Here is a 61,340-nt window from a genome sequence, read left to right on the forward strand (position 1 = left end):
TAGGTTAGAAGGATATGAGCCAGTGAAAGATATTTGACGTATCTGTGTTAGGAACATGAAGCCAAAGAGCTTTCTGATGTTTTGACAAATCTAACATTTAGTCATATCGGCACCTGATTGTGATAATTTGACAAAAGCCTTACTATGCCAAGACCAAGCGAGTTACATAGTTAGGAGAAGAATAAAGATGAGTTACTATAGCTTCATATTTGCATGAAACACGGTCTAGCTTAAGAGACTTACTATCTTAAACAGGTAAAATATAAACAGGAAGGAAAAAAAACACAGTTAACAGAATCTATAGGTTAAAAACTTAGAGTCTCTTAAATAGATGCTACAAGTCTCTTAAACAGATACTTCAGGTCTTGTAATGACTGACAGCTCCTGTTGTCCTGAAGAGTTGTGGTTGTAGGGTCAGGGTCTGGGGCAGGTGCTGTTACCACAATTTCGCGAGTTAGAGCCGCCTGCCTCAAATAGCCAATTCTTGAGACAGGGGTGAGGTGGGTAGCAAGAGCTTTATTAGATATACCGGTATATGGAGACAGAGGGGAATGATCTCCTCCTAAAGTCATCCGTCTCCCCAGACTACCGATGGGTTCAGGTTTTTAAGGGAAAAGGGGCCATAAGTTTTAGGGACTTGTGGAATGTGTGCTCTCTTTCTTCTGTTTGGTTTTGGTGCTTATATCTCAAACATGTTGATCTTGTCCTGCCATTATCCCATCAGCTAAGGGGGTAGCTGGCACCATCTTTCATCTTATTTGACAGGCTTAGATCAATATCATTTGTTTTCCACAGTCTCAGAGGAAACATTGGTTAACACTTAACCATTTGGGGAGCTAACATCAGGATCTTACTCGGAGGCAGGGATGGGCTAGGAGAGGGAAAGGAAAGAAAGAAGAAAGAAGAAGGAAAAAAAAATTGGCTCAGGTACTGTTTAAGATATGGCTGAGCAGCCTGTTTCAGTTCTTTTTGCTTTAGTCTCTTGAAGACATATAAAAAGAATCCAAAAAAGTAGTTTCTGTAGAGTCAGTTACAACTCCCAGAGACCCTATAGTACCGATAGAAGCCCCCCTCAAGGTTTCCAATGATGTAGCTTGTACAGAGCAGACTGCCACATCCTTCTACCATGGAGCTGCTGGTGGGTTCAAAGCACCAACCTTTCAGTTACCAGCCAAACTGTTAGTCCTGCACCACCAGGGTTCCTTTAAAAAGAGTCCAACACCTCTTAAACATAGCAACATTGTAACCAGTTGAAGATAGCTATCACATGTTGCATGTATTTTTTTTTTTTGCTAGTTTTATATCCCCAGTTCTTTCAAGTATTTCTCAAAACACAAGGTTTCTAAATATTTTTCCTGAAATTTTCCAGTTTCTTTGTATTCCACATATTTTATCCCAGCTGAACAGTTTTTCCTTGAGTCATAAGTAGGACTATGAGTTTGTGTTTTGTAGACTCTGTTTTCTTTGGAAATGTAGACTATAAGATGTGGATCTTTGTAAAATTCTACATCACACAGTTGACCAGTATCGTACTTAGACTGAAATCCATAATTGTATGCTGCATGTGCTCTGCTAAGCCACATCTTCAGAGTCTTTAACTTCTGTAGTAAAAACATGTAGAATGTATGATTACAAAATCTGACCAGCATAGAAGTCTTGTTATGTCTGTCTTCCAAAACCCTTCAAATGTTTTAGTAATATGCGTAGACTTCTAAACTCTACCTCTTCAGCCATGAAGTCAAAACGAAGTAGTAGGCCAATCATATCTACTGTTCTCCAGCCCACGGGGGTGGAATACATAACTGAAATTTAGGTCATTATATTTGGCACATCCTGGGATTGTTCAACTAGAAACAATAAGAAAAAAATATGTCACTCTTTGTGAAGCTGTTGTCATTAAGTGTGGGACCAGCCAGGCAGTTATGTCCCTGCCATGTAGTCTGTGTGAAAGAAGTTGGGACAAAGAGCCATAAATTCTCATGATGAAAAGGTCTTGGCAGCTGTCCAGTCCTTCAGCTATTGTGAGTTAGGATTTTAGTAAGAAAATCAACTCATACTACTATTAGTAGTTTTCACAGATTTATGAACACTATGTTTATTAAGTTATAAAAAGAATTCACTACTATTCCTTATTCAGAGTCAAATGCAAATATAATTATTAAGTCTTTTAGTATGTATGACATTAATGTATACATGCAGAATATGGGAGCAAAAGAAAAATTTGAGAAAAAATGACCAGTATCTTCCCTTCTGACTGACCAAAAAAGCCCACAAATTTGTGTTTTCTCTTAAAAATTTACAAAATGTCTTCATTATAAGATCCTTGAAGTCTATAATTCCTCCTGTGGTCAACCATAATCATTGGATTTTCCAGAGATACATGACAGGCTCAAGAAATGTCTGGAATATTAATCTCTTTTGATGAGGGAGAAAATAAGGGTCTCCATAGAGTCACTTTCTCCCCTCTACACAAGTACTTACACATATGCACGCACACGCACACACATACACACACACAAAGTAAACATTTTCTCTGTTTTAGAACTGCTGAGAGGAAAATGGACCATAGAAATCATTCCTCACTAACTGAGTTCATCCTCTCTGGGCTAACAGAAACCCCAGCTGCCCCTTTTGTTCCTCTTCTAGGAATCTATGTGGTCACTGTGTTGGGGAACCTGGACATGATCATGCTGATTGGACTCAGTTTTCACCTGCATACCACCATGTTCTATTTCCTCAGTAGTTTGTCCTTCATTACCTGCCACTCTACTCTCATTAACCCAAAATTCTGGAGAACTTTGTGGCAGAGAAAAACACCATCTCCTACCCTGAATGCATGACTCAGCTCTATTTCTTTATTATTTTTGCTATTGCAGAGTGTCACCTGCTGGCTGCAATGGCATATGACCACTATGTTGCCATCCCTAACCCCTCGCTTTATGTTATCATGTCTTATCACATCTCCTTCTGGCTCTCAGTGGGAGTGTATATTTCGGGCATCATTGGGTCTACTATTCATACACACGTTATGTTGAAGCTCTTTTTCTGCAAGACTAGTGTGGTTAACCATTATTTCTCTGACCTCTATCAACTCCTGGAGTTATCCCGCTCTGGCGTCTATGTCAATGAATTATTGGTTCTGGGTCTGAGTGCATTTAACATATTAATTCCTGCCTTAACCATCCTTGCCTTCTACATCTTCATTATTTGTAGCATTCACCACATTCACTCCACTGAGGGTAGGTTCAAAGCCTTTAGTGCTTCAGCTCCCACATCTTGGCTATTACAGTCTTTTATGGTTCTGTAGCATTCATGTATCTGCAACCATCAAATGTCAGTTCCATGGACCAAGACAAAGTGTTCTCTGTGTTCTGTACTATTATACCCATGTGGAATCCCACGATCTACAGTCAGAGGAATAAGGATGTCAAATTTTTCCTGAACAATATTCTAGAAAGTAAAGTATGCTCAGGAATGGAATCAATGCAGTAATGTCTTATCAGACACAGGTCTTTGGTTTGCTGATATATGTAATTTCTTCAGTTAATTCTTGAAAATTGTGGGTTCATTGACACTTCTTTTCCTCATGTCCAAAATTCCCCTTAAGATTACCTCTTCCTTCAAGCCTGTATTACAATGACTATATATAAATTTGGAGAATAAAATCCAAGGCTGTTTAGAATTACAAGAGCTATAGTTTCATTTTTTAATAATATTCAAACGAAAAAGAAAAACAATGATGATGCTTATGATAATAACATACATTATTGAGATTTTACAAGATGTCAAACCCTGTATCAAACAACTTAAGTACATCACTTTATTATTTACAATATTCCCCCAGGGCAAGTACTATTAGTATTCCCCTTTCAAAGTTGAAGAAATTAAATCTTAGAGAGTTTGCATAACCTGTCTTTTGAGTCTCCGTCAAAAAGCAATTAAGCCAGGAAAGAAACTTGAGAAGTTTGACTTCCAGATTCATGATTGTACTCAAGCGCTAATCAGGCTAAGGAGGTCTAAGGACTTCTTAAGAATTCTCTACACACCAAGCCTCACTAGCTCCCTATATGACTGCTGCTGTCCACTGAACATGTTGTTGCTGTTAGGTGCTCTGGAATCAGTTCTGACTCATAGAGACCCTGTGTACAGCAGAATGAAACACTGCCTGGTCCTCCTCCATCCACAGGACCTTGTTATGCTTGAGCCCATTGTTGCAACCATTGCATCAATCCGTCTTGTTGAGGGCATTCCTCTTTTTCGCTGATGCTCTACTTTACCAAGCATAATGTCCTTCTTCAGGAACTTGTCCCTCCTGATAATAAGTCCAAAGTACTTGAGATGAAGTTTTGCCACCATGCTTCTAAGGACCATTCTGCCAGTATTTCTTCAAGACAGATTTGTTATTTTATCAGTCCATGGTACATTCAATATTCTTTACCAACACCATAATTCAAAGATGTCAGTTCTTCAGTCTTCCTTACTCATTGTGCAGCTTTTGCATGCATATGAAGAAATTGAAAGTACCATGGCTTGAGTCAGGTGCACTTTATTCCTCAAAGTGACGTGTTTGCTTTTTAACCCTTTAAAGAGTTCTTTTGCAACAGATTTGCCCAATGCAACATGATGTTTGATTTCTTGAATGCTGCTTCCATTGGTGTTCATTGTGGATTGAAATAAAATGAAATCCTTGACAATTTCAATATTTTCTTGATTTATTATGATGTTGCTTATGGGTCCAGTTGTGAAAATCTTTGTTTTCTTTATGTTGGAGTGTAATCCATAATGAATGCTATAGTCTTTAATCTTCATACCTTAGCATTTCAAGTCCTCTCCACTTTCAGCAAAGGAACATGTGTCATCTGCCTAACGCAGGCTGTTAATGAGTCTTCCTCCTATCCTGATGCTGGATTCTTCTTCATATAGTCCAACTTCTCTGATTATTTGCTCAGCATACAGATTGAATAAGTATGGAGAAAGGATACAACCCTGATGCACATCTTTCTTGAGTTTAAACTACACAGTATTCCCTTCTTCTGTTCACAGAACTGCCTCTTGGTCTGTGTACAAGTTCCTAAAGTGCACAATTAAATGTTCTGCAATTCCCATTCTTCATAGTGTTATCCATAAATTGTTATGATCCACACAGTTGAATGTCTATGCATAAAAATAGTCACGAAAATATAGGTTAAGTGGCATGCTCTGCTTTTAGCCAAGATCCATTTGACGTCAGCAATGATATCCCTTGTTCCCTGTCCTTTTCTGAGTCTGTCTTGAACTTCTGGCAGTTCCCTTTTGATGCACTGTTACAACTGCCTTGTAATGATCTTCAGCAAAATTTTACTTGTGTATGATATAAATGATACTATTCATAATCTCACAATCCTGTTCTATCTCCTTTCTTTGGAATGAACACAAACATGGATCTCTTCCAGTCAGTTCGCCAGGAAACTGTCTTCTAGATTGCTTGACATAGACGAGTGAGCACTTCTAGCGCTGCATCTATTTGTTGAAACATCAATTAGAAAGGAAAATAGAGGAATTACATGGGTAATGTAGATTGGAAGCAGAGCCAGAAAGCTCTGAATGTCAAACTCAATATAAGTAGTCTTGAAATCAACAGAAAATGAAAACAAACTGAAGAAATTTTCAATAAAGGAACAAAATGCTTTTTTCAGTATTTTACAAAGTAAAATTCTGATAACTGTTAAAAAAATGAATAAATAGATATGAAAGGATGATTGAATAATGTGAACAGTTATTAGTTCTCTTCAGAAATACTTATTAATTGGATAATGGTTTAGAAAATAAAATACTGTAACCTTCTAGGTGAAGAGCAAAACTGACTATTTAAGCAGGGGTGAGGGGTAGGGGAAATTAAAGCAGAACAAAATTTATCTAGGCTTCCCCACTCTAGAACCCAATAGAGAGCTTAATTTCAGTGAATCAGTTATGTGTGAAGTCTTCTTACTTTGAGAAACTCTCAGTATGTAAGTAGATATACATAAGTATATGTGAGTGTGTGTGCGTGTGTGTAATATTATTCAATCATTCAAAACATATTGACTTTCAGAAGAGTCATAAGATCGAAACTTTAGCTACCTCATCTCTGAAAACTAATGGTGAATAATATATTCAACATATCTTAAAGCTATATATTTTAATAACCTATGAAGAGGAGCCCTGGTGGTGCGGTGGTTAAAGGGCTTGGCTGCTAACAGGAATGTCAGTGTTTGGAACCTACCAGCCTGATTCGCAGGAGAAAGACATGGCAGTTGGCTTCTGTGAAGTTTTACAGTCTTGGAAACCCTATGGGGCAGTACTAGTCTTGTCCTTTTGGGTTGCTATGAGTCAGAATCGACTCAACTACAGTGGGTCTGGTTTTGTGGGTTTGGATGGTGTACAGTATATACTTTGGGCCGAGGGAGGGGGTGCTTCCAACAAAACTGCATCTTTGAGAAATAAATTGGAAATTTCTGTTTCTAATATTCTGTAATTACAATCATGCCATAAAAAATTAGATTTGTCTTTTGTTTTTGTTTTTCTCTAAGTGCTTTCAAGGAGGAGTCAAGTATTTGCTAATCTGTTCTCATTTTTATGATAAATCCTAAGTATACAAAGTCAGGGGCACTTATACCTTAAAACTCACAATTGCATTCACAACAAAATCAAAGAGGCATATACAGAATGTGTGAATTAAGTGATTTCTCAACCCCAAGAGGGTAGCAACCTGCCCCATGTGTGCAGGATACTGCGATTCCCTGGAACTCCATTCTGTGTTTTTTATTCTCTGTGCTATACCAAAATTAATCTCTGCTACTATAGTTGGAGCCCTGGTGGTGCAGTGTTTAAAGAGTTTGGCTGGTAACCAAAGTGTTGGCACATTGAACTCACCAGCCACCTCTTGAGGAAAGATGTAGTAATCTGATTCTGTAAGGATTTACAGCCTTGGAAATTCTACAGGGCAGCTCTACTCTGTTTTATAAGGTCTCTATGAATAGGCATTGACTCCACAGCAATGGGTTTTTTGGTCTTCATAGTTAATGTTAGTTTCCATCAGTTAATTCTGACTCATAGTGATGCTGTGTATGCAAAATAAAACTCCTCCATAGAGTTTTCAAGGCTGTGAGCCTTTAAAAACTTATCAGCAGGCCTGTCTCCCAAGATGCCACTGGGCGGGTTTGAACTGCCAACCTTTTGGCTAGTAATGAGTACTTGATCATTTGTAATGCCTAGTTATTAATTAACATAAATAAAATGAACATAAATAAAATTAAAAGTCACTTGAATAATATCTTAACTGGAAAGTCATTTTTCTCATCTTGAATTTCATTAATAAAATAAATTTGGGGGCATAGAAACATTCCAAATTTTCAGATTCAAGTTATCTCAATTCTATTCTCCAATAATAGGGACAGAGTAAATATAATTCTTATCAATATTTTATGTAACTATGAGCTGGGCCTATTTCATAAATGGATTATGGCTTTCAATCAAGAAAGTTCTCAGAGTGTGAAGAGTCAGGGGTGTACCTGCTCTCTACTCTAGTCATTAGTGGTCATAAATAAAAGTGAAAGAGATTAAAGCTAGTTGGTAGAATTCTTGGGCCTCATTCTAAATGTCTTTGTTCACAGAAATTTGGAGTTAAGCCTGAAGCATTCAAAACTTTCCACAAATCAAAGTTACTGTAACTCTAGCCTCCAAAATAAAGGAAAAGTAGACATTGTGTTATATATTTAAATAATTGAATACTGTGTCAGGCCCATTGATGGGGAAAGGTTCTCAATAGGAGCTCTTCTCACAGCTAAATACGTGGGTAATTATTTGTTGGGAATAGTGATAATTTTTGAGTGAAATAGGCAATGCATCGTGACTGATTGATAATGTTTTACTAGCGAGACTATTATGGTTACTATACTGAAGGATTCTACAGGAAAAATATTAAACAACACAAGAAGCATCAAATGAAGATGGAAGGAATACACAGAGTCGCTGTACCAAAAAGAATTGGTTCATCCATTCCAGAAGGTAGCATATGATCAGGCATCAATGATACTGAAGGAAGAGGTCCAAGGTGCACTGAAGGCGTTGGCAAAAAACAAGCCTCCAAACCTCCAGCAATTGACAGAATATCAACTGAGATGATTAAAATTATGGCTTCAAATATTTCAGTAACTGTATTCATGTTGGAAGCTGTTCTCTGGAGGGTCTCCTAGAAGAATGTCTGCCAGATCTTAATTTCTACTCAACAACCTAATGAATTTGAATATTATATACACAAAGGAGCTAATGAGAGCATCATAATAAGAATGTGAAAGGAAATTGTAATTGCTCCTTTTTCCCAATAGCTCATTCCTGGTGAGCAGAAATCTTAACAGACCTTTTATCTGTTGGTTTTTGATGAGACCCCTTGTATATTCAAACCCTGGATAAAAACACACCACTTTGCCCAGTGTCTCAGGGAGCACTATAAGGGAGCTAGACTAAGGAATCATTATTTTTTATTTATACTATTTATATGAGCAGCTCAGAAACTGAGATCTGCATTCTAAACTCTCAGAAATGCCACCACCAATATTAGTAAGAGCTGTTTCCCTCCGAGGGCACTTGGTCTGAAGCATACAGAGCACCCTGGCTAAGCATTCCAGGCAGAGAAATGGTGAGTATCTGAATCCCATCTGTCCTAGAACCTTTTCATCTTTGTGAAGTCTTAGCCTCCTTACAACAATATAAAAATTTCCTAAAGCTACCTGTCAAATGGTTACTCATTTTTTCCTGTAATGCATTCAAAGAAAGAAAATATCTTCTTTCAGTACATCAACCTATCCTACTTTCAGACACATTTATCGTAAGAAATGTCCTGACGTTCAGACATTAGTCTTAGCTCTGTCATCTGAGGTAACATACAATAAGTCCATTCTCTCTGCTGTTGTTATTAGTCATGTGGATATTTGTTATAAATCATGTCAACTCAAAACTTCAATTTTCCTGAATAATTATAATTTGTAAAGTGTCATCCTAAAATACGGCAGCTAGAACTAAGCACAGTTCCCCAGATGCAATTGATCTTTTGTGGCTATCACACCCCTTATTCTGGATATTATGTTCCTTTTAACAAATCCTTTGGAATTCACTGCATTTTTAGGTGTTTCTTCTCTTGATGCAAATGTTTTGAACATGAATATCTGTTAGTTCAATGCTTCCCAATTTTGAACATTGTGCAAGCCTGGCTAACACCGACTTATCCTTCTAGATCCAGGTTGCTCCTGGAAGCCTTCAATGATCCAGGGGCATAGGAAAACTAACAGTGCACGGGGCAATCTCAATGTTACACCCACCTGCACACCAATTTCAAGAATAGATGTGGGGAGCGGTGACATGTCAGCAGAAATGTCTTCCCCCTTCTTGTCTGGCTGCCTTAGCCAAGTGCCTTTTATGTTTGTGGTGCGTGATAATGTCGATCCACACCTTGTTTGGCACTCCCTTGGGAGCAAGGGCCTCCCTCTGCTCCCCACCCCCACACTATGCCTCTGCAATGACCCCCCCATTCTGAATTAGTACCACATTCGCTGTGTTCCTGTAGGACCTGTGCAATCCTAACATTTATTACTGTTTCTTGTCTGCCTTCTCTCTTACTGGACTGTGAGATTCTGAAGAGCAGGAAATCCTATTCTTTTCACCTCTCTATTTTGAGTGCCCTAAATAATTTCTGGGTAGTGATAAGTATCCAAATATCTATGAAATGAATGAATTTACATTTCACAGAAAAATATGTATCACTGTTAAATTTATTCTTTTAAATATCAGTCCATATTCACAGCCTAACAATATTTTCTTGAAGCATTATCATCACATAAGTATTCATTATTCTTTTCTATGTAGATGCTATGAATTGTATAATAATTTCTTCTATGGCTTCATCTAATTATTCATAATATGATTTTACAAGACAAGACTATGTATAAAGTCCTATGGAATGGTAATTCTAGATTATTCACTTATATCTAGTCTTTAGATGTTCTTTGAGTTCATGTAATTATGAGATTTTTTCTGTATTTTCATCCACCACACATAACCACATCACGTACATAAGAATATAACAAGAGATTCAGCAAATACTTTAGTAACATCAAGAAAATTGAGGACTAAAACATTTTTTGTTCTACCAAACCAATATAACTCAAAACAAAAAATATTGGAATACTTTAGTAATCTTATGCTGGCTTTGTTATATTGTCAGAGTGAGTTGGAATGGATTTGATGGCAATGGCCTTGGTTTTGGTTTTAAGCTATGTTTCAGGAGCTCTGCTGGCCCAGTGGTTAAGGGCTTGCCTGCTAACTGAAAGTTGGAGGTTCAAACCAGGTCTTGGGAACAGTGTGAATCATTTCAGTCACAGCAGATGAAGAGAAACAAGAGTAGATCCAATTTTTTTTTTTTTTTTTAATTTGGATAATCCAGAAACATAACCGAAATGAGGAAAACTATAAATTGAAGCCCTGGAATGGAAGACTAGGAACAGGGTTAATCAGTCTTTTCAGAAGCCTGATGTGTGAAATTGGATTATTGCCAGGCTGAGGAGAGAAATACACATTTAAAAACAGTACAGCTGTTTCTGACGCTCTTCAAAATCTGACAGGCATGAGACTTGGCTGCTGTGCAATGTGTATGCTGCCCTCATTTTCTAAGAGGGAGATTAAGTTTCTAGCAGAAATTTCACCAGTAAATTTCCCCTCCAGTTATGGTTCCAGTTCACCTCAATTTAAAAAATTTGCGTCGGTTCTGGTTTTGCTTCCTCGGTGCAATTGAACTGGGAAGAACCCTTCCAAACCCAGGTTCAAACTCACCAGTATTTTCATGGGAGAAAAGCCCTAAAGATTTGCTTGAGTAAATATTACAACACAGGAAACCCTATGGGGCAGTTCTACACTACACTATAGGTTCACTATGAGTTGGAATCTACTCTATGGCAACGGTTTTTTTTTTTTTTGGAAGCTACATTTAAGGAGCCCTGATGCTGGATGGTTAAGTGCTCAGCTGCTAACCATAAGTTTGACAGTTAGAACCCACCAACTGCTTAATGGGAGAAATTGTGGCAGTCTGCTTCTGTAAAGATCTACAGCCTTAGAAACCCTATGTGGCAGTTCTACCCTGTCCTGTAGGGTCACTATGAGTCAAAATTGACTCAAGGACAATGGATTTGATTTGGTTTTAAGTTATGTTTCCTTTATTTTCATATTTCTTGATGTGTTTTCACTGATAAAAGACATAGGAGAGAATTTTAAATAGAATATAGACTTACCACATGTATGTAACTTTTGAATAATTCATGATTGCAAAGGCCTGTGTTTTTCTTGCTAATGTATTAGAAAAAAAGACTTATAGATGTAAATGACAGTCAGTTTTTGAGCCAATGTAGCATACTTTTTTTGGACTAGAGGAATACTTCATTGTTTGGAGAAGAACATAAGGGTGTGCTTGAAGTAAAGAGGTGGGCACCAGGTGTAACTTAGATGGAAAAGGCTTAGAGGAGGGTGGTAAACTACCAACCTGGAGTTGCTATTTTGTTGTTGTTGCTATGGTGACTGTGGTGCTGGTGCTTTTCTATTATTTATAGCATCCTTGACAGAGAATCACATACCACAAAATTTTCCCTTTTAGAGGGGATTAATCAGTGTTTTTAAGTATGTTCATAGACTTGTACAACCCTTACCACTACCCAATTTTAGAGCATTTTCATCATCCCCTCCAAAGCAATCCCCATCCTCCCTGGTAGTCGCTCTTCATTCTCGCATTCCCTACCACCAACGGACACTAAGTTATCTTCTGTCTTTGTAAGTCTATTTTGAATTTTCATATGAATAGAATGATGCAATAGGTGGCCATTTGTGAAGGGCTTTTTCACTTAGCATAATATTTTTAAGTTTAATTCATACCTTGACATGTCTCAGTATTTCATTACTTCTTCTAGTATAACATCCCCTTATTTTTTTATGGATATACCACATTTTGTTTGTTCATTTGTTACTTGGTAGACATTTGGGTTATTTCCACTCTTTGACTCTTATGAATATTTCTTCTCTGAACATTCATGCACAAGTTTTTATGTGTACATATGTTTTCAATCTCTTGGCTATGTACCTAAGAGTGTAATTGCTGGCTAACCTGTATTTAGGATTTTGATGAGCTGCCTAAGCAGCTCCTCCATTTTACAGTCCCACCAGCAATGCGTGAGGGTTTCAATTTCTCCTTGTCAAAACTTCTTATTGCCTATGTTTTTAGTTATAGTCATCCTAGTGAGTGTGACGTGGTGTCTCATTGTGGTTTTGGTTTCCATTCTTTTATTGACTAATGACGATGAGCATCTTTTAATGTGTTATAGGCCATTTTTGTATCCTTTTTAGAGAAATGTCTGTTCAAGTTCTTTGCTAATATTTTCGCTGGGTATTTGTCTTTTTATTCTTGAGCTGTAAGACTTCTTAACATATTCTAGTTTTTGTTGTGGTTAGGTGTCATCGAGTCAGTTTCAACTCACAGTGATACCCATATGACAGATAAGAACTACCCTATAGGGATTCCTAGGCTGTAATTTTTTTGTGAGCAGATCACCAGGTCTTTCTCCCATTGAGTCACTTCAATGGTTGGAACCACCAAACTTCCAGTTAACAGCTAAGCAATTATCCACTGTGCCAACGGGGCTCCTTTATATACTCTAGATACTAGACCCTTATTACATAATGTTGTTGTTATTGTTAGGTGCCATCAAGTCGGTTCTGATTCATAGCAACTGTATGTACAACAAAACGAAACACTGTTCGGTCCTGCACCACCCTCATGATCATTGTTATGCTTGAGCCATGGTTGCACCCACTGTGTCAATCCATCACATTGAGGGTGTTCCTTTTTTTTAATGGCCCTCTACTTTACCAAGCATGATGTCCTTCTCTAGGGACCAATCCCCCCTGAAAACACATTCAAAGTATGTGAGATGAAGTCTCATCATCCTCTCCTTTAAGGAACATTCTGGCTGTACTTCTTCCAAGACAGATTTGTCCGTTCTTTTGGCAGTATGTGGTATAGTCTATATTCTTCACCAACACTATAATTCAAAGGCACCAATTCTTTTTTAACCCGTACCTAGTGCCGTCGAGTCGATTCCAACTCATAGCGACCCTATAGGACAGAGTAGAACTCCCCCATATTCTTTCCAAGGAGTGCCTGGTGGATTCAAACTGCTGACCATTTGGTTAGCAGCCGTAGCACTTAACCACCTTTAGTTTTCCTCATTTACTGTCCAACTTTCCCATACATATGAGGTGATTGAAAACACCATGGCTTCGGTCAGGCAAACCTTGGTCCTTAATGTGATGCCTTTGCTTCTCAACACTTTAAAGAGGTCTTTTATAGCAGATTTGCTTCATCTGATTTCTTGACTGCTGCTTCAATGGGTGTTGATTATTAAATATATGCTTTGTAAATATTTTCTTCCATATTATAGGTTGCTTTTCATGTTTTTGTTAAAGTCTTTTGAGATATATATATATATATTTAGTGAAATCCAGTTAATCTATTATTGTAGTAGCTTTTGCTTTTGGTGTCATGTCTAAGAAACCTTTGTGCTATCCCAGGTCCCCAAAATTTACTCTTCTGTTTCTTTCAAAAGTGTTATAGTTGTACATTTTTACATTTAGATCAAGGTTACATTTTGAGTCAATTATTATGTGTGGTGTGAAGAAGGGGGTCCAGCTCCATTCTTTTGCATCTGGACACCCAGTTGTCCTAGCACCATTTATGGAAGATGCTATTCTTCCCCCATTGAATGGTCTTGGCACCCTTGTCAAAAGTCAGTTGACCATAGATGTATGGATCTATTTCCGGGCTTTCAATTCTGTTCTGTTTATTTATGTGTTCATCTTTATGCTCACATTAACTGTTTTGATTACTCTTGCTTTGTATTAAATTTGGAAATAGGAAATTTTAGTCTTCCAACTTTTTTCTTCTCATTACAGTTTGTTTTGGCTATTCAAGGTCCCTTGAATTTCCTTATGAATTTCAGGATTAGCTTGTCAATATCTGCAAAAAAAAGAACCTGGTACTTTAATACAGATTGTTTTGACTCTGTAGATAAATTTGGGGGAATATTGTCATCTTAACAATATCCAGCTTCTGATTGCTTAACATGTAATGTTATTCCATGACTTAGTCTTTCTTAATTTCTTCAAAAATATTTTGTACTCTTAGGTGTACATGTCTTGGGTTTCTTTTGTTTAATTTATTTCTACTTACTTTATTCTTTTTGATCTCTTGCAAAAGGATCTTTTTTTATAATTTCATCTTGGAGTGTCCTTTTTTAGTACATGACTGCTGCTTCCGTGCGTGTTGATTGTGGATCCAAGTAAAATGAAATCCTTGACAACTTCAATCTTTTCTCCATTTATTATGATGTTGTTTATTGGTCCAGTTGTGAGGGTTTTTGTTTTCTTTATGTTAAGACATAATCAGTACTGAAGGTTATAGACTTTGATCTTCATCAGTAAGTGCTTTAAGTCCTCTTCACTTTCAGCAAGCAAGGTTTTGTCCTCTGCATATCAAAGGTTGTTAACAAGCCTTGCTCCAATCCTGATACCATGTTTTTCTTCATACAGTCCAGCTTCCAGGATTATTTTCTCAGTATACAGAATGAGTATGGTGAAAAGACACAACCCTGACACACAACTTTCCTGATGTTGAACCATGCAATATCCCCTTGTTCTGTTTGAACAACCTCCTCTTGGTCTATGTACACGTTCCACATAAGTACAATTAAGTGTTCGGGAATTTCCATTCTCCAGGGTATTATCTGTAATTTGTTAAGTAAGATCCACAGAACTGAATGCTTTGCACAGCCAATAAAACACATATAGACATCTTTCTGGTATTTTCTGCTTTCAGCCAAGATCAGCTGACATCAGCAGTGACATCCCAGGCTCCACATTCTCTTCTGAATTGACTTGAATTACTGGCAGTTCCCTGTGGATGTACTGCTGAAACCATTTTTTAAGTATCTTCAGCAAAATTTTACTTGCATGTGAAGTTACAGTATTGTTAAAAAAATTTTCCATCTTCTGTTGGATCACCTTTCTTTGGGAAGGCTCCTATATGGGTCTCTTCCATTATGTTAGCCTGATAGCTATCCTTCAAATTTCTTGGCATAGAGGAGTGAATACTTCCAGGCCTGCATCCTATTGTGGAAACATTTCAATTGGTATTCCATCAATTCCTAGAGCCCTGTTTTTCAGCAATGCCATCAGTAAAGCTTGAACTTTTGCCTACATCATAGCTTGATCATATTCTACCTCCTGAAACGATTCAATGTCAACCAATTCTTTTTGTTAAAGTGACTCTGTGTATCCCTGCCATCTTCTTTTAATGCTTCCTGCATCGTTCAATATTTTGCCTGTAGAATCCTTCGAATTGCAACTCAAAGCTTGAATTTTTTCTTCAGTTCTTTCACCTTGAGAAATATTGAGCATGTTCTGCCCTTTTGGTTTTCAAGCTCCAGGTCTTGGCATATTACATTATAATACTTTACTTGTTCTTCTTGATCCATCCCTTGAAATCTTCTGTTCAGCTCTTTTATTTCATCAATTCTTCTTTTCACTTTGGCTACTCATGTTCAAAAGCAATTTTCAGTTATCTTCTGACATCCATTTTTGGTCTTTTTTTCCACTCTTTTTTGTCTTTTTATGGCCTTTAGCTTTCTTCATGTATTATGTCCTTGATGTCATCCTACAGTTTGTTTGGTTTTTGGTCATTAGGGTTCAGTGCATCAAATCTATTCTGGATATGGTCTCTAAATTCAGTTGGGATATATTCAAAGTAGTATTTTGGTTCTTGTGAACTTCTTTTTAATTTTCTTGAGCTCCAATTTGACCTTATGTATGAGCAATTGATGGTGGGTTCTGCAGTTGGCTCCTGGCCTTGTTCTGACTGAGATACTGAGCTTCTCCATCATGTCTTTCCACAGATGTAGTCAATTTGATTCCTGTGTATCCATCCAGTGACATCCAGTTGTTTAGTAACTGTTTTTATTGTTGTAAAAAGGTGTTTCCATTGAGTAAGTTGTTGGCCTTACAAAATCACATGATGCGATCTCCCACGTCTATCACCAAGACCATGTTTTCCAACTGCTGTTCCTTTTTCTTTGTTTCCAAGTCACTTTAGTTTTCAAAAGAGTCAAATAATTGTGTATCTGAGAAGGTAAACATTTTTTCCTAGTACAGTTACTAAATTCTAGACAAATCACTTTTAAATCATAGCTTTGCGATGTTATGATGCTACCTAGAGACTAACAGGCCCTCACTGCTGAAGAATTCCTTCACAACCATGAGTAAACTGTGCTCCTATAGATAAGAAGCTTCAACAACAAATGAAAACTATTTCCTATTAATGAACAAAAAAAATCTTTCAAAATATAATTATTTAAATTTTAGAGGGCTTTAATTTTAATAAAACCTACAAAATAGTAAGTATATGTAAATTGCCAATACCAGAGATTGAGATTACTTTATAATAACCTTCCTCATTAGTATTGTACTTGAAACATCTTGGAACATAAAAGCAGAGGACTACACAGAAGGTGAAATTTTGCCTTTATATTTTCTTGTTTTCAAGTATCACTTGCACAGTTTAATCACAAATACCTTTAGAAAATATTTTAGTGGCAGAATGACACCTTGCTCTTATAATAGGAGAATTTTAGATGAAATTGACAATTTGGGAAAGATAATTGCTTTTTGATTTATTTCACCTCGTGAACTTAGTTATGTCTCTCTATCCATCCGCCATTCATTGAGCAATCTGAGCATGGATAAATGACAAGTGCAAGACTCATCTCTGAAGTTGGAATCACATGAAAATATTAATTCTTGTTATCATGATTTTTACAAGCTCTTATGTACTGTTAATCTAGCATGTGTTGTGCACAAGCTTTTTTTTTTTTTTTTTTAGCACGTTGGTATTTCCAGAAGATATCAGTATTAGTTCAAGCCTTTTATTATTACTGTTATCTCCCAGAGTTATGTCAAATTTATCTGTAGAATTAGGAAACCATCCTCCTCATCTATATTGAAAATCCACTGAATCACCATGAACAACTCACTTAAGTCTCTCAAGTTTCAGTTTTTTCATCTATAAAATGGGAATGATAAGCTCATCCCACATATAGTTCTTGGGGAAAATATATCAAATACTATTTATGAAGTCCCTGGACAGTTCTAATCACATGGTAAGCACTGAATAATATCACCCTATAATAAATAGTAATATCACCTCACGTTCATTCTTATCTCAACACTCTTTTCCTGTTTTTGACACACCATCAATCTTTGATGATATCTTTAGGATTTCTCTCTTTTGAACATAAAACTGTCATCACAGTATCCCATGCCAGGAACTCATCAGTGTCCTTCAAAACTCACATCTCAGAGATACACACATTCTTTCTGCTTTGGTCTTTAATGCCATTAAGGGAGTAATAAAAGATCTGATTTGAAGGTGAGTGCAAAATACACCAAGACAACATGCATAAGACATACAAAGACAATAGCTTCTAAATACCATTCAAAATTTCCATTCTGTAGCCAGGGTCCTCCAGAAAAATAGCCCCAAATGTCACGAACCATCTAAGGTTATATAAAAGTATGTAGCACATGGTGTTTTGGGAATGAATGAGTTTTTCCTTTAATCACAGAAACTTCTGGCTTCTCCTCATTAGAAAATGAACTTCCTTCCTGGATGTGGGTTCAATTTGAGTGATATACTAAATGTTAGCCATTCAGTTACTTTTCAAGGCCACTATTTCTATATTTTTGAATTGGTGCTAGTAGACAAGGTACTCTCTAAAGGGGAACCAGTGTATATCAGTAGCTGATACTTTAGTTTTGTACTTTACATAAATACTTTCCTCACATTAATTGCAGTGAGTGATTTTTCTAATATGAAAAAGAGACAAGATAGGAGGGCAGACAGGACAATTACTAGTATACTTATTTCATGTATTAGGTAACTAAGGCTCATAGTAGTTAAATGTTTGCCTATCCTTAGGCTTATTATAAACAAGTGATCAGTGTATAAGTCCTGTCTCTATATGGGTCCTTCCCCATTTTACCTTCTGTTTCTCCTTTTAGCTACTCATGCTTGCACTCCTGTTTAATCTCTTTGTCATTTCAGAGAAACTATTCACTATTGTACCCCATGCATCTGTTGCTTTGTGTGTACTGGGGAGGCTTGCGTGTTGCTGTGATGCTGGAAGCTATGCCACTGGTATTCAAATACCAGCAGGGCCACCCATGGTGGACAGGTTTCAGCTGAGCTTCCGGACTAAGACAGATTAGGAAGAAGGACCTGGAGGTCTACTTCTGAAAGAATTAGCAACTGAAAACCTTAGAAAGATCAGCAGAATATTGTCTGATATACTGCTGGAAGATAAGTCCCTTCCTCATGTTGGAAGGAACTCAAAAGACGAGGAGAAAGAACTGCCACGTCAAACAGAGTTGATCTTAATGATGTAAATGAACTCAAGTTTGGGGCCTTCATTTGCTGACATGGCATGACTCAAAAGGAGCAAAAAGACCTATAAATACCCAGTAATGAAAGGAATGTGGAATATATGAAATGTGAATCTAGGAAAAATGGAAGTCATCAAAAATGAAATGGAATGCATAAACATTGATATCCTAGGCATTAGTGAGTTGAAAGGCACTGGCATGGCCATTTTGAATTGGAAAATCTTATGGTCTACATTGCAACAAATGGCAACTTGAAGACGAAAGGCATCGCATTCATGGTCAAAAATAACATTTCAAGACCTATCCTGAAGTACAACACTGTCAGTGATAGGATAATATCCATATCCCTCAAAGAAGACTAGTTAATATGACTATAATTCAAATTTATGCACCAACCAGTAAGGCCAAAGATGAAGAAATTGAAGATTTTTACCAACTTCTGCATTCTGAAATTGACCAAAACTACGATCAGGATGTATTGATAATTACTTCTGACTAGAATGCGGAAGATGGAAACAAAGAAGAAGAATCAACAGTTGGAAATTATGGCTTTGTGTGATAGAAACAATGCCAAGTATCGCATAATAGAATTTTGCAAGACCAACAAATTTTTCATTGCAAATACCTTTTTTCAACAACACAAACGGCAACTATACAGGTTGACCTTGCCAGACGCAATACACAGGAATCAAATCAACTACATTTGTGGAAAGAGAGGATGGAAAATTTCAAGATTGTCAGTCAGAACAAGGCCAGTGGCTAACTGCAGAACAGTATCAATTGTTCATATGCAAGTTCAAGATGAAGCTGAAGAAAATTAGAACAAGTCCACGAGAGCCAAAGTATGAACTTAAGTATAAACTGACTGAATTTAGAGACAACTTAAGAATAAATTTGATGTGTTGAACTCTAATGAAGGAAGACCAGACGATTTGTGGAATGACATTAAAGATAATACATGAAGTAAACAAGAGGTCATTAAAAAGACGGGAAAGAAAGAAAAGACCAAAATGGATGTCAGAAGAGACTCTGATATTTGCTCTTGAACTTTGAATAGTTAGAAAAATGCAAGAAATGATACAGTAAAAGCACTGAAGAGAAGATTTTAAAAGGTGACACAAGAAGACAAGCTAAAGTATAATAATGACATGTACAAAGACCTGGAGTTATAAAACCAAAAGAAAAGAGCGCTCTAGGCATTTCCCAAGTTGAAAGAGAAAATCCAAGCCTCAAGTTGCAATAGCGAAGGATTCTATGGGCAAAATAGGGAGCGATGCAGAAAGCATCAAAAGAAGATGGAAGGAATACACAGCATCACTGCACCAAAAAGAATTTGTTGATGTTCCTCTATTTGAGGAGGTAGCATATGATCAGGAACTGATGGCAATAAAGGAAGAGGTCCAAGCTGCACTGAAGTTATTGGTGAAAAATAAGGTTCCAGGAATTGACAGACTATTAATTGAGATGTTCCAACAAATGGATGAAGCACTAGAAGTGTTCACTAGTCTATGCCAAGAAATTTGGAAGACAGCTACCTGGCCAACAGACTGGAAGAGATACATATCTATGCATATTCCAAAGAATGGTGATCCAACTAAGTGAAGAATACCACGTGGTTTAAACTCAGGAAAAGTGTGCATCAGGGTTGTATATTTCACCACATTTACTCTGTTGTATATTAAGCAAATAATACAAGAAGCTAGACTATATAAAGAAGAAAGGGGCATCAGAATTGGAGGGAGATTCATTAACAACTTTCCATGTGTAGGTGATACAATCTTGTTTGCTGAAAGTGAAGAGAACTTGAAGCACTTAGTGATGAAGATCAAAGACTACAGCCTTCAGTATGGATTATACATCCACATAAAGAAAACAAAAATCCTCACAACTGGACCAATAAGGAACATCATAATAAAGAGAGAAAAGATTGCAGTTGTCGAGCATTTCATTTTACTTGGATTCACAATCGACACCCATGAAAGCAGCAGTCAAGGAATCAAATGATTCATTGCACTGGGCAAATCTACTGCAAAAGCCAAAAACAAAGCCAAAGCCATTGCCTTCAAGTCGATTCCAACTCTTAGCAACACTATAGGACAGAGTAGAACTGGCCCAGAGGGTTTCCAAGGAGCACCTAGTGGATTCAAACTCTGACCTGTTGGTTAGCCACAGTAGCTCTTAACCACTACACAACTAGGAAAGATGTCACCTTTGAGATCAAAGTGGGCCTGACCAAAGCCGTGGTGTTTTCAATTGCCTCATATGAATGATAAAGCTGGATAATACATAAGGAAGACCAAAGAAGAATTGATGCCTTTAAATTATGGTGTTGGTAAAGAATGCTGAATACACCATGGACTGTAAAAAGAACAAACATGTCTGTCTTGGAATAAGTACAGCCAGAATGCTCTTTAGAAGCAAGAATGCCAAGATTTCGTCTCGCATACTTTGGACACATTATCAGGAAGTATCAGTCCATGCAGAAGGACACCCTGCTAGGTAAAGTAAAGGGAAAGTGTAAAAGAGGAAGGCCCTCAATGAGATGGATTGACACAGTGGTTGCCACAATGGGCTGAGGCATAACAATGATTGTGAGAATGACAAAGGACTTGGCCAAGTTTTGTTCTGTGGTACATAGGGTCATTATGAGTCAGAACTGACTCATGGTCCTTTACAGCAGTAATTATCGTGGAGTTCCTGCATAGTGCAAATGGTCAATGTGCCTCAGAGTAAAATCCTGGTGATCTGCTGCCAAAAAATCAGTGATTGAAAACCCTGTGGAGCGCAGCTCTACTCTGACACACATAGGTTTGCCATAATCAGAATCAACAAGGTTGGCAACTGTTCCGTAGTACCTGGTAGTATTTGTTTTGCACAAGAGTTGAGAGGATTGCAAATAAGGCACAGAAAGTGCTTTGTTGTTGTCATTGTTGTTTGGTGCCATTGAGTAGATTTTCAACTCATTTTGATCCCACGTGATAGAGTAGAACTACTTCTATAGGGTTTTCTAGGATGTAATTTTACAGAACCAGATTGTCAGGTCTTTTTCCACACAGCCACTGGGTGAGTTTGAAATGTCAACCTTCTAGTTAACAGCTGAGTGCTTAACCATTGTACCATTAGGGCTGAGAACATCAAATTAAAATATTCCAAGTATTATTTTTTCATGAGTGCATCTTAATACATAAAAGCTGCTAGTAGAGATCATTGGAAAAAAACCTTTTAAGTTTTATATCTTATGTTATTTTAATTTAGCTGTGGGAAATCACTTTAGAAAATATATTTCTTCTATGTCTTCAACATTTTGTGAAATGCTGAATTTTTAAAAATTTAAATAGGTTAGCATGAAGCCTACTGGAGCTCTAACAATATCTGTCACATCTTTGTTTAAAATCTGTAATGAAACAAGAGCAATAAATTACACTTAAAAAAAAATTAGGTATGAATATTAAATACTTGAGAGCCAATTGGGGAAAGGCAGAAATTCTAATCGTCTCTTTTCCCAAGATTTGATACCTATGAGATACGAATCTTTGTGGAAGGTCATTATGATTGTTTGTTTCTAATCTGACCCTTAGCATCTATACCCCGAGAATAAAAGCTTTCTGTCTTATCAACCAATTAATGTAAAGGGTTAGGTGGCCTTGGTCATCAGCATCAGAAGTGCTCAAGACCAGCGACTCATAGTATTTGACAAAGGATACTTTGAGTTATGCCTAACTTACCATCAAAGAGTGCTGCAAGGTTAGTATACAGAACTATCCACTGGGGTCATCAGAATCATTTTCGTCTCTAAAACAAAGGAGGAGAAAAGTGTACAGTGTTGAATTCTTTAGGGAGAAGTAGGTTTATGTTTGAATCCCAGTCTTTGATTCTTAGAATCTTAGAGCCTTCTATTCTAACCTCCCTTCCAAAATACTTAATAATGAACATAATTATTATATATCTCCATGTGTCCTCTGTCTTAGTTATCTAATGCTGCTATAATAGAAATATCACAAGTAGATGGCTTTAACAAACACAAATTTATTTTCTCACAGTTTAGGTGGCTAGAAATCCAAATTCAGGTAGCTAGTTTTAGGGGAAGGCTTTCTCTCCGTTGGCTCTGGAGGAAGGTCCTTGTATTTTCTGAACTTCTGCTCCTGGGCAAACTTCATGTGGGTTGGCAACTCTCTTCTGTCATCTCTGCTTCTCTTGTTTGTTTAATCTCTTTTATATCTCAAAAGAGATTGGCCAACATACACCCTACACTAATTCTGCCTCATTAGCATACCAAGACAAACCATTTCTAACTAGGATTATAACCACAATCATAGAGGTTAGGATTAATGACACATATCTGGGGGACATAATTCAATTCGTAACATTCTTACTCTAATATGCACAATGCACACACACACAGGGTTCCTTATCATGTCTCTGTCCTCTAGGTTATAAAATTATGAGAAACACTTCTTTGTTTACTCATTTCAATTCAGGCATAGACATATCTTTGTTCACTTACATTTAGTCTATGTTAATTTATCGCTAACATTCTTTCAACAATTTCATTTAACACATTTTTATTGAGACTCACTATATGCAAGGCACTGTGCTAGGTACTTTGCTGAGTTTAGACTCTAGGTAAAAGGAAAAAACAGTAAATAAATTGTGATAAGCAATACAGAATTAAAGGATTAAATGCTAACTGTAAATATAAACACATTCATGGATGTATAGGAAATGATCTTTGTCATGGATTGAATTATGTCCCCTCAAAAATGTGTGTATCAACTTGGTTAGGCCATGATTCCCAGTATTATGTGGCTGTCTTCCATTTTGTGATTGTAATATTGAGAGAATTAGGGTGGGATTGTAACACCACCCTTACTCAGGTCACCTCCCTGATCCAAGGTAAAGGGAGTTTTCCTGGGGTGTGGCCTGCACCATCTTTTATCTCTCGAGATAAAAAGAAAGGTAATCAAGCAGAGAGTTGGGGACCTCATACCACCAAGAAAGCAGCACCAGGAGCAGAGAGCATCCTTTGGGCACACAGGTTCCTGCACCTGAGAAGCTCCTCGACTAGGGAGAGATTCAGGCCAAAGACTCCAGAGCCGACAGAGAGAGAAAGTCTTCCCCTGGAGCTGACATCCTGAGTTTGAACTTGTAACCTACTAGACTGTGAGAGAATAAATTTGTCTTTGTTAAAGCCATCCATTTGTAGTATTTCTGTTATAACAGCACTACATAACCAAGACAATCTTATTGACTTGGTTTTTCTGCTATGAGCTAAATATTATATTAGGTTTCATACGGAGAGGAGTTGAAATAAGAAGTTGAGGACATATGATGAGTCAGAACCAAGAGCCTACCAAACATACTTTTGTGAAATAGCTAAAGTATGTGATACTTGTTGGGAAATATGAAATTATAATAAAAGTAATTTGTTGTTAGAGAATACAAATCTTTGAATGACATGAATATTGGTCTGAATTTTGTTTATAAACCTTGGAGAATATTGATGACATTTAAGAGTTTCATATTCAGTAAAATAGTTCTGAATCTCTGTATTGTTATATTAACGTAAAAAGACCCAACAGGAAAGATTTGCTAAGAAAATAAATTATGGCCATCATTATGGGAATGGAAATGTTGGGCAAAAGAAAGATATTTTAGAGAGAAACTTAACAGGTTGTGATTAAAACAACACTAACATTTATGTTAACATTTATGAGTTCTTACAAAAGCCAATAACTGTACTAAGCACCTTCCAGATGTCGTTTTATTTAGTTTCCACACAACCACCAAGAGATAGATATTAACATGTGTCTCTCTCTCTTTTTTTTTAGAAGCTTGGAGAGTGAAAGCAGTTTGCCCAAGATCACACAGCAACTATGTGTTGACCTGAGATTTGAATTTAGGACTATCTAATAAAAAAAAAAAAAAAAAAAATTTTAATAATTACCTATTACCTTCAAGTGGATTCTGACTCATAGTGACCCTATAAGACAGAGTAGAACTACTACACAGGGTTTCTAAGGAGCAGATGGTGGATTTGACCTGCTGATCTTTTGGTTAGCAGCTGAGTGCTTAACCACTGTGTGTCTGAAAAGAGTCCAATTAAATTTATGAAATGGTGGGATTGAAAGAGGTATTGAAGATGATATATTCAATGTTCCATCCAGTGCTTCTTCCCTGAACAATATAAATGCTAAGTGGTTGTTCAGGCTATGCTTGAACAGTTCTAATTCTGAGTATGTGCTTGCACGCTAAGGTGGCTGATTTCATTTCTGGATTGCTCTGGCTGCTAGAATGTCCTTAATTCTTGTGAAACAAAATATATCTCTTCATGGTTTCCACTGTTAGTTTTACTTCAGTCTCTTGAAGACATGTAGAGAATCCTAAAAAACAAAAAGTCCCTTGTCATCGAGTCCATTCCAACTCCTTGCAACGCTATGAGACAGAGTAGAACTGCCCCACAGGGTTTCCAAGGCTGTAATCTGTACAGAGCTGACTGCCACATCTTTCTCCCATGGTGCGGCTGTTGGGTTTGAACGACAAACCTTTCAGTTAATAGCCGAGCCCTTTACCACTGTACCACTATAGTTTCTTTAAAAGGATTCTAACACCTCCTAAACATAGCACCATTCTAAACATTTGAGAATAGCAATCACATGCTGCATGTATTTTTTTTTGCTAGTTATATATCCCCAGTTTTCTCAGCTATTCCTCAAAACACAATGTTTCTAAATATATTTCCTAAAATTATCTAGCTTCTCTATATTTCACATATTGTATCCAAGCTGAACACATCAATCCAACTTTTACTTGAGTATTCAGTACAATTACGAATTTCTGTTTTTAAGAATCTTTGTGTTCTTTGCAAATGTACACTAACGATATGTGAGTCTTTGTAAAAATCTACATTACACTGGGGACCAGCATTGTGCTTAGACTGAAATCCATTGCTCTACCAACCCACGCCTCTGCTATCTTAAACTTCTGTAATAAACAAGCTCAGAATTTATGATTATAAAATCTGACCAGCATAGAGGACATGTTATGTTTGTCTTCCAAAACTCATCATATTTTTTAGTAATATGCATAGCCTTCTGACCACTATCACTTCAGCCATGCACAGCTGTGCAATACGAGACCTAAATTTAGGTCATTATATTACTCCACTGTGATTATTCAGTTAGAAACAGTAAAAGACAATCCCTCACCCTTGGTGAAGCTGTTGAGATAAGCATGGGATCAGCCAGGCAGTTATGGCCCTGCCTTGTAGTCTGCATGAAGGAAGCTGGGACAAAGAGACACAAAGTCTCAAGATGAATTAGCTGTCTAATTCTTCAACTTCTTGAGTTAGGATTCTAGAAAGAAAAATACCTCACACTAGTGTTAGCAGTTTTCACAGATTTCTGAACACTTTGTTTATTAGTTATAAAAAGCATTCACTACATTTCCTTTTTCAGAGTCAAATGAAAATATAATTATTATGCCTTTTAATAGTATGACATTAATGTATACATATTGAATATAGGAGCAAAAGAAAATAGTCTTTAGAAAAAACCACTAGTAACATTCCTTCTGACTGACAAAAAAAATTCATGAATTTGTGTTTTCTCTTAAAAATTTACAATATTTTTCTTTATAAGACCCTTGAAGTCTATAATTCCTTCTTTGATTAAAAATAAATATTGGATTTCCCAAAGTCACAGAAGAGGCTCAAGGGATCTCTGGAATATTAATCTCTTCTGATGAGGGAATAAATAAGGATCTCCACAGAATCACTTTCTCCCATCCACCCATACACACACACGTGCATACACTCACACACACAAACTGTGAAACTATTTTCTCTGTTTTAGAACTGCTGAGAGGCTAATGGACCATAGAAATCGTTCATTAGTAACTGAGTTCATCCTCTCTGGGCTAACAGAACATCCTGAACTGCAGCTGCCCCTCTTCCTCCTCTTCCTAGGAATCTGGCTTGGTGGGGAACCTGGGCATGGTCACACTGATTGGGTTCACATCTCACCTGCACACTCCCATGTACTTTTCCTCAGCAGCTTGTCTTACATTGATCTATGCCAGTCCACTGTCATTACCCCCTAAATGCTGGTGAAATTTGTAGCAAAGAAGAATGTCATCCCTATCCTGAATGCATGACTCAGCTTTATTTCTTTCTTGTTTTTGCTATTGTGGAGTGTCACATGCTGACTGCAATGGCATATGACTGCTATGTTGCCATCTGTAATTCCTAGCTTTATGATGTTATCTTGTCTTATCACATCTGCTTCTGGCTCACAGTGGGAGTGTATATTTTGGGCATCATTGGGTCTACAGTTCATACAGGCTTTATGTTGAAACTCATTTTCTGTGAGACTAATGTCGTTAACCACTATTTCTGAGATCTCTTACCACTCCTGGATTTATCTCGCTCCAGCATCTATATCAATGAATTATTCGTTCTGGGTCTGAGTGCATTTAACATATTGACTCCTGCCTTAACCATCCTTGCCTCCTACATCTTCATCATTAGCAGCATTCTCCATATGTGCTCCACTGAGGGCAGGTCCAAAGCCTTTAGCATTTGCAGCTCTCACATCTCAGCTGTTATAATCTTTTATAGTTCTGCAGCATTCATGTACCTGCCGCCATCAACTGTCAGCTGTATGGACCAAGGCAAAGTGTCGTCTGTGTTTTATAGTATTGTCATGCCCATGCTGAACCCCATGATCTACAGTCTGAGGAAAAAGGATGTCAAATTTGCCCTGAAGAAAATTCTAGAAAGTAGAGAATGCTCATGAATTGAATCAATGCTGTCATGGTCTAACAGAAACAGGCCTTTGGTTTGCTGATATATGTGATTTGTTCAGTTAATTCTTGAAATTTGTGGGTTCATTAGACTTTTCTTTCTCCTATATAATACATGTCCAAAATTCACCTTCAGTCATCCCTTCCTTCAAACCTACATTATACCGGCCTTATAGAGAGAAATACAGAGAATAAAATCAAACCCTGTTCAGAATTACAGGAACTGTAGTTTCATTTTTTAATAATATGCAAACAAAAAAGAACAATGATGGTGATAATGACAGTAATATACATTATTGAAATTTTATAAAATGTCAAAATCTGTACCACATACCTTAAGTGCATCACTTTATTTAATATTTACAGTATTCCTCCAGGGCAAGAACTAATAGTATTCCCTTTCAAAGATGAAGAAATTGAATCTTAGAGAGTTTGCATAACTGCCTTGAATCTCAAACAAAAAAGCAGCTAAGCCTGGACACACACCTGAGAAGTCTGAGTCCAAAATTCATGATTATCCTCGAGTGCTGCTCAGACCGAATGTAATTGTAGGAGGTCTAAGGACTCCCTAAGGATTCTGTATACACCAAATATCACTAGCTCCCTATATGACTGTGCTGCTGTCCTCTGATTATATTGTTGATATTATAGGTGCCTTCAAGTCATTTCCAACTCATAGTGACCCTGTGTACAACAAAACAAAACACTGCTTGGTCCTTTGTCATCCTCATAATCGTTGTTACACTTGAGCCCATTGTTGTAGCCACTGTATCAGTCCAGCTCATTGAGGATCTTCTTCTTTTTAACTGGCCCTCCACTTTACCAAGTATGATGTCCTCCAGGGACTTGTCCCTCCTGATAACATGTCCACAATACATGTGAGGAAGTCTCAATATCTCACTTCTAAGGAGCATAGTGGCTGTATTTCTTCAAAACAGATTTGTTCATTCTTCTGGCAGTCCATGGTATATTCAATATTCTTTGCCAACATTCTAATTCAAAGGTATCAATTCTTCTTATGTCTTCCTTATTCGTTGCCCAGCTTTCGCATGCATGTGAGGAGATTGAAAATACCATTGCTTGGATCAGGCACACCTTAGTCCCCAAAGTGACATTTTTGTTTTTTAACACTTTAAAGAGTTCTTTTCCAGCAGATTTGTACATTGCCATATGACATTTGGTTTCTTGACTATTGCTTCCATGGATGTTGATTGTTTATCCACGTGAAATGAAATTGTTGATAACTCCAATATTTTCTCCTTTTATTGTGATATTGCTTGTTGATCCAGTCATGAAGATTTTTGTTTTCTTTATGTTTTGGTGCAATCCGTACTGAAGGCTGTTGTCTTTGATCCTCATCAATAAGTGTTTCAAGTTCTTTTCACTTTCAGCAAGCAAGATTATGGCATCTTCATATAGTCCAACTTCTTGGATTATTTGGTCAGCGTATAGATTGAATATGTATGGTAAAAAAGGATGCAACCCCAATGCACACCTTTCCTGACTTTAAACCATGTAGGATCCCCCTTGTTCTGTTCAATAGACGGATTCTTTGTCTGTGTACAGGTTCTGCATGAGCACAATTAAGTGTTGTGGATCCATCAGCAATGTCAGATGTCCTCTTCTGAACCTGGCTTGAACTTCTGGCAGTTCCCTGTTGTTGGAGTTCTAGAACTGCTTTTGAATGATCTTCAGCAAAATTGTACTGGTGTGTGCTATTAATAATATGGTTGGACAATTTCTATACTCTGTTTGATCACCTTTCTTTGGAATAGGCAAACATGGCTCTCTTCCCAGTTAGTTGGCCAGGAAGCTGTCTTCCAAATTTTTTGACATAGACAAGTGAGCATCTCCAGCACTGCATTAGTTTGTTGAAACATCTCAATTGGTAAGGGAAATAGAGAAATTAAATGGCCAGTATAGATTACAACCAAAGCCAGAAAGCTCTGAATGTCAAACTCAACATGAGTAATTTTGAAGTCAATAAAAAATGAAAACATACAAAAAAATTTTCAGTAAGGGTACAAAATGTTAATTTCCATATTTCACAAAGTAAAATTCTGAGCAGTAAAAAAAAAAAAAATGAAGTGGACAAACAAGTGAAAGCATGATTCAAAAATGTGAACAATTATTAGTTCTTTTCAGAAATACTTATTAATTAGATAACAATGGTTTAAAAAAAATATTGCAACCCTTTAGTTGAAGAGCAAATTCTGTTAATTTAATTATTTAAGTGGAGGGCAGGGGAGGTGGCATGATCCCCTGCTACAACCAGATGCCTGTACCTATGCCAATCACCCTTGCCTGTCTAGGACTGTAGGTGAGAGCCTGCACCACACACTTGGTGACCGACTACCTGGGCACCTGAGCTGAATCCATAAAAGAAAAGTAAATGGACTCCTGGGCTTACATTCCTAGCAACAGATCTAACCACCTAGTGATAGGACTTTAAAAACCAAAAAAAAAAAAAAAAAACGAAACCCAGTGCTGTTGAGTTGATTACGACTCATAGCGACCCTATAGGACAGAGTAGATCTGCCCCATATAGTTTCCAAGGAGCACCTGGCTGATTCGAACTGATGACCCTTTGGTTAGTAGTCATAGCACTTAACCACTATGACACCAGGGTTTCCTATAGGACTTTAGAGCACCAATAATCAAACCAGCTCACACAAGCAGCCTATTTGGGCATATCAAAACAAAACAAAACAAAGTGATGGAAACAGTAAGCAAACATAAAGTAAGTAAATATAATAACTCATCGATAGCTCAGAGACAACAGTCAATATCAAACCACATGCAGAGGCAGATCATGATGGCTTCAGGAAGCTCCCAAAACAAAGAATCAGGAAATCTTCTGGAGAAAGATAGCTTTCTGGAATTACCAGAGATAGAATACAGAAGATTAATATACAGAACTCTTCAAGGGATGAGGAAGGATATCAGGCAAAAGTCAGAGCAAGCCACAGAACATACAGACGAAGCAACAGAGGAACTTAAGGAGATTATAGAAGGGCATAATGACAAATTTAACAGGCTTCAGGAATCAGTAGATAGCAAACAGAAATCCAGAAGATTAACAATAAAATTTCAGAATTAGACAACTCCATAGAAAGTCATATGAGCAGAACTGAGGCAATGGAATTCAGAATTAGTGAGACTGAAGATAAAGCACTTGATACCAACTTATCTGAGGAAAATCAGATAAAATGAATTAAAAAAAAAATGCCACTGCCCCCACATCATTTTTACAGGTGGTAATTTACTACTCAGTCCAGCAGAGTAGAGCAGGACAGACTCCTGCTGGGGCTCTACCGTAACTTTGGTACTGGCTCTGGAAAATTCCCTAACTCTATTGCCCTTTTCTTTTCAGTGGTAGAGCTCTTAGAGCAGTCTTTGTAGATCCAGCCCTGCCTCTGCTTTGAGGAACAATTCTGCCTTTTGGGAAGAAACATTTAATCAACTTTAACTGGGCCTCCATGCAGCCTTATCTGGGTCTCAGTTTCAAGTCACTCTTACTGTTATGTTGTTTTCTCCTTGTCCACATTTCTCATAATAGGGTCTTACCTTTGTTGCCTGGGCCTAACTCCCTCTTTGCGCCACCTGGTTATGATCTTGATCCCCCTGGACTGAGGTTCTGCTTACTCTTTTCAATTCTCCTTCATGATTCTTGCTTCTTATCCCTGGATCAACCTCAAGAGGACTCACCTTTGTTCTCTATTTTCTCACTTTTTTTTTTTGTATGCATCTTTCTTTTTGTAGGGAAACTATCTAGTGCATCTTCTAGAGCATCTATGGCTTACTAAAAGGTATACTCTTCCTGGACTTTGCCCTGCTTGTGATATATAAATTGAATACTGTAGCTTGCTTGATGGGCTGGCTGTATCTCTGACCCTACTAGATGGGCGATCTCCCCTCTAGTATGTGGTCCATTCCACCTGATTCTTCCCAGTTTTCTAGCCTGATTGGTTACATGGTTACCTGATCTGTAATCCAGCAGGTTACAGGCTTTGATAGTGGGAGTGGGGAGAAATTGGAAGCATGAAGGACCACTTAGGAATTAGTGATGACTGAGGATGTCAAGTCACTCAAGACAGTTTCTTGGGTTTCAAGTCCCTGATGCTCAATCTCATCTCTTCCCAAGAAAAATCAATATAGGTTTTATAAGTTTTATTTCTACATTTATTACTTTCATTCTTCCATCATGTGAATCACACCATTAAATTTCTAGGAATCTTGGCAATCTAGCATTTTCCCACCAGAGATTGATTAATTAATTAATTAAATGGCAGTTGTTATCTGGTTGATTCTGACTCATGCTGATCACATGTGTGTCAGAGTAGAACTGTGCTGCATAGGGTTTTCAGCGGCTGAATTTTCCAAAGCAGATTGCCAGGTCTTTCTTCCAAGGTGCCTCTGGGTGGACTTGAACCTGTAAACTTTCAGTTAGTAGCTGAGAGTGTAAACCATCTGTACATCCTAGGAACTCTTTCCCACCAGTGTGTGTGGGGTTAGGAGGGGAAAAAATATCATATTAAGATATTTGGCACCCAGTAAATAGCCATCCTATTCTCTCTCATTTTTCATGTACAGTCCAATTTTCTCCCCACTGAGTTATTGTAGATAAAAGAAAGAACTTATATTTGGTGGTTTTCCCCATTCTCCAGCCCTGACAACAAACAATAAAGCACCTGTCACTGGATCAAGAATGTCTTGCTATTTACAATCAGAATGTTTTACTGAAAGATTAGCTGAGAAACCAGTTGCTGCTGGAATATGCCAGTGAGTTGAATATCTGGAGTAGAGAAAAAGAAGTTACAGGAGATAAGTTTTTTTTTTTTTTTTTCTCTAATTGAAACAAAGATGATGCAAATATTAGGCAAATTTCCCTTCTAATTATACCATTTCATGAGCGCTCTTTTTAGAGGTATCTACAAGAATTTCCTTTGCAGCTCTGGGACTAATTCACTGTGAAGCAAAACATGAGCTGAATAGGCTTATCTCTATTTCTTTCTTTCTAGCTCTCTCCCAGGTTATAAAGTGAGGCCATAATCTGGTCATAGAATACAAGATAAAGGTAGTAATCACTGTAAGAATGTAAAGAAGACTTCTACAAATTCTCTACAATGAATCTATTTATAATTCTTCTCTCATTCAGGGACAGCTGCTTCCGGTATAGAGACTTCTTGGGAAGCAGTGCTAATGTAGTGGAAAGGGAGCTCAGCCTGTGAATGCCTGACTCTTCTATGGTCTAAGTCATAATTGGTCTGCATTCCGATGCCCTTCTTTGTGAAATGGAATTAATTATTGGGAGAATTAATTAAACTAACATAAAAGTTCAAGGAAAACTAAAGCAACCACACATGTAAGGTGATATTAATTATGAATGAGTATTTGAAAAAAAAATTTTTTTTTTTTATTTGAAAGTCAGAATTAGTAATGAATTTATTTTTCTTTGTGACTCAAAATGAGTGGTTATACCATCTTGGACCTGAGAACAGTTCTACCAGTTACTACCATATTGCTGTGGTTAAGTTGCTTAGACTCTCTGAGCTTCAATTTTCTGCAAAAAGTGGGGGAAAAAATAATGCCTGCCTCACAGATTTCTGGTGAGAATTGGAAGAGATCAGGTATGTAGAGAACTCAGCACAATTCCAGGATATGTCAAATACACAGTAAATATTAGCTATTGTTAAAACTGGCCTAATCACTAAAACCTTCCAAAAGACTATTTCCATCCTGTGATACCCTGTCTGAGTAGCATCTGGGCTCCCCCCATGGCATGTGTATCTCGTCTTTTAAAGTGCTTTAATAACATTTTTGGTATTACAGTAGTTACTTTAGAAGTACTGGGTTGAAGGGCACATAATAATAGTAGATATGTAACAAAGAATTACTACATAATTAGGTTTCTGCCTTGAATATTAATGTTTATTAGAGATAACTATATAGGCACACATGGAACCGGGGATATCATTGCTGATGTCAGATGGATCCTGGCTGAAAGCAGAAAATACAAGAAAGATGTTTACCTGTATTTTATTGACTGCGTAGAATATAAGCAGATTATAGAGAACATTTCTAAGAATGGGAACTCCAGAACACTTAATTGTGCTCAGGATGAACTTGTCCCTAGATCAAGAGGTAGTCTTTCAAACAGCACAAGGGGATACTACATGGTTTAAATGCAGGAAAACTGTGTGTCAGGGTTGTATCCTTTCACTCTACCTATTCAATCTGTATGCTGAGCAAGCTGGACTATATGAAGAAGAATGGGGCATCAAGATTGGAGAAAGGTGCAATAACAACTTTATGCAGATGATACAACCTTGCTTGCTGAAAGTGAAGAGGACTTGAAGCACTTATTGATGAAAACCAAAGACTATAAAGCTCAGTATGGATTACTCCTCAACATAAAGAAAACAAAAATCCTCAGAATTGGACCTATGAACAACATCATGATAAACAGAGAAAAGATTGAAGTTGTCAAGGATTTCATTTTAATTGGACCCATAATCAACGCCCATGGAAGCAGCAGTGAAGAAATCAAAAGACACATTACAATGGGCAAATCTTCTGCAAAAGCAAAGATGTCACTATGAAGACTAAGGTGTGCCTGACCCAAGCCACCTGACCCAAGCCATGGTGTTTTCAATTGCCTTATACGTGTGTGAAACCTGGACAATGAATAAGGAAAACTGAAGAAGAATTGATGCCTTTGAATTGTGGCGCTGGTGAAGAATATTGAATATACCATGGACTGCCAAAAAAATAAACAAATCTGTTTCAGAAAATGTACAAGCAGAATATTCCTTAGAAGCCAGGATGACGAGACTATGTCTCACATACTGTGGACATGTTGTCAGGAGGGATCAGTCCCTGGAGAAAGACACCATGCTTGGTAAAGTACGGGGTCAGCAAAAAAGAGGAAAACCCTCAATGAAATGAATTGGCATGGTGGTTGCAAAAACGGGCTAAGTATAGCAATGATCGTGAGGATGGTGCAGGACTGGGCAGTGTTTTGCTCTGTTGTACACAGGGTCGCTATGAGCCACAACCAGCTCAATGGCACCTAACAACAACAACAACAATAACAATATAGGCACAAGAATGCATAAGTAATTTAAAAAGTGACGAGACAAATGATACCGTGAACTTAAACTTGAATGTGTGAAAGGCAACCAAAGATACAGTATTCCAGTTAATAGTAGAGTCAGATTTGGAGCAGTCTTGGAGAAACAAAGGCATTTCACACTTCATAGCACTCCTCTCCAATGATCTCATTACTGTTGTTTCATGGTTAGATGATGAATGAGGTTGACTTTAACTAGTTGCTCCCTCTGAGCTGGCAGTGAGCCCCAATAGGACTTAAGGGGATTTGAAGAAAGTTCTGAGGATGCAATCCAGGGAGAGTGTGTGTGTACAGGTCTCAAGTGCACAAATCCTAAGAGACTAGATTCTTTATAAGCAGGTCAAGTGAAGCTCTTTTGACTGGAGCACTCTGTACTCTGCTTGAAAACACTAGAAGTGAGGTCTTGTTATAACCCTTAGGAAAATACAAGTATGTTCTCAGGTGAACTGTGTAAGTGTTCCAACTTCTGCCCATTTCTCGCTATTAGCTCTGTACCTCACATGCTAATGGGTCTAAGTGTGGGGACCTTTCTGGTCCTTGGAGACTTAATATCAAACACAATTGTAGAATAATAGAAAATCATGGTGCCTGATCACAGGCAAGGGCAAGAGACTGTTGAGATCCATGCTGACCAAGGGAAGAGGATCCAGAGGCCAGAGAAATTTGAGTTGCTTGGAGAAACTATTCAGGTGTGGCTGGAATTAGTAATAAGGAGCAGGCTAATAGCAACATTCTCCCACCTATCCCCCACTTCCCGCCCCAGAAGGTCACTGTTTCTCTCTTTGCCATCTTCATTTTTGCCTAATGCTAGGGCTCTATGTGGGTGACTCATTCTAGCTTGGTCATTCTCCTTAGAGATGGTTTTCAGTGGGACTTGGGTCAACCTATGTTTGGTATCTGTTGAACGTAACTCTACAATTTAAAAGCACCTGTACTATAGCTTAGAGCCCTGGTGGCACAGTAGTTAAGAGCTACGGCCACTAACCAAAAGTCGACAGTTCAAATCCATCGGCTGCTCTCTGAAAACCCTATGGTCAGTTCTACTCTGTCCTATTAGGTCGCTGCGAGGCAGAATCAACTCCACGGCAACAGAACAGTTGTTTGTTGGATACTTACAGCTAGTATCAAAGAGGTAGGAAAAGTCTGTTTGATTTTGAAAACTAAATAATATACTAACTAGATGTGTTTCTAAAGTCAAGACAGGAGATAACCAAGAAGTAATACGTGAAAACTTTTCCTACCTTAGTATAAAACAGCGATATAAATCCATCCAGGGCAGTGTCTGTTTTTGGTCATTACCTTGCAGTGAAACACAGTGTCTTACAAAGCAGAGGCAAACAGAAGTCATTTTTTCCTGATGATTAGAGGCATGAACAATGGAATGAAACAGATCTGGGTCTTGGCTCTGTCACATACTAGTTCTGTCAACTTGGGCATTTTACTGAATTTTTCTAAGCTTCAACCCCTTGATTTGTAAAACAGGAATAGTAATATCTCCATACAGGTTTATTTTTAAAAAATCATATTTCAAAAGTACTGAGCCCAGTCCTTGCAATATGGTAAATAATCAGTAAATAGTATGAGTGTCAAGTATGTATTATGTATGTATGTATGTATGTCTTTTATTATTACTATCACCTGAGTAATTAAAGGATGAGATCCTGGGTCTTCCAGGTGTCATACTTGGTTCTTGACTTTTGAAAACTACCTTATTAGTCCTGTTCTTTACCTTTCTTCTGTGTGGGTCACTGTATTTCTTATTTAAACGCAGTGATATGAGTTTGATGCTTTCCTTGCTGCTACTGTTTCTTTTCCTTAATATTTCAGTCACCTCAAGTCCATTTAGAAAATATTAAAAGAACCAGAGGAACCATAGCAGCATCTCCTGATAGAGTTGGGGATATTAGAACTCCCCACTCCAGAGGAATATAATATGAAGATGGTGTGATCTAAGTCTATTTAAAATGTTATTTAATAAAACACTTACTTGCAAAGAATTATAGAACACCAACATTAAAAGAAGTCGCTCAGAGAACTAAGTTTAAGGCACCTCCGCTAAAGGCATTCTTTTCATAATGATTTATAGTTTTGCCACATTCACAGACATTTCATAGACTTTACCATAATTTTAGGATGATATTTTTGTTTTTGCTGTTGATATTGTTATAATAATTAGGATTTCCACTTTGTAGATGATGAAACTATGCCTATGAGAGATGGTGTATAAATTGTTCAAATCATGTAACTAAGAAATCGCAAAGCCAGGAACCAAATCAAGTGTTCTGATTTCTAATACAATTTTTTTCTGATATTTTGAAGACGGTAATGAACAGTGGGAGTTTGTTACTCGAAGATATGATGCAAGTTCAAAATACAAGCTTCAAAGAGAATAAATTCAAGAATAAACAACCGTAAAAAATGTTTCTAACTTCACATGAGAATGTTTTGAATATGTCTCTAAATTTCTGATGTTGTCATAGGGGACAACCATTCACCTCTACAAAATATTCCTTTCAGAATCTGAATAGGTTATAGCTCTGAATTAGCTGACATTTTTTATTACCTTGTGTTTTTATATAGATCTCACCCTACATAAGAAGCCTAGTTGTTGCTTGTTAAAAACATAGCCGATGTAGTCATCAGCAAGAAGCTCGACAATTTAATACTGGTGTCCGCACTTTGGTGTCTAGGATCCTTTATGTGGACTTTCTCACAGCAATGAGGAATTGCTCAGTGGTGACTGAATTTATCCTGCTGCGCATCCCACACACAGAGGGTCTGGAGACCATGCTCTTTGCCCTGTTTTTGTCCTTCTACCTCTTCACCCTGAAGGGGAACCTGCTCATCCTACTCGCAATTGTCTCTTCCACTTGGCTTCACACTCCCATGTACTTCTTTCTGTGTGAGCTGTCTGTTTTTGACATATTTTTCCCTTCAGTGAGCTCCCCCAAGCTGCTGTTTCACCTCTCAGGGAACTGCTGAGCTATCTCCTATGCAGGCTGTGTGTCCCAGCTCTTCTCTTACCACTTCCTGGGCTGCACTGAGTGTTTCCTCTACACCGTGATGGCCTATGACTGTTTTGTGGCCATATGTTACCCTCTGCACTACACAGTTACCATGAGTCACAGAGTGTGTGCCATCCTTGCCATGGGGATCTCCTTTTTTGGCTGTATTCAGGCCACCTTTCTAACCACTCTCACCTTCCAGTTGCCTTACTGTGGTCCCAATGAGGTGGACTATTACTTTTGTGATATCCCAGTGATGCTGAAGCTGGCCTGTGCAAACACCTCAACCTTGGAGATGGTGGGGTTCATCAACGTGGGCCTCATGTCCCTCAGCTGCTTCCTTCTCATTCTCACCTTCTACAGCCGCATAGTCTACTCCATCTTACAGATCTGCTCTGCAGAGGGCCTACACCATGCATTGTCCACCTGCAGTGCCCACCTCACTGCCATCTTTCTTTTCTACATGCCGGTGGTCCTCATCTACCTGCAACCCACCCCTAGCCCCGGGCTTAATGTAACTGTTCAGGTCCTGAACAACCTGGTCACTCCCATGCTGAACCCCTTGATCTACAGCCTGCGAAACAAGAAGGTGAAATCATCTCTAAGGGAGGCCTTACATCAGTTGGGCTTCCTTCCTGAACAGCTGTAGAGAGAGATCAATAGCTAACATTTCAATCTCAATTCACATTCTATAAAACATTTTTATATGGTTCTCAGAAAAATATTTGAATTTGAGAACACAAGTTTTATTATTCCCATTTTACAATGTGGGGACTAAGACTCAAAGGGTTAAAATGACTTGTCCAAGGACACATGTGGAGGAAAGGCAGAACGAGGAATTGAGAGCTGGTTTTCTGACTTTGGACCTGGGCTGTCTTGAGGACATAATATTGCTGTTCATGGAGGGAGGGAGCTCTTCCCAGTAGAGAGAAAAACTCAGATTTCATGTTTCTTAATCTTTATTTTTTTCAGTCTCCTACCTCCTCTCCTTCTCTTCTTTTCTCCTTCACTCTGAAACTTTTTCAGCTTGTCTGCAGTGCTGATCTCCTCAAATGCCTGCATTGGATAAACCCTCATTTGATGGTCTAGAGGTTATTGAAAAAATGGGGTGGATGCATCCCTTTGGCTTCAAGTAGCATCCTGTGACTTATGAACCATACAGATGTTGAGTAAGGAGAAGCACTTTGGGTTGGGAACTGAGGCAGGTGTCTTGTGGGTGAAGCAGAAGTACCAATATCCTACATCACCTAAAAACTTTATCTGTTGGGCTTAGACATGGAAACAGGCCCTGGCAGTTAAAAGGCAGAATATGGAGAGGGTACCCCAACTTGATGCTAAATCATTAATGATTATCCTGTCATGCTTGAGTTTTTAGAGAGTTGCTGTATAATGACTCTCGCCTTCTCACATTTTTCTGGTTTCCTGGTGAGATGATTATGCAGGGCTCTGTCAGGTCCTGATGGAATTCACAGGAAACAGAGCTCACACATTCCTTCCCCTTCCTTGGCCGATTTTCTCATCATGAAATAAATTAATTCACCTGACAAGATTTGGGTGGAAATTCCAAATATAGCTTATTACTTAATAACTCATCTGACCAAATACCTGAATAAATAACTGAAAAGCAGTCAGATTTAAACCAATTAAAAAAAAAAAAAAGAATGTGGAAAGGTAGAAAGGAGGAATTCATGTAGGGGTGGCTGTACTGTGATTCAATGTTAGAAAATCTGGACTTGCCTTTGTATTGTTCATTGCAGCCACGGGGGGATGCTGGCTCCAACCTGCCATTGTTTTGTGTCTTTGGCTTCTCAATTTACTAAGAGTTTGTATTTGGCTCTCTTTCTATATTTCTTAATTATTTTCTTGAAATTCGTTAAGAATGGAAAGTGTGCTATTTCAATATAGTGAGCTACTGTTCTCATAACCGAATTCGTTGAAAACTCTGTCATATTTGGGGATTATAATTGCTCTGAAGGTTGCTCCTACAGTAATGTAGGGAGGGAAGGACTCTAGGAAGAGGGTGATGGAAGAGCAGGGGACAGCCAGAGGCAAGTTTTTTTGTTGTTGTCTTGTGGTGTGCATAAAGAGAAACTGAAAATATGTCTTAAATTATCAAATTTGTCATATCTCAAAAATTTCCCAAGCTTCTTTGAGTTCACTCTCAAGAACTCTTCTCATTACTCAATTTCTTGGTTGTAGCTATTCAGGTAGGAGTACCTGAGTGGAGCAAATGGTTGAGCACTAGATTACTAGCTAAAAGGTTGTCAGTTCAAACACACCCAGAGTCACCTTGGAAGAAAGATCTGGAGATCTGCGTCAGAAAGGTCACAGTCTTGAAAACCCTACGAAGCAGTTCTACTTTGCACACATGGGGTCTCCACAAGTTGGAATTGACTAGACAGCAAGTAACAACAGCAACAAGCTGCTCAGGTGGTCAAAATAGAACAATTTGTGAAACTAAAAGATGGGAGTCAAATTATTTTCATTTTTGTTCATTCAGATGTCATTCGATCAATAAGTCTGTGCTAGGTGTGGAGAAGGGGCCCTGGTAGTGCAGTGGTTAAGAGCTCAGGCTGCTAAACATAAAGGTGGGCAGTTTGAATCTACTAACCACTCCTTGGAAAGCCAATGGGGCAGTTCTACTCTATCCTATAAGGTCACTATGAGTCAGAATTGATGCAAAGACAATGGGTTTGGTTCTTGGTCTGGCTTAGGTGTGAGGCAATGCACAGATAAAGAAGATATGTTCCTGCCTGTCTTAGTCATCTAGCACTGCCATAACAGAAATACCACAAATGGGTGGCTTTAATAAAGAAGTTTATTCTCTCACAGTCCAGTAGGCTAGAAGTCCTAACTCAGGGTGCCGGCTCTGGGGGAGGGCTTTCTCTGTTAGCTCTGGAGGAAGATCCTTATGATGCATCAGCGTTCCCTTGGCCTGGGAGCATCTCAGTGCAGGAAGCTAACGAAGAAAAGGACGCACTCTGCTTCCAGCACTGCTTTCTTGGTTGTGTGAGAGCCCACGTGTCTCTCTGCTTGCTTCTCTCTTTTATATCTCAGAAGAGGTTGGTTTAAGGCACTATGTAATCTTATGAGCCTCATCAGTATAACTGCCACTAATCCATCTTATTACACCAGAGTGAGAGGATTTACAACACATAGAGAAACCACATTAGAAGATAAAATGGTAGACAATCCTACAATCATATAATAGAATCATGACCTAGTGAAATTGACAGATATTTATGGGGAAACAATTCAATTCATGACACTGCCTGATTGGAAAAGTCCACTGGAGAATATAAACTGATACATGACTAACTAAAGCATCCACGATAAATATTAAAATTCAGGTATGAAATAAAGCTGAAAGTATGGAGTGCATTTCCTGGGGCAGGGGAGAGACCTCACAAAAGAGGTGTTGAAGGTTGATTTTTTTTTTCTCTCTCTGATTAGGAATGACTGAAAAGTGTTTTCCAGGAAGAAGCAATGTATATTTCAATCTTTTGTTTTAGGAGGTAAAATGTAATTCCTTGGGCAGATATCACTCAACTGTTTGTCATTTATGAGTGATCGCCTTGGCAGAAAAAAATAAAATTAACTTGACTGGCTGTTATTCAGGGCTCTTCCTCTAGCTCACCCCTTCGCCATGGAAAGAAGGAGTCTATGTCTATCTCCTTAAACAAAGTGCCCTCTCACCCATTCTGAGAGACGCAGAAGTTACCATGTCTCTAAGTAGCATCTGAGCTATCTTTTCACCTAGGCAGGAGCCCAGAATACCAGGCCCAACCTGGGGATGTGGAGGCCCAGGTTGGATTTGATGATGGCATTAGATTTTTCTGTGTTCTATAATTTAGGGGGCAATGTACAGGGTCTCTATGAATTAAAATCCACTGGACGCCAAAGGAGGTTTTGGTTTTTACCTTGTTTTTGGTAAGAAGATTAGGGTCCTTGGGTGGGAGAAGTGGTTTGCACTTAACCAATAAGCTAAAGGTTGGCAGTTTGAACCCACCCTGTGGCACTGCAGAAGAAAGTCCTGGTGATCTGCTTCTATGCTTATACAGCCAAGAAAACTCTATGGAGCTGTTCTACACTGCAACTTACTTGGTGATGCCACAGGTTTTGGTTTTGTTGTGGTAAAAAGATTTGAGTGAACATGTTGATGGGAGAAACCCTACACCAGGTATACCGTCTAGCACAATATTTAAAACACCTGGGCAGGGCAAAAACAGGGAATCAAGGACTAAGACCAGAGAGGTAGGACAAGAACAAGAATATCGAAACAGAGGTTCTGGAGATGTTTTTAGCAGAATGGGCCAGAGCAGCAGCATTTCCTGAGACACTGATGTCACACATAATCCAGGAAGGGCACATTAACCCTGAACCCACTGGATTCTAGTTTCATTAAAGGCTCACCTCACTGCCTTTGACGAAAGGCATACTTTATGTACAATGCTCCCACATTTTATGCACAATACCGTTGTAGTGTCAGTCACTATTTCTTTTTGTTCTTCCCTAAATGTGTAGAATGAGAGATGTTTGTTTTGAATCTCTCCTATGTGTTTTGTTTTACCCACAGATCCTGGAGATAGAAACGATGACGTGGTCATCCAAAGTGGTAACCTGTTGCATGGACACTAAAAGTGGAGCTGAGATGATGGCTCCTGACCTGGTATTGGGGGCATCGTGGAGAGAGATGCTCAAAGGAGTGTTCACATGGCTAGAAGCCTGTGTTTTTTACTTCCGGCTCTCCCTGGGACACTACTGATGTGTTCTAAAGCATATTGATTGAAATGATTGAATAACCACTAAGAAATTTATGTTTTCTGTCACTTACAATTTTTTTGTAAGGAATACTGACTTTGGCTTTAGGAAAATAATTATTCAAGCTAAGAGAATGACATTATTACATGTTGTACTAGTTCACTTAAGATAAGAAGGATGATAATGCCAGTAATTATTGTTGAGAAAAAATCTAGCCTATCCTTTACCACCATTATATTTTACATTTCATTGTTTAAAAATATCATTTTAATATTTGTTTCAGTAAGATACTACAAAAACAACAACATCAAAACATCATTGTTCCTCTGGATGTCTTACTTAAAAATTTGCTTTTATTACGTATTAAGCAATTGGAAAGTGATATTTGTGAATGATATGTAAAATATACAAAATATAATACAAATTAATATCTGTGTCCCACTATCCAGTTTAAGGAAAAGTGTAGTGCTTTGCCTTGGAAGTTCCTGGTAAACCCCACCTAATCCTATTCCTTTCACAGCCCTAGAAGACATCATTATCTTGAATTTTGTGTTTATTACTCCTGTCTTGGTCATCTACTGCTGCTATAACAAAAATACACAGGTGGCTGGCTTTAACACAGGGAAATTTTTTTCTCTCACAGTCTAGCAGGCTACAAGTCCAAATTCAGGACATCAGCTCTAGGCGTAGGCTTTCTCTTTGTGTCAGCTCTGGAGTAAAGTCCTTGTCATCAATCTTCTCTTGGTCTGGGAACATCTCAGTGCAGCAACCTCAGGACCAAAGGATGAATTAAAATGGCTTAGTAATTTTTTATCTGTGGAATTAACAGTTAGACCCAACCTACCTCTTTAGTCTCTTCAAAGCCTTATGTTCAATTGGAAACACTCACATCTTTCTCAAACACACTCTACTATCAAGCTACACTGACATTCTGACCCTTCCTTAAAGATACCACTTACCAATTTTCATTCCTTCATTGACTTGTTCTTTTCATAAACATTTATTGAGGGCTTACTATGTTTAAGGCTTGTGCTAAGCACTGGACTTATGAAGAGCTATATGTGTTATTCTTAAGAAGGTCCTAGTTAAGCATGGGAAGCAGATACAGAAATGACTAAAATAAAAAGTAATAAAATTTTAATGGGCATACTTAAAATATAGAATAATAAATGAAGGCAAGGCAGAAATGAATAGTCTTATATAGATGTTGGAAAAGTTTTCAAAAAATTTAAAATAGATTTGTTCACAGTTCTGTCTTTATAAATTTTATTTTCCCTTCCTGGGATAAAAAAAAAAAAATACCCTTGCCATATTCCTCTAATGGACAACTTCTACTTATCCTTCAAGACCCAAGCTAAAAAGTCATTTTTGTGTCTGTGTGACATTTTCCTATCTCAGGCAGAATTAAGTTCTTTTTCTGTGTGTTTCAATTTTTCACTATGTCAAAAAGCATCATTCCATTATGTCAAAATAAGATTGGCAAAACAACTCCCCATTTAAACAGATCCAGGGAAGTGAAGAAAAGGAGACAGATGGATACTTACAGTTCAAAACTGTCAGGCCCTTCATTGTTCAATGAGTAAGGTAGACGACATTTTTTTGATGGACAAGATCTCAGTCTATACATTTGTGATATGTCATTAAGTATACCCTAGGAACGGACTCATGCTGTACTTTGAGAAAAATAGTAATAGTTTATGCTGGGGGAAGTAAAAAAATCAAACGGGATTTTCATTTGCTCTTAACATTTATGAATTTTATGACTTTTAACAAGTTAATTGGCTAACTTAATTTGCTACTTTAAATTGGTAAGATAGAGTTATTTAAACCTACTTCATTATTGCTATAAAGGCTGACTTAGGTAGTTTGTTTATAGCACCTAACACTGTTATCTTGAACATAATAGGGATTTGCTAAATACATTTTCTTCCCCTCTTCTCTTTTTCTTAAGAAATACATTTTCTTTAAGTAAAAATAAAATGCAATAGAAAATCAAAGTTCAATTTACAATATTTTTCTTTGGAAACCAATATTCAAGAACACTCAGAACAGTGTGTAAGAACATGCTGGGCTTTGTAGTCAGATTGATCTGGGTTTAAGTTCCCACTTGGTCACTTCTAATTTGTATGGTTTTGGGTAAGTTTCCTGAGTACAGTTTGTTTAAATATATAATGGGAAGAATAAAAGTACCTAACTCACAGGGTCATTGTGAAGATCAAATGATGTCATCCATGTAAACAGCTTAGTGTGGGATTTGACATATAGTTAAGAGCTTAATAAATGTAGTACATATTGTGTCTAATAAAGCATTTTAACATATTAATCTTACGTGTTAACTTATGTTGCATTGGGTAAGACTCTGTCCCCTGATGTAATTTTCACTGTTACTTTTCCTTCATGTGAATATACTCACTGGGAATCACTGAAAGGCTGACCCCTTGAACATATGATCCCACAAAGTGGTAGATATTGGAATTATATTGGATTTACACAGTTTACATTAATTCAAACATTTATTTGGGTTTAATTATAACTAACAAATCATAGGTGGATGTAAACAGAAATATAGTAAAGAATAAAAACAGAAAAAAAAAGTGCTCCCAATTTGCCCAAAGTAAACAAGACACAAAGTTCTCAGAAAATATCAGAAATGAGGATGCTGCTGCTTCTAATTACTACCAGAAATTGCAAATTTGTCAAAGGAATTTAAAGAACCAAACATACACAATTAAATGTTATATGAGATTGAAGGGAAATTAGTAGAGGTCAAGTTGATAGACTTCTTAAAATTATAACTGTTTCTGGAAGAGGTTAAATGAAAGCTACCATTAAGAAAGGATGGAGATACCAAGAAAATGTAAAATGTCATTGTGGTTAGCTAATTTTTTTTTTTTTAATGGTGTATAGAGCATTTGCTGTGTGCTAAGCACTGTGCTAAGTTCTTTTCATTTTTATTTCATTTAATTTTCATACCAACCCTATAAAATACATATTTATTGTTATTATATTTATTTTACAGGTTGGAAAAATGAGCCTGAGAGTTTAGGCACCTTGATCAAAATCATGTGTGCAGTGTGTGGTCCAGCTAGTATTCTGCCCTAAGTTTGCCTTACTGCCAAGCCCCAGTTCTGCCATGATGCTTTCCATGTACAATGTATGATGTGTCTGTTGATAATGGCATGTGTTTTCTATGTTCGTTCCTTTTCACACAGTTTGTTGAAAGTCAGAAATCTTTTTTTGTTCCTTCAATTAGTTATCGGGAAACTCCAGATGAGAAACACATTTACAGAAACTTTTCTTACCACCTACATCAGTCTATAAAACGTCCCCAAAGGAGTTACTGAGAAGAGAACTTTTTAGTTAATTAATCTCAAAGGTACTCATTCTTGTGAGATGCATCTCATGCTCATTATGACTTTGGATTTATTTTCTCCCTAATTTTTGTTCCTCACTTGTGAGCTGTGTCATGGGACAAAGTGGATAGATGAGACTGGGAGTTAGGTTAGGCAATGCAAGAAAGCCTGTTAAAATATTTACGGTCTTGGGGGTTCCCTTTGCAACTGCTATCCCAAGGCAAGACTAAACATACACACACATGCGCATGTGCACATACACACACGGATGCGACCACATACACACATGCTCGTGCATGACTTTATTCATGTCAGTTTTCCAAGCATTTCTAAGGTGAGGCTGATTTCTTCTAAAAGAAAGAAACAAAAAAATATTCCTATAACTTCACCTCTCTCCTGAGAGTTAGTATTAAAAATACCATTCACTAGTTACAATGCACCTAAATAGCCTTGACTGCAATTAACACGAGGGAACAGTGAAATGGAATTCTTGATGTCAGAGCTCCAAATGGATACATATTCTGAGTGTGGACTTTTCTCCCTGTCAAAAAAGCGTGGGAGGAATCTGTCAATCATATTTCAATGCCCGCAGCTGGCTTCGCTCATAACATGGTGAACAGTAGAATTAAAATCAGGCACTTAGACTGAGCAACAGGGTCACGGTAAGCCATTTAATACTCACTGTGAATTTCAAGAGGGAATGCAGAGGGCTCAATTTATCAACCATGACAGTTCTCGTGGTTTAAATTAGGCAGATACTTGCTGATTCTTTCCATGAATGCATGCTGTGTAGAATCATTGTGGTTCACATGAACCTCATCTTCTGAAACCCAAAGTTTAGAAGGACTTAATATTCTTAGTTATTTTCAGGGCACTCAGGAATTTTAAATTACCTTAAATACACACAAGGGAATACACACATGCATGTACATATACAGTATAATAAATGGGAAAAATGATGAACACCAATAGAATAAAATCTGTTGTGAATTAAATATAATAAAAGTCCTTTAAAGTCAGCAATGAACACAGAATCACGGTCAAAATAAAGAGATAAGTGCTTATATCCTCTTAGATGTAATAGATGGAACCTTAAAAATCATGTCAGCCAATAACCTCATATTACATATGAAGAGACAACATGACAGAGAGTGGTCAAATGAGATACCTAAATAATACAAAGAACAAAGTGAAGGACACTAATTGATATCCAACATTTCTTCACTTAGGTCCCTAGGAGGTGCAAACACTGCACTTGACTGCTAATCTAAAGGTTGGATATTCTAATCCATCCAGCGTTACCACAGAAGAAAAGGGCTAGTGATTTCCTTCCCTTAAGCTTCCAGTTAAGAAAACCCTATGGAGCACTTCCACTCTGTAACACATGGGTCATCATGAGTCAGAATTGACTTGATGGCAACTAACAACAACACAACATTACTTCACTTAAAAGAATGGGTTGGAATCTAATTCAAGATTTAAAACTTCTATTGAGCTTGTCTGCTTTCAGTTAAGGCTTTATAATGATCTTTGCGTCTTTTACAAAGTCTCTGAGAATTGGCATTGTATGTCCTGCTTGTTTTTATATATCCTGCAGTGATTCCACACAGAGCCTGAGCATAGACCAAAGTCTGTAACTATTTGTAAGATTGAAGTAGGTTTATCCCTGTAAATGATACCCTCATGTAACCTGGCCTTCGGTCTCCTGACAATTTTATTATTTATAGAGCTAAGCCTAACCACTTGGATGCCAATGTTGAGTAGAAAATCATACACTAGGCCCCACAACAAAAACTAATTTAAATGCACCATAATTTTATCTTATATTTATAATATGATTATCAAACAGAGAAGGGACCTCAGCTATGATAAATACAAACACCTCCCCTTGCAATGAGAAAAGAGGCCTGCATACATAGCTAATTGAGTGCACGGGGATAATGCACTGTATGGGAAGCTCTGTTCTCTATCAAGGAACCTGAGTCCCAAGTAATTTGCTTCCTATTCTAATTACCTGATATATTAATTAGCAAATATTCATTGAGAAATTACTAAGCTATTTAACAAGATGTTATGGGGAATCAAAAGGTGAATAAGATCTCTATGTAAGCAAATATGAAACAAAAATATAATTCAAATACCTGTTGTAAAAAGATACAGATAAAATACGAAGCATGTTCAAATGAGTGAGGTTCACTTGATCTGGGAATATGAAGGTGGCCTTCTGGAACAAGCAATACACGAACTGATTCTTATTAGCTGACAGGATTTGAAAATTAGAGAATAGGAGTGGATATTAGAGGAAAGAACTAGGAAAAGTTAAGGCACAGAAATGGCAAGAAATGAGAAAAATGCCAGTAGTGGTTATTTCTCTCTCTTTTTTTATTTGATTTAGTAATATGTACTTACGCAATAGATTTGTATTTGTTTGATATAAACCATGTTAATAGCATTAGATTTGTTATCAGTGCCTAAAGAAAAGGAAACAACAGGCTTAAAATTAATTGTTAGGCTATCTCTCTTTCTGTCCTGTCATTTTGTCTTCATCGAGTTTCCATGGAGACAGTTCTAGAGAAGGCCCTGTGAGTTAGTAACAGGCAAAAGCTGATTCAAGGAGCCCTGTGAGATCAGGCCTCAGCTTTGAGGCCCGTGAAAATGTTGCAAGTGAAATAAAACACTAGTGAAATAATTTTCAAAGTCCATTAAATATACTTAGACCCATTATCTTCCACCCATAACTCTACTCCCAACCCTCAGACTCTCAGATCCTGGATTCCCAACCAGTTACATGCATACAAGTGATGTCTCTGTTGTGCCTCTTGGGAAGCCACAATTTTGGATGATTTCAAATGTACTAAGAGGATGTGTAGTGGGTAAACTCTTGTTCGCAAACCTCAGACGTGCAAAATGTAACTTCCCTTAGTATTCCACAACTCAGCTTTTAATCTGAGCTTCCATTTCTTTCAAATGGTGGGAAATAATAATCTAGTCACATTCAAGTAAACCCAGTCAATTTTGAGCTTTTTACTCTCATTCTCCATCTCCCAGGAATTGATTTTCTGAGCTCTGGGGCTCATGTAACACTACCGGTAGACACTGATTTTCAATATATTCGAGTTACAACTAATTGCGTTACCACTGTCCTTTTCTTGGTACATCCTATTTTTAGTAATATATACTTCATATAATATTGCAGCACCTAATTTGCTAATGTCACCATTCTCATGCCAATCCTCCAATGACAAAGATTGAAATTATAAAGCCCCAAAGACAAATAAAGATTACAATTATAAAGGTGCTGATAATAAAAGAATAAAAGTCAATAATAGTAAAAAGTTAAAAAGAAAAAAAAGATCTCTTCACTGTGTCAGAGCCAACTGAGGACAAAGTTGTCAGATGGAACTCCCTTATTAACTGGGGACTACCTGTATAACACTAGTGGGGAGAAATGTCCTCTTCTCCACTTTAATGCTCCTTCCTTCGACCTTCCCTCACATGTTACAACATGCTGTGATGTCATTTGGTCTAACTCATGGCAACCCCATAAGACAGAATAGCACTGCCCCATAAGTTTTCCTAGGCTGAAATCTTTACGGGAGCAGATCACCAGGTCTTTTTTCCCAGGGAACAGCTGGTGCGTTCTAACAGCTGACCTTTCCATCAGCAGCCAAATTCTTAACCATCGCACCACCTAGGCTCCTTATACCCATTTAGTGGAAGATTTTTACCATAAAAAAGAACGAAGCACAATATGGATAAACCTTGAAATCATTACAATAGGTAAAATCAGCCAGACACAAAGACTCCTTTTATATAAAACACCCAGAAAATAAAAGTCTATCAAGAAAGTAGGGAGGCAGGGCCAAGATGGTGGACTAGGTGGATGCTACCGCGGATCCCTCTTGCAACAAAGACTCAGAAAAACAAGTGAATCGATCACATACATAACAATCTACGAACTCTGAACAACAAACACAGACTTAGAGACGGAGAACGAACAAATACGGGCAGGCAGCGATCGTTTTCAGAACCAGGAGCCAGCATACCAGGCAGGTGACCTTCGGAGCCCGATCTGGGGCAGAGCCCAGGGGGGCAGATGGCACAGACAAGGGGCCCAGCCCTACCCCTCGAACTCATCCCGGGAGAGAGCCTAGCCGGTTGGCAGGTGGCGTAGCGGCGCAGCCGGTGGGAAAAGCACCCAGGAGGCAGTGACTGATCTTGGAGCGGGGAGAGCAGCGTCCCAGCCGGGGAGCTGTCCCGCCGGGAGTTTGGCGGAAAGAGGGCGTGGCGCGAGCGTGGGGATCAGCTATATTTCCCTAAAGCGACCCAGGGGAAGGGCCCAGCCATTTCTGCGGGTGACGCCCACCCAGTTCACGCGAGCGGTGCAGCTCACCGGAGGGAGAAGTCCCCGGGAGGAAGTGACCGGTCTCGGAACAGGGAGAGCAGCGTCCCAGCCAGGGAGTCGTCCCGCTGGGATTTTGGCCGGCGCGGGCTGGGCGAGAGTGCGTTCCCCTGAATAGACCCTGGGGGCAGGCCCAGCTGTTCGTGAGGGTGACGCCCACCCTGTTTGCGCGAGCGGAGCAGTGCGCCGGAGGGAGAAGTCCCCGAGAGGAAGTGACTGGTCTTGGAGTGGGGAGAGCAGCATCCCAGCGGGGAGCCGTGCAGCCGGGATTTTGGCGGGCGCGGGAGGAGCGTGAACGCGGGGATCAGCTCTATATTCTGAGGTGCTACACTCTTAGCTCTCTGATCCCTCCCCCACCCTCCCCAGGCGGCTCCATTAACATCCGAATACCCGGAGCCAGAGGGAGAATTCAGATAGGGATCTGATTGCCTTTTTTTTTAGCTGATTACCTGGAAAAACTAGTTTCCCAGTGATGGCTCGGAGACAGCAGTCCATATCAAACCACATAAAGAAACAGACCATGACAGCTTCTTCAACTGCCCAAACAAAAGAATCAAAATCTTTCCCAAATGAAGATACAATCCTGGAATTATCAGATACAGAATATAAAAAACTAATTTACAGAATGCTACAAGACATCACAAATGAAATTAGGATAAATGCAGAAAAAGCCAAGGAACACACTGATAAAACTGTTGAAGAACTCAAAAAGATTATTCAAGAACATAGTGGAAAAATTAATAAGTTGCAAGGATCCATAGAGGAACAGCATGTAGAAATCCAAAAGATTAACAATAAAATTACAGAATTAGACAACGCAATAGGAAGTCAGAGGAGCAGACTCGAGCAATTAGAATGTAGCCTGGGACTTCTGGAGGACCAGGGAATCAACACCAACATAGCTGAAAAAAAATCAGATAAAAGAATTAAAAAAAATGAAGAAACCCTAAGAATCATGTGGGACTCTATCAAGAAGGATAACTTGCGAGTGATTGGAGTCCCAGAACAGGGAGGGGGGACAGAAAACACAGAGAAAATAGTTGAAGAACTCCTGACACAAAACTTCCGTGACATCATGAAAGACGAAAGGATATCTATCCAAGATGCTCATCAAACCCCATTTAAGACTGATCCAAAAAGAAAAACACCAAGACATATTATCATCAAACTTGCCAAAATCAAAGACAAACAGAAAATTTTCAAAGCAGCCAGGGAGAAAAGAAAGGTTTCCTTCAAGGGAGAATCAATAAGAATAAGTTCAGACTACTCAGCAAAAACCATACAGGCAAGAAGGGAATGGGACGATGTATACAGAGCACTGAAGGAGAAAAATTGCCAGCCAAGGATCATATATCCAGCAAAACTCTCTCTGAAATATGAAGGAGAAATTAAGATATTTACAGATAAACACAAGTTTAGAGAATTTGCAAAAATTAAACCAAGACTGAAAGAAATGCTAAAGGAGACTGTTTGGCCTGATGACCAATAATATCAGGTACCAGCACAATACAAGGTCACAAAACAGAACGTCCTGATATCAACGCAACTCAAATAGGGAAAGCACAAAAACAAACAAATTAAGATTAATTCTAAAAAATAAATAAGTAAACAAAATAATACACATAACAGGAAATCATGGAAATCAATAGATAAAGGATCACAATAATCAAAAAGAGGGACTAAATATAGGAGGCATTCAACTGCCAGATGGAGAGTGATACAAGGCGATATAGAACGATACAAGGTAGGTTTTTACTTAGAAAAATAGGGGTAAATAATAAGGTAACCACAAAAACGAGTATCAATTCCATAACTCAAGAAAAGAGCCAAGAAAAACGTAACGACTTAACCAACATAAAGTTAAACATTATGAAAATGAGGATCTCACAATCTACTAAGAAAAACTTCTCAGCACAAAAAAGTATGTGGAAAGCCAACAACTCACATGAAAAGGCACCAAAATGACAGCACTAAAAACTTATTTATCTATAATTATGCTGAATGTAAATGGACTAAATGCACCAATAAAGAGACAGAGAGTCACGAACTGGATAAAGAAACACGATCCATCTATATGCTGCCTACAAGAGACACACCTTAGACTTAGAGACACAAACAAACTAAAACTCAAAGGATGGAAAAAATATATCAAGCAAATAATAAGCAAAAAAGAAGAGGAGTAGCAATATTGATTTCTGACAAAATAGACTTTAGACTTAAAAACGCCACAAAGGATAAAGAAGGACACTATATAATGATAAAAGGGACAATTGACCAGGAAGACATAACCATATTAAATATTTATGCACCCAATGACAGGGCTGCAAGATACATAAATCAAATTTTAACAGAATTGAAAAGTGAGATAGACATCTCCACATTTATAGTAGGAGACTTCAACACACCACTTTCGGAGAAGGACAGGACATCCAGTAAGAAGCTCAATAGAGACACGGAAGACCTACGTACAACAATTAACCAACTTGACCTCATTGACTTATACAGAACTCTCCACCCAACTGCTGCAAAATATACTTTTTTTTCTAGTGCACATGGAACATTCTCTAGAATAGACCACATATTAGGTCATAAAACAAATCGTTGCAGAATCCAAAACATCGAAATATTACAAAGTATCTTCTCAGACCACAAGGCAAAAAAAGTAGAAATCAATAACAGAAAAACTAGGGAAAAGAAATCAAATACTTGGAAAATGAACAATACCCTCCTGAAAAAAGACTGGGTTATAGAAGACATTAAGGAGGGAATAAGGAAATTCTTAGAAAGCAACGAGAATGAAAATACTTCCTATCAAAACCTCTGGGACACAGCAAAAGCAGTGCTCAGAGGCCAATTTATATCAATAAATGCACACATACAAAAAGAAGAAAGAGCCAAAATCATAGAACTGTCCCCACAACTTGAACAAATAGAAAGTGAGCAACAAAAGAACCCATCAGGCACCAGAAGAAAACAAATAATAAAAATTAGAGCTGAACTAAATGAATTAGAGAACAGAAAAACAATTGAAAGAATTAACAAAGCCAAAAGCTGGTTCTTTGAAAAAATTAACAAAATTGATAAACCGTTGGCTAGACTGACTAAAGAAAAACAGGAAAGGAAACAAATAACCCGAAAAGAAACGAGAAGGACCACATCACAACAGAACCAAATGAAATTAAAAGAATCATTTCAGATTACTAAGAAAAATTGTACTCTAACAAATTTGAAAACCCAGAAGAAATGGAAAAGAAATTCTTGGAAAAATACTACCTACCTAAACTAACACATTCAGAAGTAGAACAACTAAATAGACCCACAACAAAAAAAGAGATTGAAACGGTAATCAAAAAACTTCCAGCAAAAAAAGTCTTGGCCCAGACGGCTTCACTGCAGAGTTCTACCAAACCTTCAGAGAAGACTTAACACCACTACTACTGAAGGTATTTCAAAGCATAGAAAAAGACGGAATACTACCCAACTCATTCTATGAAGCTACCACCTCCATGATACCAAAACCAGGTAAAGACCTTACAAAAAAAGAAAATTATAGACCTATATCCCTCATGAACATAGATGCAAAAATCCTCAACAAAATTCTAGCCAATAGAATCCAACAACACATCAAAAAAATAATTCACCCTGATCAAGTGGGATTTATACCAGGTATGCAAGGCTAGTTTAATATCAGAAAAACCATTAATGTAATCCATCACATAAATAAAACAAAAGATAAAAACCACATGATCTTATCAATAGATGCAGAAAAGGCATTTGACAAAGTTCAACACTCATTTATGATAAAAACTCTCACCAAAATAGGAATTGAAGGAAAATTCCTCAACATAATAAAGGGCATCTATGCAAAGCAAAGCCAACAGCCAATATCACTCTAAATGGAGAGAAACTGAAAGCATTTCCCTTGAGAACGGGAACCAGACAAGGATGCCCTTTATCACCGCTCTTATTCAACATCGTACTTGAAGTCCTAGCCAGGGCAATTAGACTAGACAAAGAAATAAAGCGTATCCAGACTGGCAAGGAGGAAGTAAAGCTATCACTATTTGCAGATGACATGATCATATACATGGAAAACCCTAAGGAATCCTCCAGAAAACTACTGAAACTAATAGAAGAGTTTGGCAGAGTCTCAGGTTATAAAATAAACATACAAAAATCACTTGGATTCCTCTACATCAACAAAAAGAACACCGAAGAGGAAATAACCAAATCAATACCATTCACAGTAGCCCCCAAGAAGATAAAATATTTAGGAATAAATCTTACCAAGGACGTAAAAGACCTACACAAAGAAAACTATAAAACTCTACTACAAGAAATTCAAAAGGACATACTTAAGTGGAAAAACATACCCTGCTCATGGATAGGAAGACCTAACATAGTAAAAATGTCTATTCTACCAAAAGCCATCTATACATTTAACGCACTTCCAATCCAAATACCAATGTCATATTTTAAGGGGATAGAGAAACAAATCACTAATTTCATATGGAAGGGAAAGAACCCCCAGATAACTAAAGCATTACTGAAAAAGAAGAAGAAAGTGGGAGGCCTCAGTCTACCTGATTTCAGAACCTATTATACAGCTACAGTAGTCAAAACAGCCTGGTACTGGTACAACAACAGACACATAGACCAATGGAACAGAATTGAGAACCCAGATATAAATCCATCCATGTATGAACAGCTGATATTTGACAAAGGCCCAGTGTCAGTTAATTGGGGAAATGATAGTCTTTTTAACAAATGGTGCTGGCATAACTGGATATCCATTTGCAAAAGAATGAAACAGGACCCATACCTCACACACTGCACAAAAACTAACTCCAAGTGGATCAAAGACCTAAACATAAAGACTAAAACGATAAAGATCATGGAAGAAAAAATAGGGACAACCCTAGGAGCCCTAATACAGGGCATAAACAGAATACAAAACATTACCAAAAATGATGAAGAGAAGCCAGATAACCGGGAGCTCCTAAAAATCAAACACCTATGCTCATCTAAAGACTTCACCAAAAGAGTAAAAAGACCACCTACAGACTGGGAAAGAATATTCAGCTATGACATCTCCGACCAGCGCCTGATCTCTAAAATCTACATGATTCTGTCAAAACTCAACCACAAAAAGACAAACAACCCAATCAAGAAGTGGGCAAAGGATATGAACACACATTTCACTAAGGAAGATATTCAGGCAGCCAACAGATACATGAGAAAATGCTCTCGATCATTAGTCATTAGAGAAATGCAAATTAAAACTACGATGAGATTCCATCTCACACCAACTAGACTGGCATTAATCCAAAAAACACAAAATAATAAATGTTGGAGAGGCTGCGAAGAGATTGGAACTCTCATACACTGCTGGTGGGATTGTAAAATGGTACAACCACTTTGGAAATCCATCTGGCGTTATCTTAAACAGTTAGAAATAGAACTACCATCCAACCCAGAAATCCCACTCCTCGGAATATACCCTAGAGATACAAGAGCCTTCACAGAGACAGATATATGCACACCCATGTTTATTGCAGCTCTGTTTACAATAGCAAAAAGCTGGAAGCAACCAAGATGTCCGTCAATGGATGAATGGGTAAATAAATTGTGATATATTCATACAATGGAATACTACGCATCGATAAAGAACAGTGACGAATCTCTGAAACATTTCATAACATGGAGGAATCTGGAAGGCATTATGCTGAGCGAAATGAGTCAGAGGCAAAAGGACAAATATTGTATAAGACCACTATTATAAGATCTTGAGAAATAGAAAAAACTGAGAAGAACACATACTTTTGTGGTTACAAAGGGGGGAGGGAGGGAGTGAGGGAGAGGGTTTTTTATTGATCAATCGGTAGATAAGAACTGCTTTGGGTGAAGGGAAAGACAACACTCAATACAAGGAAGGTCAGTCTAATTGTACTGGACTAAAAGCAAAGAGGTTTCCGGTATAAAATGAAAGCTTCAAAGATCAGCGGAGCAGGGGCTGGGGTCTGGGGAACATGGTTTGCGGGGACTTCTAAGTCAATGGGCAAAATAATTCTATTATGAAAACATTCTGTATCCCACTTTGAAATGTGGCGTCTGGGGTCCTAAATGCCAACAAACGGCCATCTAAGATACATCAATTGGTCTCAACCCACCTGGAGCAAAGGCAAAGGAAGAACACCAAGGTCACACGACAACTAAGAACCCAAGAGACAGAAAGGGCCACATGAACCAGAGACCTACATTATCCTGAGACCAGAAGAACTGGTTGGTGCCCAGCCACAATCGATGTCTGCCCTGTCAGGGAGCACAACAGACAACTCCTGAGGGAGCAGGAGACCAATGGGATACAGACCCCAAATTCTCATAAAAAGACCATACTTAATGGTATGACTGCGACTAGAGGAATCCCGGAGGCAACGCTCCCCAGACCTTCTGATGGCACAGGACAGGAACCATCCCCGAAGACAACTCATCAGGCATGAAAAGGACTGGTCAGCGGTGGGGAGAGAGATGCTGCTGAAGAGTGAGCTAATTAAATCAGGTGGACACTGGAGAGTGTGTTGGCAACTCTTGACTGGAGGGGGGATGGGAAGATAGAGAAAGAAGGAAGACGGCAAAATTGGCACGAAACGAGAGACTGAAAGGGCTGACTCAATAGGGGGAGAGCAAGTGGGAGAAGGGAGTAAGATGTATGTAAACTTACGTGTGACAGACTGATTGGAATGGTAAATGTTCACTTGAAGCTTAATAAAAATTAATTAAAAAAAAAAAAAAAAGAAAGTAGGTAAATGGCTGCCTAAGGTTAGTTGTGGGAACAGGGAGTTACTGCAAATGGGCATCTTTCTGAAGGGATGGAAATGTTCTACAATTGAATTGTGGTAATGATTGCACAGCTTTGTAAATTTACTAAAAATCATTGAATTGTGTACTTTAAAAGGGTGACTATTACGATAGGTGAATTGTATCTCAAGAAATCTGTTATTAAATACCTATAACTGGGTTTCGTCAAGATATTATGCCAGTCATTTTTAAATAAGAATTATTATTAAATAAAAATCATTAAAATAATGTTAATTCTTCATATCTGCAGAAAATTCATATTTCAAAAAAAGCTTTTCATACACAGCACTTAATTTGAAATTCATAAAAACAGTTTGGGAGAGGTATTATTTCAATTTTTTAGATAAAGAAATTTGATGATCTTCAGACAGTCTAACTAAGCTGCTCACTCTCATGTATCAGTAATTATATGCCCATGATTTGAACCCATATCTTTTGACTCAAAGTCTTATATTATGGCTCTCATGCACCTGAACCTTCTGATTGGTTTTGGGAGGACTCAATCATGGCTATTTTTGAAAAGAGTCAGGAATAAATTTTTTCATAAGCAATATTATCTCTTACTTTTCAGGTAAAACTGATCCAGTTGAAATAATCAGTCGAATGTTCTTCCAGGTTTCTGGTAGCTCTTCTGGTACAGCTCTGAACAATAGCTTCATCTTTTGTGTACAAGGACCAACTGGTCATGTCCCACCTAGAAAATAATTATTACTTTCTCCAAACTACTTGCTGAAGAAGTGATGTAACCTCTAAGCCTTAGGGACTCAAGACAGACTTCAGAGGATATGGTCCCTTAGTCATGCCAGCTCTGTTTAAGTTTGTGATACCCACACTTGGGCAAGGCTTTTGAGCCTACAGAAAAGATTAGCTGATCAGAGGAGTTTGGGAATTTATTTGCACAGAACCTGAATGGCTCAAGGATAGAGACATAGGAACACCACAAGCCTAAAGACTCCAGGATCAAGCTGATCTGTAGAGTCCTTTATAACAGGGAATCTAGAAAATTGTCCACAACTGATGTCAGAGAACAGAAGAGGATAGGCCTATATTTGATACGAAGGGTGTAAGCAGCACTTTTTATTGCATATATTTTTTGCCCCTCTCTCTCCTTTTATATTTTTCCATCCCTTCCTCTCCTCCTCTCTGCCCTTTCTGCATCTCTTCTTTACTGTTGCTTTTTTTTTTCTTTTCACCATTTGCTCTAAGTGAAGTAGTTACAAAATTTTCTCTGTTCCTCTGTGAAAAATGAATACAAGTTTCTTTGCTTTTCTTTTTTTTACATTTAACTTTAACCCGTTCAGTCATAGAGATCATATTTTATGTTCCTACTTTAGGCTGTTGCTGAGTGGTTCTTATCTATTTTGAGAGTCTTAAACCCTTTCAAGAAAACAAGAATACTATTAGATCTTTTCTCCAGAAAAATGTGTGTCTGTGCGCATGAGCAAGTGTGAACGTATGTGTACATATAACCACAAAATGTTAAATATAATTCAAGAGATTAGATGAAATGGATTCAGAATCACTATAATGGAGTTTCTACTACAAAATATCTTGGACCTAAATTCTGATCCTGAGTCTATGACACTGGGAAAATTCCTTCTCTCTTGACCTCTTCATCTAATATTTGAGAGATAAACACATCATATTTTTGGTTCCTTCCAGGTTTAATCACCCAAGATTAATTCTATATTAGTATTAATACATAAACCTGCTCTATGGCCCTGTTTTATCTCATGGTGATAAAAGCACACTTAAAGTTGAGGAAACCCGGGCGGCTTAGTGATTAAGTGCTACGGCTGCTAACCAAAAGGTCACCAGTTCAAATTCACCAGGCGCTCCTCGGAAACTCTTTGGAGCAATCCTACTCCGTCCTATAGATCACTAGGAGTCAGAACAGACTCGACAGCAATGGGTTTTAAAGTCAAGGAGTTTTGCCATAGGATTACCCATTGGAACCTTAAGGTGTTGGTTCCAGATCTGTTAAATGCCCCCTGGTATAATTGTTCCTGTAAGTCTTGCTATTTGCTAAACAGAAGAGACTTAATGTAACCATCCTAATACACCTACAGAGTTCTTGTCCCTTAGAGTCATTGTCTCAGATTTCAGATAATTAGTGCCACTTGATGAGTCATTTTCCGTAATTAACTTCAATATTATCATGCATCAAATAAATACTCATCCCGATACTCCTCTCTACACCCAGCTAACTGTTTGATATATCCTATGAAACCACACAGCTGTATGAGGCGTCTGTTTTCCCCAATATTCAGGGGTAGTTGGGACCTAGATTGAGGCTCTAAATCACTCAGGAATAATCATATCCTAAAATGAACCACCTGGAATCCTATGACTAATGCTTACCCCACACCTCACCAGTATCTGTATTTTTATTTGGCTCCATCAATTACTGTCTGATAACCTTGATCAAGTTACTTAGACTTTTTGTGCCTCAGTTTACACTTTCACAAGTTGAGGGTAATGATAATAGCTGCCATAGACGATTTTTGGAAAGAATTAAATAGATCCATATATACAGTTTAGCTCAGAGTGAGTTGTAAATAAGTTAATACATATGAGTCAGAAGCGACTCAATGGCAATGAATATGTGTCTGTGTATATGTATATATCTATGTGCACACACATATATATGTATATGTATGTAATAATATATATAAATTAATTATTTTTTAAAATTCACTGACTTTAACAGTGCATCTGAGATATTGACTAATCTAAGGACTGATAACAAGTTGAAGGGAAAGAGGTCTCAAAACTCCCCAGGTTTCTTAAGTTCTCACAAATGTTCTCTCATGTTCTTTCCTCAGTATTTTTCTACTTCTTCACACATTCTTGGAGTAATCTGGCTTATGTCCATGTTTTTAGTGTCTAGCCCTGAGTCATGCTTCCAACTTGCCTTTTGGACATCACTATTTGGTTAGTCCATGGACTCTTCAAAGTCAACAGGTACAAAAGCAATCCTATTATTTACCTTGAAAAAAAAACTAGATGTTAGTTTTATAATGCACTGAATTCCTTCTATATCTCATATGAGAGCAGTACTATCCACCTGGTGTTTCAAGTTAGATTACTTCCTTTCTTCATTCTGTCCTCCTGCCCTCACGTCCAATTATTTACTTCTTCGTTCTTTTCCAGTTGCCTTAGAGTCAATTCTGACTCATGGCAACCCTATGTGTATCAGAGTAGTACTGCTACGTAAGGTTTTCAATGGCTGAGTTTTGGAGGTAGATTGCCAGGCCTTTCTTGTGAAGCACCTCTGGGAGAACTTAAACCTCAAACTTTTTGGTTACCAGCCGAGTGCCTTAACTGTTTGCGCCATCCAGGGACTCCAATTATTTACTAAGAGATCAATTCTACTTCATATGAATTTATCATTTCTCCCTCTCTTGACTGGGTGGTTGCTTTACATTCCTAGCTTGTCTCCCTAGCTGTATACTATTCATCCTGTAAAACATCCTATACATTGCTATTAAAGTCAGTCGCCTAAAATATTAAGCTCATTATTTTGCATCATTGATTAAAGGCAAATCCTCTCATCTAGGGTTTTTCACATTACAGATCCTAGATATTTTTCTCTTTTGTAAAGACTTCTCTCAAAACCCCAACAGGAAGTATTAATTTCCTGACCATACCATATACATACCTTTAATGCCCTAATTATTACACTGAAATGATCATGCTTATTTAATTTGTATTTCATTTTCCCACCAGTGTGTGCTTTTCCTGATAGAAGAGTCTATGAATTATTAATGTTGGTGTTTCAGTATCTCACCTGATTTCTGGTCGTAGTATATGATCAATGCATGTTTGTGAATAAAGAAAATTACATTGTAGACATTTTTTTTTTCTGATTAATGGCTAAACTTTTCCTAATTTGCTTTATTGAGGGTATAATCTCTCAATTTTGATGTAATAATCTTTCCCACTTGCTTCTTTTAAACCTATAAAATCAATAGTTTACTTATGCAAAATTTCAAGGAAAAAATATAATGGCATCACCAAAAAAGATGTAGTCTAAATGATCTCTCAGTTTTTATTTTTCATAAACATTTTGGATGTCTCATTAGCTCCTGGTGCAGTAAGGGAGAAAAGGACAAGGGTGTGAGTATGATGGATTTTGCAAAAGCTAATAATCTCTTTTTCTTCTTCATTCTATATATTAATCCAGATTTTGCACTTGATGCTTATTTTCCCTTTAAATGTGAAAAAAACTGGTTAATGTGCTAAGTCCAAAGGAGTTCATGTGGTAGATTCATAAACAAGTAATATTCTACTCCAGGTAAATCATGGACTTTGTTCTTCCTTAATCCCTTTTGGAACAGAAAAACTCTCTAGAATCTTATGAAATATTCTGTCTCTTCAGTGACTTGCTTTATCTATCCATAGTCTCTGAACAGAATATCTTGCTGTGTTTTAAAAAAAAAAAAAAAATTAGTTGAAATGAAAGGATAATTAAAAATCTAAATCTC

General features: G+C 37.8%; 2 pseudogenes; both read left to right on the forward strand.

The window, feature by feature from the left end:
- Positions 1-26,409: 26,409 nt before the first annotated feature.
- On the forward strand, positions 26,410-27,406 carry LOC100676074 (putative olfactory receptor 8G3; annotated as a pseudogene).
- Positions 27,407-37,111: 9,705 nt separating this feature from the next.
- On the forward strand, positions 37,112-38,128 carry LOC100668663 (olfactory receptor 10D1B-like; annotated as a pseudogene).
- Positions 38,129-61,340: the final 23,212 nt, after the last annotated feature.

This window comes from Loxodonta africana, chromosome 15 (genome assembly GCF_030014295.1).
Source record: "Loxodonta africana isolate mLoxAfr1 chromosome 15, mLoxAfr1.hap2, whole genome shotgun sequence".
Classification (NCBI taxonomy): domain Eukaryota; kingdom Metazoa; phylum Chordata; class Mammalia; order Proboscidea; family Elephantidae; genus Loxodonta; species Loxodonta africana.